This window comes from Eurypyga helias, unplaced genomic scaffold, assembly GCF_000690775.1.
Source record: "Eurypyga helias isolate BGI_N326 unplaced genomic scaffold, ASM69077v1 scaffold6912, whole genome shotgun sequence".
Classification (NCBI taxonomy): domain Eukaryota; kingdom Metazoa; phylum Chordata; class Aves; order Eurypygiformes; family Eurypygidae; genus Eurypyga; species Eurypyga helias.
In genome coordinates, this window is record NW_010236505.1 from 1 (window position 1) to 71,027 (window position 71,027).

The 71,027-nt window shown below is 43.7% G+C and overlaps 3 protein-coding genes across 3 annotated transcripts in view; 1 reads left to right on the forward strand and 2 right to left on the reverse strand.

Annotated features, from left to right (window-relative positions):
* Positions 1 to 6,622: 6,622 nt before the first annotated feature.
* On the reverse strand, positions 6,623 to 14,064 carry LOC104506223 (high affinity choline transporter 1-like). The gene is made up of 8 exons (XM_010147106.1): positions 13,887 to 14,064; positions 12,754 to 12,867; positions 11,010 to 11,165; positions 10,373 to 10,521; positions 9,717 to 9,860; positions 8,609 to 8,762; positions 7,542 to 7,759; positions 6,623 to 7,132 (listed from the first exon to the last, which is right to left on the reverse strand). Exons 1-8 carry the CDS (start codon positions 14,062 to 14,064, stop codon positions 6,623 to 6,625), a joined length of 1,623 nt encoding a protein of 540 aa, XP_010145408.1.
* Positions 14,065 to 21,421: 7,357 nt separating this feature from the next.
* LOC104506221 (transmembrane 4 L6 family member 1-like) lies at positions 21,422 to 32,174 on the reverse strand. Its single transcript, XM_010147103.1, has 5 exons — positions 31,995 to 32,174; positions 28,487 to 28,552; positions 22,889 to 23,034; positions 21,952 to 22,138; positions 21,422 to 21,442 (listed from the first exon to the last, which is right to left on the reverse strand). The coding sequence occupies exons 1-5, from the start codon at positions 32,163 to 32,165 to the stop codon at positions 21,422 to 21,424; spliced, it is 591 nt and encodes a 196-aa protein (XP_010145405.1). The 5' UTR covers positions 32,166 to 32,174.
* Positions 32,175 to 51,449: 19,275 nt separating this feature from the next.
* Positions 51,450 to 71,027, forward strand: part of LOC104506222 (hephaestin-like protein 1) — a 36,231-nt gene continuing 16,653 nt past the window's right edge. Inside the window, exons 1-9 of the mRNA XM_010147105.1 lie at positions 51,450 to 51,589; positions 61,313 to 61,557; positions 62,349 to 62,561; positions 64,339 to 64,518; positions 65,527 to 65,781; positions 66,840 to 67,008; positions 67,857 to 67,996; positions 68,168 to 68,299; positions 71,002 to 71,027. The exon at positions 71,002 to 71,027 is cut by the window's right edge and continues 186 nt beyond it. Coding sequence (XP_010145407.1) covers positions 64,395 to 64,518; positions 65,527 to 65,781; positions 66,840 to 67,008; positions 67,857 to 67,996; positions 68,168 to 68,299; positions 71,002 to 71,027 — 846 coding nt within the window. The 5' untranslated portion in view covers positions 51,450 to 51,589; positions 61,313 to 61,557; positions 62,349 to 62,561; positions 64,339 to 64,394. The remainder of the gene's footprint in view (positions 51,590 to 61,312; positions 61,558 to 62,348; positions 62,562 to 64,338; positions 64,519 to 65,526; positions 65,782 to 66,839; positions 67,009 to 67,856; positions 67,997 to 68,167; positions 68,300 to 71,001) is intronic.

Here is a 71,027-nt window from a genome sequence, read left to right on the forward strand (position 1 = left end):
ACTCTCCACCCAGCCTGTATTTGCAATCAGTCTACTGCAAATATTTTATCCTCTCAGTTCAGTCACAGGTCCCGGGCCACTGACCATCAACTTCGCGTGATAGTTAGTGCATTTCCTGGATCTTTTTTGGACTGAACCAAGTGGTTTCTTCAAAACCAAAACTCAGGTGCTATCCTGGAGACACTTCACTACAGATCACTCCAGAGGACTGAGATTGGACTAGATTTGGCTCCTTCAGTTTCTGCAGTCTTCCCCTTCTATTCCAGCAGCCTTTGCACCCACGTAATCTGCTTGCATTCACTCTACAAGTTGGCCTAGGGACCAAGTACTGCTCCATCACGCAGAAGCATTTAGCTGTGTAGACATAACCTTTGAGTCCACCAGGTTCTCTCCCTGTCCAGTGGTGTGACCCAGTACAAGTGGTGTCTAAGGGGCTTTTCACCTCCTTTGAGTCAGCTGGCCAAAATCCTGTCCAGACACTCTTTTAGCCCAGAAGCCTTTTTTCCATTTTTAGAATCTTTCTGCTCATTGTTGTGCATAAACCAAAATGTCACCAGGAGCCTTGAAGAGTTCTTATCACACCCATATTCACATAAATGATCCTTTCTGGCCTTTTTGTCACAGATTTTGTTAGTTGTTGTAAAAAATTTCATGCAGCCAGCTAAGCTGGATTTTTGTTATCATGGACAATCTTGGGTCCAGACCATTGTACGGCAATAAAAAGGGCATAGTTTTATGATAACTTTAAAATAAAAACTTTCTAGGATTCAACTGCTTGCTATTGCCAATGACTAAGGCAGGAACATACCTGAAAGCAGCCCCAGTCCAGCCCACCAAAGGGATGCTGCTGTTGAAGGCGTTTAGCCTCTAGATAGTGCCACGAGACTGTCACTGCATTCTTCCAGGGTCACAAAATCACACAAAGGCTGAGGTGGGAAGGGACCCTTGGAAAGTGTCTAGTCCAGCCTCCTGCTCAGAGCAGGGTCAGTGAAAGTAGGTTGCTCAGACCTGTGTCCAATGGGTTTGAATATCTCCAAAGATGGAGACTGCACAGCCTCTGTAGGTGACCTGTTCCAGTGCCTGAACACACAGTGAAAAAGTTTCTTATGGTTTATCCTGTGTTTCAGTTTGTGCCCATTGCCTCTTGTCCTCTGTCTTCACACACAGACATGCCTCACCACCCCCCACCCCTTCAGGTATTTATATGCATTGATAAGATCCGCCTAAGCCTTCGTTTCTCCAGGCTGAACTGTCCCAGCTCTCTCAGCCTCTCCTTGTATGACAGATGCTCCAAACCCTTATCATCTTCGTAGCCCTTCACTGGACTCTCTCCCCAGGGCTGAGCAGAGGGGAAGGGTCACCGCCCCTGACCTGCTGGCAGTGCTCTGCCTGATGCAGTCCAGGAGGCTGTTGGTGTTTTTCTCACCAGGAGATATTGCTGGCTCAGCCCCCAGCCTGTCCTGGTGCCTGGCGTTGTTCCTCCCCAGGTGCAGGACTTTTTGCACTTCACTTTGCTGAAACTCGTGAGGTTCCTGTCAGCCCATTTCTCCAGCCTCTCCAGGCTCATGTGGATGGCAGCACACACATCAGCTGTATCAGCCACCCCGAGTTTTGCACTGTCTGCACACTCACAGAGTGTGCACTCAGCCCCAGCACTGAGCCCCTTAATGAAGATGCTAAAGTAGCAGCCCCAGCATCAAACCCTGGGGTACACCACCAGTGATCAGCCTCCAGCTGGACCTTGTGCTGTGGATCACAGCCCTCTGAGCCTGGCACTTCAGCCACCTTTCAGTCATCTCACTGCCCACTTATCTAACCTGCACTTCACCAGTTTGCCCATGAGGATTTTGTTGGAGGCAGTGTCAAAAGCCTTGCTAAAGTAAAGATAAATAACCTCCCCTGGACCACTGTTGTGAATTAACTAAACTGACCAGGAAAACTGCCCTCCAGCTATGAACAGAAGTTCTCATGGTGTTGTGAATTAATTAAACTGACCAGGACCTCCAGCTATGAACAGAAGTTCTCAACTCGTTGCAAAATGAGCATTCACCATATATAACAGGACATTCTTCCAAAGACCTCAAAATCCTTCTTGGAGTCAGTTAAAATGTTGTCCCTCTTCAAAGGAGTGGGAAAGTAAAGCACGGGTGGGTCAAGTGAGTTGCCTGAGGTAGATTTGCAAAGTCTGACTTGTGCAGCAATACCTCCAGGGTCAGATAAGATAGTTGGTGGAGGGAAACTGAGGAAGGGAGGAGGAAGATGGACACCTCTGCCAAGGCAGATCCAGTATTACTTCAAGACACCTGCCAAAATATTAAAAAAAACCCCAAACCAACAACAAACAAACACAAAACAACCATTTGGCATTTGGCCAAAGAACTGGAACAAAATACTGTCTGTCCTTGAGGTTGCTTAATGTTGAAGAAAGACCTTTCCCAGCAGAGTTAAGGAAAACTTTAGCTATACATCATTTGGGACGTTCATGCTTTTGTGCCTGATAATGGAAACCTTATTCCAGTTCACACTACTCTCCTTTTGACTGTTCCAGACAGCCCAAATTCCATTCACAGAGATGATCCTGGCTACTACCTGGGGTGCAGAAAGCCATGTTTTGCTGCAGCAACATTCCTATCTTTGTGGATGATGGATTACCTCAAAGTTTTAAGGAGCAGCAAAGCAAGTTGGCTTTTTTTCTGGATTTACAGTATCCTACGGTGGAGGATTGATGCCTCTCAATTCTTCCCTTGTTATAGGAGCACAAAGTCAGTGGTGGTCTAGAGCAGGAAAAGTTAGAGCTCTGCTAGCTGATGTGATGTATTCTCCAGCTGAGGTTGTAGTAAAGTGCTTTTTTTTTTTCTGGTTTTACAGCATCCTGCAGTGGGGGATTAACGCCTCGCAATTCTTCCCTTGTTAGAGGAGCACAAAAGTTAGTGGTGGTCTAGGGCAGGAAAAGTTAGAGCTCTGCTAGCTGATGTGATGTATTCTCCAGCTGAGGTTGTAGTAAAGTCCGAGAACTGCAAGGGAAGATTGGTGTGTGGCATGTGGGATAAAGCTACAGAGCACGGCATTTGTGTGGGGACAACGAGAGGATCATCCTGGCCCCACGCAGCTCATAGCTCACGTGGAAGTGTCTCCCAGACAGCGCTAGAAATGTCTGGCAAACCTGCAAGTCTTTCTTTGCCTTCTTGCTGGATGCCTGCTGTTATTCCAGTGAGGACACATTTAGGAAATCCTAAAAGTGAGCATAAGTGAAAAGGAGAAGAGATGCAGATTTCCCTTGAGAAGTGTTAAGTTCCTATTTTTTCATCTACATAAAGCAGATATCCAAAGATGCCTGGTGAGGGTCTGATGAGATGGTGAGAACTTGCTGCAAACCAAATGCTTCCTAAGTTTTGTTTTGTTTTGTTTTGTTTTTTGTGGGGTTTTTTTTGAGAGTGTTTTTTAATGAAACATGACAGATAGGATATTATTATCCTCAAAAATTCCAGACACATGTAGGAGCTGCCTAAGTTGAGTAAAGTTAATGAAAACTGGACCTGTACAGTCATTGGCATGGACACATCTAAGGGGCAAAGGAGGTAAATCCACAAGTGGGGAAGTAAACTGTGGTCCTCCAGTGCCCGAGCAAACGTTGTATAAAGAGGGGACAAGGAAAAGAAAAAAATACTGAACTGGAGGCAGTAAGCTGTGAGAACTATGATTTCATGGAAGCTGGGTCATTATCCCCTGTGCTGGCAACACCTCAAGGACTTTGGGTGTGCTGGACTGGAACAACTAGGCATTTTGTCATTAAATACAGGCTAGAATTGCTTTTATATTTACTTTACTTGCAGCTAATTGCTTTCAAAACTTTTTCTGACCTTGATGAATGTTTTCTTTTTAAGCTTGCTGGGGTATGTTCTGAGGAGGGAGTCATATAAGTATGGAAAATGGTAAACATTCAGGGGAGTTACAGTAATTGTGTCTTTGCCATTTTCATCTCTCTGTGTGAAGCAGAGCGTGAGTTGTACAGAATTCAGAGAAGCTTTGTAAGAGCAAAGTGTCTGCTGAGTATGCCAAATACCCCTTACAGTGCTGAGACTTTCTTATTTGAAGTTGCTGGGAGTTTTCTGTGGTGGCACTGGGTGGTGACATGAGGGTGGTGGTGACGCTCGTCAGCAAGGTCCTACCCCAGAGTGCTGTCCTTTGACGCTGTCTGGGGAAGCTGTGGATCTACTGCCCACCAGGCTAAGAGTGTGAGCACGGAAAGGTTTCAGTGTCAAACTTTGGGGCCCCTCAGGGCAACAGAAGAAGTTGGGCACAACAGTGTAGAGAAAAAGTATCTCCAGATGTAGTCATGTTCCTTTCTGAGCTGCTGAGTGGGATGGTCCGTGAGCGGAAGGCTGACCTTGACATGAGGACATCGGAGTTTCACTCTCATGTGGACCATGCAGCAGGTCTGTGACCTTGTGTCAGCTTTGGTCTGCTCCACGCAGAGGGTCGTACAGGTCCTCAAACTATGTCGTCCCTAAAACTTTCAGGGGAGTGTGCGTGAAGCAGCATACAACAACTGTGACTTAACAAGAGCCTAGTTCTTTTGACACTACAGTAATGATAGCTTTGGTGTCTCCCTTAGGTAAGCACGACCTCACATGCTCCCGCTCAAATCACTGGGTTGTGAAAGACACCAGTGGGTTACTGCCTAGGGCCATAGTTAATGGTAATGCTTTTACGTTTCAAAACAGGGTTTTTTTTTCCCTTTTCTAGACACACGTTATAATTAGTATTTCATCACAGCCTCTAGAGATACATCAGAGAATTTCTGGTCTTGGTTTAACAAAACGTATCAACAGGACTACTGTGCATGGGACGTTGAGTGTGCCCAGGTGTTTACTAACACTAGGGCAAAGCATAAAGTTGTGTGGTATTTTTCTGATGAGGAGCAGAATCTCCACCTTGCTGAGAATGGGTATTTTAAAGGATGATCCCCATGGGGAGCAGGGTCATCCAAGCCATATCTAGAACTTAGGGCTGCCAGTCCTCCTCCCGAGCCACTGCGCTTGCCTTGGCCTAGTTCAGAGTGAGACGTGGCTCCTCACTGAGCTTGCTGCAGCCATGCACGGTGCTATCAGCAGAGTTTCTCACCTTGTGCATGTACAGCGGGGTGTTCAGCACGTGCTGGAACCAAATCAGCAAACAGCGTATTGTTTTCACCCTTGGCAGCTCAGATGGCTGCCAGGGTATTGTGGATGTGTCAGTAAATATCTTCCCTCCAATAGTGCCAGGTGTTTCCACGCACAGCAGCTCCCACAACCACTTTGTGAAGGTTCTGCAGCGAGGGGCTGCCCAGCGCATGGTTCCTGCCAGCTGTTGTGGGTGGATTGAGACTGAGCCATGTCGAGCCACTGCACAGCTGCCAAGGGAAGTACACAATGACAGCTATCCGTGAGCCATCACCACAGGATCCTTCTGAGTCTTTATTTCAGCTCCCATCTTAATGACCCATCCCACAGTGGGATGGTCTGGGTCCATCAGACTTCAGGCTAGGGTCCAAACCCGTTAGTTGGCTGGGTTGCCTTTCTTCTGATCCATTGAGAATTTATGCAAACAGGGCATCAGAGGCTTTTTAGTACAGGCCTGGTGGCTTGAATCTGTTGGGATCTTGCCCCCAGGATTTCGTGTCCCTGCAGGCAGGTTCAGGATCAGTTTCCAGCACTTTTCTGTCATCACAGTTCTCTGAGTTCTCACACACCAGTTTGTGTACGTGGCCCCACACCAGGCCACCACTGTGCTTGGGTAACCCACCAGTGATTTAACCAGGTGTTTTCAAGAAGACTCATTCGAGAGTCTGGCACTTCCATTCTTCCAGCTGGTCGAGTTTTTGCAAATAGTGGCTATGTAAAACTTTCTTATCCAGTAATTAAGGGCTGTTGCTTTATCTTGATCATCTGCTTCTGCCCTACCTGGTCATATGAGAGGGGATGTCCTCTCCCCAGCCATGTGGCAGCAGACTGGCTGTGTGGCCTGAGACCATAGCTGGGGAGAGGCATACGCAAAAGGTTTTGCAGTATCAAGGAAAGCTTTGTAAAGCAGTCAAAGAATGGTGCAGAACTGATGTTACTGCTGGATTGCTGTGGTGGCTGCACTGTGCTCAGTAATCTGTGTTTTTATAGGTTTGATGCGCTCCCCAGGGATGATTATGCTAAAACTCTAGCTGTTGTAATGTGAACAGGTTTGCTCACGTTTTTTTAAAATCAAGAATGCCAAGTCTAATAAACATTAATTTGTCTCCTTTGTGGTGAAAAAGGTATGTGACTTGAGAATGCCAGAAATGTTGGAGTGTGATTTGAAGCCTTGCTTTCAGGTGGGGTACCGGGGGCACCCTGAAGCAAACAATGCTGGGGCCTCAGGTGCCCCATGGTTGCCACCACAAGATTGTGCTCCATCACCACATACCTTTAATCACTACAGACTTTGAGCTCACACATTCTCTGTGGATGAACAGAGTCTTTATTACTCTGCAAGGACTTTAAATAATTCATTGCTGGAGAAAGCAAAGGGAAGAGCGATGCTGTTTGTGCCATACTCTAATTGCTAAATGCACCGTGACCTTTCAAGCGAGGTTCCATGTTCAATCACAGTTCTATTCTAGTACAACCGTTGGCAAACCCATCTGTTCCTCCATCTGCTGCAGGGGGATGAGGGTGCTGGTTCCCCCTGTGGTATTAAAAACATCCCACTGTCGGGGAAGGAGGTTTCTCTGAAACAAAACCACAGCCAGGTACGAAACAGCAATGATGGTCCCCAAGGTGAGAAGCATGGTGAATGTTTTAAAGGGGAAGACCTGACTGTAGGTCCCGTTCACCAGGGCGCAGGGTGAGTAGCAGATGACAGGGGGGATGCTCAGGGCAGGCTCCCCCCCCAGCAGCCTCAGGAGGAGCCCAACCAAGAAGCCTGCAGCTGAGCCGTAGGTGTTGGTGCTGGGAATGAAGAGGGCACAGCAGAGCTGGGGGAAGAGCAGAGCATACACCAGCTCCCCGCTGACGAACCAGAGGTCATAGACAGAGCGGGAGTAAAAAGCCAGAGCGGCAGCCCCAGCCCCAAACACCACCATGGAGGTCCTCATGGCCCATAAAACTTCCATCTCTGTAGCCTGTAAAACAGATTGCACCATTACAGACACAGTCTTTACTGGTGGGGTGACCAGCGCTGCCCTGGGCTGGTTCTCACCAAGCCCTCGCTGCTTCCAGGCAGTGCTTGCCACCAGCAGCCACCTCAGGCATGCATTCCTGGAGATGGAGCTTCTCTCTCTAATATTTAGGATTTTATGATATTTCCATTAATATCCTAGCCCGAATTGTACACCAGTTATTTTATAAAGAGCAAGGCTCTCCAGTGTGGGTATTTGTATCCCTACCAAGGATATGAACACCCCCGACCTATGTTTGAAGCTCTGGCTCCAGAGCTCTGCAGAACAGACACCTCTGGGCTACATTTGGAGCGATCTTGAAAGAAAAGCATCTTTCCTGAAACTGAAATGGCTGAACGCTGTAAACAAGTACCTTTTTCCTCAGGATTTTCCTGTAAATATTGTGAGCAAACATGGAGCCTGCAGAGAGAAGAGCTGAATCTGCAGAAGACATTGCGGCAGCAGCGATGGCTCCCAAACCAGCAATGGAGATGTATGCTGGGCAGAGATAGTGTAAAACGAGTGGCAGTATCATCGCCGATTCCCCTCTCTCGAGTGGACTTGGAAGACCATAGCTTGTCTGGTTCCAGTCTTTAAAACAGAACAAGGAAAAGTCACAATGAATCCTTTACTGACATTTCTGCAGTTTTTGAAACTGCCTTTCCACAGGCACCGGTCACGGCAGGGCTAAGGACTGAGAGCCACTCAGTGGTTTAGGACTTGGATTAATTTTTTGGATTCTCTGGTGATCTCTTTTGGCTACCCTTAGCATGCTGCAGCTCTCACTAAATCAAAGATTTTCCTTTTCCCCAGTAGCTGTACTTTGCGTGTTTCCAATTAAAGGTCAGCCTTCTAGACCCTGCTCGTGATGAGAGGGAGTTTTGCTCTGATGCCCCTCGTGACAGGAGAATTAATGAGTTCAACCGATTTCTTTAACTGTTCCGTGGTCTGGCTGCTCTTTAACCCTCGCTCACAGCCAACACAGGATGGGTGTCTGAGTGGGGTGGCTGAGTTTACAGGACTGAACTTCTTGATTCCTTCAAGGAGGTTTTCTTCAGAACCTTATTAACAATCTGTAGTAATGTTGCTGAGTTTTACATGCAGAAGACATTAACAGAAGCAAGCATAGGATTTCTTGGAAAATAGGATTTTACAGGGTCTGCCTTCATCTTTCCTACACACAAGGTCCATGAAAAGCCATTTCATTGTAATGAAATAACTTTAAACAGGTCTTGGAACTGTATAAGTGCCTCTAGGTAGTTGTGCACTGAACCTCAGAGCTCTCCACATTTCTGGTACAGACCACCTAGCTTGATGTGTACCAGACCAAATTACCACACAGGCCTAGGTAATTTGAAGTCTAAAGCAGGACTACTTTGGATCCCATTTTAATTACCTTTGGCACAAACATGTTCATTATTCAGAGGCAAACAGCTTTACCTGTTGATGCTGCAACTGCACCAATGAGCACAGAGGGGATGGCCATTGAAAAACACCCCAGTCCAGAGAGGTAGGAGATGAGCCTTGCCTGTTCTGGTGAGGCAGCAGAGAGTACTCTTTGGAAGTAGGTTTGCCATGGGATGCTCCCAAGCACCTGAAACATTCAGATGTTACCAGTGGTACCCACCAGGCTGCTGTAAGGCATCATCAGTCCATTCAGGTGGATGATAATCTCTGCAGTTACAAAATTCTCATTTCAAGTGCATAAACATTGGCCAGCTTTAACTATTGAGGATGATATTTCTGAGAGTTGAGGGTGTCCTTTTCCATTGTTTTCATTGTGATGGAAGTGATATTTTGATCAAAAACAGGTTAATGGTTTGGCAGACTCTTTTGCATAGTGAAACAGACACAGAGGAAGGAAAAGAGAAATTTTTCAGGAATGTAACTTTTGTAAAGAATCTACCCAAATTTAGCTAAACTATAATCTAAAATTAAAAATAAAATCACCATTTTCACTTTCTTAGTGACAAATTCCATCAGATAAAATCTGAAGATTCTGTCCTCACCAAACAAGCTCAAGCTTTTGTGTGTCCATATTACCAGTCTAGCAAGAGCACAGCAACCTTGTGTAGTCTTGGTAGCTCAAGAGTTGAGTTGTGCTGTGGAGCCAATGGCTCCATGCTTGCTTATGACCTGCAGTCATGAAATTTAATTTTTTTTTTCAAGTATAGGGAATTTTACATAGTTATGTTAAAAGCACACTGTTTAGGCTTCAAGACCAACCTCTCAAAAGGTAGGAAATGCCTCATTTAGGTGCCAAGAGTAGAGCTAGTTGCATGGATGGTCTTATGCAAGAGATACATTCCTTCAAGTGGGTAAAGGCTGGAGTGTCCCTACTGCTTCTTTTCTTCCCATGGCTGAGCCCTGGATCTCCCCAACCCCTTCAATGTGCTTTTGAGTGACTGAGAGAAGGTTTTACACATCATCCTGACCCTAACAACTTTGCAACATAAGGCTCCTTACTGGAAGAACCCACAAGTTTTCCAGACACAAAGTCCCTGCACAATCCCTTCGCCCAACCACCTGTACAAGAAACGTTCCATACCAGGTAGAGGAAGTCATCCAGCCACCTTCCAAGATTCTGTTTTTCTATTTTCCCAATCCAAGGGTCTTGGTAAGATTGATGAGTTGCAGTGTAATAAATACTTTCCGTGGCAGAGTTCACCAGGGCAAAGGGGATACAGACCCACTAGGATAGAAACAGAAATAGTTAACAATTTTGGCAGGGTCCAATTCTTGGAGAATCTAATCTATTCAGATTTTGAAATTAAGGTAGATGTAAAACATAAAGTTATATAAAATTAACCCCAGACTAAGAGTGTTCTTCCCATTCCTTACTCTTACTCTATGTGTTTCTGGTTCATGGTATCATCAAGAACATGAGTCTGCAATTCAGGTCAATTGGTGCCTTAAGAGTAGGTGGATCTCTCTCTCCTTTCCAGCCAAGATTGTTCTGGACAGGTTCTGCAGACCTCACCTATGATCAGCTACATTCACCCAGCAAGGCCAATAGCTTGTGTGAGCACTGCCTGAAATGCATGACAGTAAGGCATTTTGGGAGACCTTTTCTCCTGAAGAGGAACTGTAGCACAAGGGGCAGTATTGGTGGAGTTAGTTTTGGCCTGAGACATACTGAAAAGAAGAGCAGGATTTTTTTCCCTTGGTTAGGAAACAGGTAATGAAGAAATGCACAGGACTTGCCAGGCTGAGGGTAATGAAAACCAGCTGGATGACATCTGTGTATACAACGGAGTAGAGACCTCCCAGTAGAGTGTAGAGTATGACAGTGCATGCTGAGACAATGATAGCCAAAGAGCCTCCGATGTCCAAGATGACCCTCATTGTTGCTCCTGCGGACAAGGACAGCAGTCAAGTATTTTAAGACAGATTTCATACATGCAGAATGCATAATAAATGATATGTTATTCCCTTGGTGCCAGCACACTACACTGCATGAGAAGCACACCGTCTACAGAGAGTTGGCAGAGTGGACCCAGGAGAAGCCAAGTTCCCTTTCTGCTCCAGCTGCTGCCTGGCTGCATGGCCTTTGCCAAAACACTTTGCCTTTCTACATCTGCTCTCCCACAGGCAAGAGGAAGGTACTAACTCATATTTCCAGATCTATCTTTTACAATATCATGAATATACGCTATTGTCATTTGTTTTAAACCTAAAAACATATTTTCCAGAAATGAGAAATGTTTGTCTTCCTCTCACAATAAGAGACACGAAGCACAACTTTCCACAGCTTAGCCCGCACAATTCCCAAATGTGTATTATACTCTGATAGTTGTGCCGCATGACCTTTAACAAATATAACAGCAAAGTAAATATTTACCCAGGGATGCCAGGATAGCTGCAAACCAGAACACCTCTCCTAGTAGTGGTGGAATGAAGAGTAAGCTTCCCATCACGTTCCCATAAGTTTCTTGAAGTGGATCCATCACTGTCACATAATTCTTGGATCTCATTGGATTTACAAAGAAGAAACCACCTGTCAGAAGTGATGACATTTTGGTAGAATTTTGCATGCATTGTATTCCAGGAAAAAAAATGTAAGAATATTATGGTATTTGGGTATAAGACCTGTATAGTGAGTGTGGAATTCATACATAATTAGTCCAAGAAAATGAGCAGCTAACTAGACCCTGGGGCCTCAATTCACTTGCCTAAATGTAGGGTTTCATCCAATTGAGAGGTCCAAGGTTATAAAGGATATCTGCTTACCGCTGACAGATATGACCTTCCACTTTTGGCAGGTAGAGATCTTTCTGGAGTGCCTACTAGAGGCCCCGTAGGACCCCCTAGGACATCCCAAATGCCACAAGATAATCTGTGTAACAGGAACTTAGTCCAAAAGACACTCACATATAGTCTCCTCTCCATCACCTACCATCCTGAGACAAGCTTTTCTGAAATGCTTTCTGTGGAAAATGGCAGTAGACAGATTGAGGCATTAAAGACTCGTATTTGGCTAAAGGGGAGACAACCTTTTATCCTTGACCATATGAGGCAACATGTTCATGTATGTTCCTTTTCTGCTTACATTTTCATTTTGATGGCTTCATTGTCTCTTCCCAGAACTATATTGTTTTAATCTGTGCATTGAGCTGAGTCCCACCTGCCTTCATCTAAATATTAGACTTCAGACATACAGCTGCCTCATTAAAACCAAAGAATACATATTGTGCCTAACCCTGAAGCCAACAGGACTGCTTGTCTGGGCACCACTGACCTAAGTAAAGATTGCAGGATCAGACCTGCACTCCTCAATTTCATTACTAAGAATTACTCACTTAAGAAATGCTAGCAATATATTTCCAAGCCTGATTCATATTCACGTCAGTTGGACTCTTTTCTCTGACTTGAGAATAAAGGTTATGATTCTTTTAGAAATTCTTGTGCAAGGTCTGCACGGGTCTTGCTTTAATCATCCTGTGTCCCTAGAGAGTTATAGTACAATTCAGTGTGGACTGGAAGAAACTTTGGTCTTGGCAAGACAGCTGAACCTCAGTGTGAGTTCAACAATTCTTGGAGTTAGAAATGGTAATTTAGCTATAGGACACTGCAAACTTAGATTAGTTTCAGCAAAATAGTGACTAGCTGTAAAGTGGGATAAGCTGGATGCAATACAAATTCATCCTGAGGTGAGATGATTCAGAAGAGGGCATTTTAGTGGAAAACTCAAGATAGTATTGTTTCATTATACAGAAATTTCAAAGAAAACTTAAAAATAATACTAATAATCTCAATAGTCTGTGACACTTTGATAAAAAAACAATGTGACCATGATAAAAAAATCAATATGCACCTAGTGACATGCTTCTAAAGTTCTCAGGTAGGTTTTTTGTCCTATAAATTGCTCCAAGCAGGCAAAACTCTACACTTGCTCCAAGCTACCCAATTTCTTATGTTTCAGTTTAGAGGATACCATTATAAATGCTTATTTTCAGATTTATAGGGTACTGAAGAAACAGAATTACCTTTAAAATGTACTCTATACTGTGTTACACATCTTAATAGACTAATTTTTTTTTTTTTTTTTTAGAGCTTGTATGTCCTGATTATGTGAATTATTTTACCTATGACCAGGGACAAGGCAAATCCCACAGGTGCCTGGACCCACAATAGTCCTTTTGAAGGCAGGTAGACAATTTCAGCTGTGCCATTGATATATGCTCCTCCAACCCAGGTGGCTGTAAACATAGAATATGGAAAGGTAAGGCTCATGATATATATTCTCAACTAGGCTTATAGAACACTCAGAGAGTTTGTAAACTTTTTTCTCATAAAAATATTCAATCATACATCTATTTCCTTTACAAAGTTTTCTCCCATAGTGAGATGTGCTGCTGAGTACTAATGACAGTATTAGACTCTCACCCTAAATAATTCCCCAGGTTTAAGAATGAATATCTATGTGTGCATGGAAAAACTCAATGTATAAACATTTAGATGGAATTTGAATATACTAATTTTTAATTTGATTTTTCTCAGTGGAAGACTTTTGCTAGAGCAAACAGAATTGCCATTGTTATTCTTCCATGACTGATAAACCATCCTTCATGAGCATCATTTACACAGTCCAAGAAAATAGATGTTAGGAAAAAAATGGAAGCAAACATAGCAGTCAGAATGCAAACCTACAACAGAGACTTAAGTGTCTTAGCCAGGCACATACCACTTGGGGAAGCCTTCACAAAAAATGGGGCAGGGAAGCAAATTTCAGATGATGCCAGGCAGCAAGGAGAGAAAAGGGAAGCAGATGGCAGCAGTCAGTGGGGAAACATTTTCTCTTTAAGAGAGTGCCCAGTGAGTAGCAATTTATTCCACACAGGACTGGATTGTTCCAGGAGTAAAATTCTGCGGTTATGCTGGATAACAGAAACTGGTTCAAGATTAAGACCACAGCCCTCCTTAATGAAAAGTGTCGCATTCTTCAGTCACCCAAATTAAACTCTTTAACTCTTAACTAAACTCTTAAATTAATCTCTTTAATTTAAAAGAATCTACATAAACATTAGGTTCTACTCAGAGTGAAGAGGTTTGGAAGAATCCATCCCAAAATGATTCATGAAACCATACTCCTTTAAAGCCGCACTTAGGTAAAATCTGCCCTGACATTAAAGGAGTTCACCTGCTTTGAAAGAAACGTTCCCCACATCTGTGTAAGGTATGGTTTAAGATTTTTAACAAGTCCTTTAAGAACACTTACCTGTTGCAGTAAACAAGCCAATGAAAACATTTATATTCCTGCCTCCAACCATGGCCATTTCAGTTGGGTTTCTGTTCTGCTGGTCCTTTTTGCTCTTCCAAGAAGCCCAAAGTCCAGTAGCTAAAGTTAACATAAAAAACACACTCAAAGACACTAAGCCTGGCATATTTAGAGACATTTTGTTGCTTAACTGAGGTCACAGAGAGGAATAATGGCTTGATGACAATATCTTTGATTGAGTCCACAATCAGAAAAAAATCAGAAAAAACTAGTGCTGCCTTGTAAAGACACTGCTAAGTATTAGCTTGCTGAACTTGCAGAGAAAGATGCAGCAAACCCCAAAGAGCCACAAACCCCAAAGTATTGAGAACTGGATGCAGAGTCCTCTCTGTCTGTGAAGGACTCCTGGCAATTTTTCCGTCTTCCCGCTTCTTCAGAAGATATTCAATCTTATTTTTCTGTGGAGCAGAGATTAATAGGGTAGGAATTAGTTTTGATAAGAGCAGTGCAGCACTGATGTGAGCGCTGATACCAAATACCAAGCTAGCTTAGCTTAAAGGAGGGGAAATGTTATATTTTGTCTGATATGCAATGGTATGAAAATAATCTGTATTTCTCTAGGTTCTAGGCACAAGGCTAACACAGCAGATAGGGCTAAGAATTTGTCTGTTTAAAGATGACTGAACTAAACCCACAATAATCATGAAAATAAACCTAGGAAAGAGTAAAAGAAGATTCATCACTAATCAGCCGAAGGAGTTGCATGCTGATATTCAAAGCAAGCACATTATCAATTCACTGCTGGAAAGAGGCAGGAGAGCAAGGTGGTGGTAGACTCTGTAATAAAACTACAGGAATGACACAGACTTTTTAAAACTACTTTGTAAAGTTCCCTTTAAACAGATGTAATTCTGAGAGAAACTTGTATATGTGTTAAGGACGTCAGTTACATCTGTTATAGAGTTGGCATACCAGTATCTTTTTAGTTGCCCTGCGAATCTTTTTACTCTGTTCAGCTGTGATTCTTCATAACCAATTCTATGTAAAAACTGCCCTATTTTGAGCACCTGTTTGGGTTTCCCAGCTATTTGCATTACTTGTGGAGGAGGTAGCTCCTTTCCATGTGGAAATCACATATTTCTTCTTCACAGATGCACACTGAGCGGGAGTTTGAAATCTTTGGGAAGGTTTTCTGCAGTGTGCCATGTCCTGCAGACAGCCAGGAGTAGCTGTGCATGGAAAAAACTGGCACAGGTTGAGCATGTCCCATGGGCAGGGCATGGTAGGAATACACGGGTGTATAGGCAATGGCTTTGGGAAGACAAAGGGGGGAGTGCAGGAACCCCTTGTTTTCTATGACATCTCTCTGAACAAGGGAAAATAAGGGGGTTTGGTAAGTTATGCAGTGATCTGGTGGGAAGACATATAAGAAGTGTTTTTAAGAAAGTCAAAACTGCAAAGATCAAAAAGCCTGACAGCCAGATGATGATTTATCCAGTCTTAGGAGAAATATTAATTTATATACAAGGGCCTGTAGTGACAGGACAAGGGGGAACGGGGTTAAATTGAAAGCGGGCAGGTTTAGATTAGATATCAGAAAGAAATTCTTCATGGAGAGGGGGGTGAGGCACTGGAGCAGGTTGCCCAGAGAAGCTGTGGATGCCCCATCCCTGGAAGTGTTCAAGGCCAGGCTGGATGAGGCTTTGAGCAACCTGGTCTAGTGGAAGGTGTCCCTGCCCATGGCAGGGGGGTTGGAACTAGATGGTCTTTAAGGTCCCTTCCAACCCAAACCATTCTGTGATTCTCTGATTCTACGATATTTATGGTCAAACGACTGAGTAAGGGGTTTTATCTTTGACACAACTATATATGTACAAAAAGGGACACTAGGCATTTTAAAAACACACTTTCTGGGTGGTAATTAGAAACACTCCCTTTCACCGTAATGGTATCTGCTACACAGTCGTAGAAACGGCAGCTGTTGGTGACAGTGGAGCCATTGGTTTCCCTGGGTTGCTCAAAACGGGATGTTTCAAAATCTTTGGACACACTGCTTACACACAGACACACACTAAGCTTATTTCAATGAACAAATGTTTTGCAGCATATTTCCTAGACAGGAACAGAACAGGGTTGAAGATGTATGTGGCGGAAGGTGTATGCAGCCAGGTCTCAGCCCGCTCTGTAGCCAGGCACTCCTGGGAGGAAATACCTGGCATTACATCCTTCATGTGGGGGGCAACTAAATTCAGCATGTCCAGAGCAAGAGTTGAGTTTGTTCTTTGACATCTGCAGAGAACATGTGGACCGACCCTGCTTTTTATTGTCTCATGAAAATAAACAGTAAAAAGTAGCAGGCATAAAAATCCGCAGGGAAACTTCATTTAAGGACCCAGAGGGATGGAGGGCAGATATGATAGGACAAAAAGGTAGTTGAAAACGTTACATGATGGGATGAAGGAGTCAAAATATGTGTAAGGTTGTTCTTCTGAAGCTGGAGTGTTTTTGATGATATACAGTGCATGGGAAAAGGGTTGTAAAAGCATGAGGTTGTATCAAGAAGACCAATTCCTCACTGAATCTGTTGTGCTCTTTTGCCACTAGATGACTCTCAGCTAATGCATCTATTCCAGTGGGTGGGGAAAAAAAAAAAAAAGAAGGAAATCTCACTAATGGAGAGATATTTACCTCCCTACTCATGATGGAGGGCTGCACATTCAGGTCCCAGCTGCTGTGACGCTCACTTCAAGCTCCCTGCGTCACCCATGGGGAGAAATACACGTTTTTAGGAGGTGATTCACTGACATATTTTAGATCCTGTGAGGCAGGACAGGATGAGGGCAGATCTCAGTCTGCTGGACTCAGGGCTGCTTTTAAGAATGGCGTCACTGTACTCAGTAGATGTTCAGGGCTTGATTCGGATGCTCACATAGAGATGGCTGGTGCCACCTGAGATGCTCAAGCCCCTGCGATGTCCACATGGGAAGCAGACGTTACAGAGCCCCTGTGGGAGACACACACCTTTCTGGAGCAGTGGCCAGGGTATTCTGGTTTATCGCCAATGGTTCTGAGCATCTACTTGGAGGATACTCAGCTGAGCTTTTACTCTCTCCTTATCACTTGACCTTGATGGAACAACCTCTGACATGGGTAGTTAATAAAAACAGAAGAGAAGTGCAGCGTACCAGGGAAGTTTCCTATCTGTGGTGGGAATGATCTGCACCGTAGTGAGCACTTAGAGCTACTCAGCTTTGAAGCTAACAGACAGGAGGAAATAAAGATGGACAAAACAGCAGCCTCTGTGCCTAAGATAAAGCTCTTGCCCTGACTTTCTGGGTTTAATGTGCTACATTATTGATGCTGAGCTTTAGACCAGTGGCCCGTGGATTCAGGAGGAAAGGGGGGTGAGAGAGGTCCATCAGGGAAGGGCATTGTGGAAGACTGGCTGTCCCCTGTTACTCCTTGGGGTGCTCTGTAGGAAATGAAATAAAGTACTCTGAGAATCTGGAAAGGTGTTTTTTGTTGGGTTTTTTTTTTGTTTGTTTTTTTGTGGTTTTTTTTTTGTTTGTTTGTTTTTTGTTTTTTTTTAGGTGGGGTTCTTTGGAAGTTTCTTTGCAGAAAAGTGGTTGCTGGTGAGGAGCTCCCTGGGAGGAGCAGTAGAGCAGAGGCTGTGGAACAGGGAGGTCTGTGAGGACCAACTCTCTGGTTTTCTTTGCTCTGCTCGCCAAGAAAAACACAGCACTGGGGCCTGAGGTGTGTGAGCTATTTGCATCAAAATGATCTGACAGTTCCTCTTGAAATGAGTTGGTATGAACTAGTCTGTGGTTTTCAACCCAGGTATTTGAATCATGTTCTTAATCCTGGCAGTTAAAACATTGGGCCATTTGTCTCCAAACGTTTACAGTTTTTCGCATGGTGGCTTGGTCTAAAGTTTTATTCCTATCCCAAGCCAATCTCAGGAATACTTTTCCCTCACATGTTAGGAGTAGTGTCTCTTCCAACCAACACAGATTTGCAAGTGGCTGATCTGCATGAATTTCAGATGCAGAAGAGAGGAGGATTATTTGATTAGAAAGTAACACATTTTTACTCCTTGTATGAGAGCCTGTGTGGTGAGACTGCACAATGAGTAATAAAAATTAAACAAATATTTTGTCATTATTCCTGTGTGAGTTTTTGACCATTAATTATTTAAGATTGATAGATATAAAGAAGACAGATTGATAGGTAAGTAGGTAGGTAGGTAGATAGATAAATATGAGATGAATAGAGTTAAAAAAATAGATATAAAAGAATATTATTAGTTTCTTAGTTTTACTAAATTCTTCATGGGTACAATACATAAAACATTTCAGAGTCAAAATGCCTCTTTTCCTTTGTTAGGAAATTTCACTGAAAAAATTCTTCCTATTTTGAAAAAAAAACCAACTCCAAATTAATATCTGTAGTAATACCAATTCTGAAACATGATAATTTGTCTTTAGTCAAGCCAACTCTGTCTAAACCAAAATTATTGTTATTAGTATTGTGTAGCCATTTTCTTGCAGGTCTCTGCAGTGCTCAGTGCTTGGAGCCTCCCTCGTCCTGATGTGCCGAATGGCTCCTGGAGAAGGCTCTGGTGACAATTCTGAGAGCTCAGGCTTTGACACACATGTGAAAGGCAATTTGAGGGATCCAAAAAGCCATGGGCTGAAATTATTTTACTTTATTTTAGACATCTTTACGTACCTTAGCTAAGTGCATTTTTAGCATCATTGTGTTTGCAAGAGTCAAGCATTTGCCTTGGTTACCCACACTTCTGTGTTGCTGGCTCCAGCTGCTTTGCTGCTCTTCACATGGCATCAGATGCTCCTGTCTAGGGTGGACAACTGAATCTTGCCTGGAGAGGCAATTCCTCCTGCCTGCTTTAGACATCTCTTTCAGCATGGGCTGCACGAAGGTTGTCGCTCTTCATGGACTGTGTGGCTTGATGCCTATCCTAGAAAAGACTCCTTTTCAGTGGTTCAAGGAAGACAAGGTGAATTTCATAGAATCATAGAATCTTAGAATGATTGGGGTTGGAAGGGACCTTAAAGACCATCTAGTTCCAACCCCCCTGCCATGGGCAGGGACACCTTCCACTAGACCAGGTTGCTCAAAGCCTCATCCAGCCTGGCCTTGGACACTTCCAGGGATGGGGCATCCACAGCTTCTCTGGGCAACCTGCTCCAGTGCCTCACCAACCTCTCTGGGAAAGAATTTCTTCCTGATATCTAATCTAAACCTCCCTGCTTTCAATTTAAACCCATTACCCCTTGTTGTGTCACTACAGGCCCTTGAAAAAAGTCCCCTCCCAGCTTCCTTGTAGCCCCTTCAGGTACTGGAAGGTGCTATAAGGTCTCCCCAGAGCCTTCTCTTCTCCAGGCTGAACAAGCCCAACTCTCTCAGCCTTAATTTTACGCTACTTTAAATTTAACTCTACTTATTCCACATATTTTCCTACCAAAGCTAATTTGAAGTCACAAGTCCTTTAGGTCACACAAATCAAGCCAGAAAATAACTTCAGAATAACAATATTTAATATTTACATATATCAGTGAAGCCAGTGATTGCACAGCTGACAAGACAGAGGGTCACAGACATGACACTGAACATCCCCAGGGCAGGACAGCTTGGAATAAGCAAATGACAGCAGTACAGTAGATTTACTTTCCCGTGCTGGAGGTGCTGTGTGCCAGTGGGTACCTCTTCCTCTCCCGGTGCTGGTGCAGCCCAAATTGTCTTTATCATAGAGAGGAGGGCCAGGGAGGCAATACTAAAGGATGAGGGCAGGGCTGATACTTTGGGGCTGTGAAGAGCTCATAGAGCCCCTCTGCTGATGAAGAAGTCCCTCTTGGTCTGGCTGCATGCTGAATATCCTTACTTCCATCTGCCTCCTGAACTCTTTTCCTGGTTGAATCAGTGGGCTTTATTTTGATGTCCACTTTATATGGTAGCATGTCCTGGCTTCACTGCTGACAATGAGCATGAGCTTTCTAAGCCATCTGGCAGGTTTGGATGCACTTAGTCATGATTGCAAACTTCAACAAGTTTTATTCCTTTTTTACAGTTTTTATGGTCAAATTTCCTGCTTCTAGGGGTGAAGCTATGCTCCAAGGAAATGCACACGTGCTCCTCATCTTAGCACAACTGGCATTTTCTTCCCCATTTTCTATAAGGAGGTTTGTGTGCTGCCTTAGAGGACAGCACAACCAACCATATATGTCTGCAATAACTGTTCAAATAACTTGCTCCTACGAGACAATGCAGAAATATGAACAAATTTTGGCTGAGAAAAAAAAAAAATTAATTTTTCTCTTTGAAAAATAGATTCCAAATGCTTTAAATATATTCATCTTTCCATAACTGCATACTTGCCTTCAGGATGGAGAAAGATTATCTTACAGTCTGGCTGACTCAAGAGAACTCAGTGGCATGTCCAGGAATTAGCCTCTGAGGAAGTCACTGAAATGATGGGATTTCTGAAATTTGCCAGTCATGGGCTTTAACATCAAGGGTTTGATCTTGAGTGATAATGAGGAATTACGCAGTTCCTGGTTGGGATTACTGTTGCTGTCATAGTAAGACTTATGCAATTTGTTGCCTTTCAGATTATATCTCTTATTTATTACTAAGCTGCATGTAGTAATTTTATCTTTACCAGTTAATTGCTTGTCTATGTGATCTATTCTAGAACAGCTCTACAGACCTGCGTAGAAATTAGTGAGATTCTTGTCTCAATGCAGTCTTGTGAGGGCAAATTTGGTGCTGAGGTTCTCCTCCTTTCAGTTAAACCAGGCATTATTAAACTCTTGCTCCAAACCCTACTGCCTATTTTGACCCAAATGCCATTCCAGGACTACCACATCTCTCAGATGCTCCTGAAGAACTGATGTAGAAGTGCTCTGGACTTTGTCAAATATGGTAGCAAGCTACCAAATGAGCACAACGGGATTCAGCTCCAGGGAGGCTGACACTTGTCTCTGCAGTGTTGCAAATGCTGCTCAATACACTCTCTGCACATCCTGATTTAAATCTGGGAGTGCCTGGGCAGAACGTTAATAGGAACAGACAGGTGAGCTGAAGGTGGGATTTGGAGGGAACAGGAGGTTATTTACATCCAGGCAGAGTGCCTGCTTCGTGCAGCTCATAAATGCAGACATTAACAACGGTTCATTTTCCCATATACACAAGAGGGCAAGTGGTGAGCTTTGATCTGGGGATCTTTGTGTTTTATGCACAAGTACAGCAGTCAGGACCAGACAGATTAGTGTTTTTTCCCAATACCTGGGATTTAGCAGGAATATTCAGAGAGATGAAAATTTGGAGCCTCCGATCTAAATGATCTAGTCTTTTTCCACCCTGATTTCTTTATAAAAAGATTAATTTTGCCCCCTGCAAATCCTGAACATTTCGGGCTTTCTTTGTCATCCCCCCCTAAATACAGCACAGTGCATTATCCTTATTGTATGTGAAGCGGCAGCTCGAGGCTTCTCCTGGCATTCCCTGTAGGTCACTCACATTCCAGAAATATTTGTCTGAAAGGTAATGAACAAAAGATGATTAGTTAATGTTCCAGAGGGATATCAGCCTTACTGCAAGCATCTTGTACAATGAAAATATACAGTGAAAAGGAAGTAGTGGTGATAAATTAAACTTGGAAGAGGTTTTCTTCCATTTTGTAAGATGTCATTTTTACTACTGTTAACCAACTAAAAACACCTCTACTTCTCATCTCACTCACTCACAGACACTGGAGGTTCATTACACTTTAACAAAAAGGCTTCTTGAATAGGAACACAACCATGCAACTGAGTATGTTGCATTAACATCACACTGTTCAGCTGTTTTGAAATATCTGAGGAGTGAGTTATCACTGACTACAATGTGAGGGAGAGGGAGAGAGTGTACATATGCATCTGTACCACCTCAGCTCCCCAGAGGAGCTCATTCAGGGGCTCTGCAGATCTTTCTGAGCATGTATGATTTGCAGATCCTGAAAAATAAAAGAGTGTAAAACACTCTGGTACCTTTTACTCATACCAACCTTTCTTTTCCTCATATATGTGCCACATATGAAGCCAGTGAGTCCACTGATGACTTGAATAAAACAAAGAATAGCTTCGATCACACCAACGGCCAGAAGAATAGAGAAAAGGACGGTATTCCAAAGGATAATGTTTTCTGGTTCTTTGCAAATGCTCCATGCTGTCTGGTTGAACAAGTAATTGTCTCTGTAATAGAGAAAAATAATTTGCAATGTATTAGAAAATAAAAATTTGATAATGCTTTCTGTGTTTTCTGGCACTGCATTTTCTGAACTTGATTTCACTAAGTCAGTCTCAAATTCTATTATAATTGATAAAAGCTGGTTATTCTCTTCAGAATTGTCTTTGCAGAGGTGCAATTGACAACTACGCAAGAGATCCATATCTCTGCTCTGTTGCATGCACCGGAATCTCTCTTTTGTTTTATGACAGTGCTAATAATTCAAGGGAAATTTTAAAATGCGTCTCCATATTCTCCATTCATCCAGTCCATCCATCATCTCTAGCTCAGGCTTGAAGAGCACAGTTGCCAAGGTTAATTTTAAAGAGTTGGAAAAGATTTTTGCTTTGCTTTTCAGAAGTAGGTAGAGTAGACTCAATTCATGATGATGTAACAGATTAATGTGGAATACTTAAGAACATTTCCACTTGGCTGCAGTGGGAGTCACAGCTCAGCAGCCTTTTGAAAGTGTGGTGCAACATGCACAAGAGGCTGCTAATGAAGCACCACAGAAGAAACTCAGGTAGCTTGCTGAAGGATGATCCTTGGTCAAAGAGATGACCAGCTGAAACATGCTGGCTCAGAGAAATGTGAATTTATTTGTAGACTGGGTGGACCATCAGTTGAATTTGGAAAAAATCAAATTTGCTATAAAAAGATGTGTATGGGAAGGACTGGGGAAAGCAAAGTTGGAGGAGCCTGTAAGTCATACTCACTCCAGAGTGTCGTTCCTGAAAGGGTAGAGGTATTCTCCGTCACCCGTGTCACACAGAGGGCCCCCAATCAGACCCAGCGAGGATATCACTGCACAATATGCTCCTCCTGCGAATCCCAGCACAGCCAAGATCACTGACAGCAACATCTGAAAGGGAAAAGACCTTCTGTATCACATGTACAGTGGCATTGAGTCGCATGGAAATCTTGCACTGAATGGGAAAGAAGACATCTTTATCTGTTTCTTACTATATGCTGAAACTTATAATAGTTTTTGTGGGCATAAAAAACAGTCAACTTTTTCTGACTAGTGCAGCTATCCTAGATGTGAAAGGATTTCAGTCTGTATTTGTTTTGCTTTTAAAAGTGGGTAAGTCCAGAGGTTTAATTATTCAGAGTTTTGCATTTGTCCAATCAATTATGAAAAATCTGGTCATCTTCTTTCAAAAAGCCAATATGAAGCCAGTACTGGCTTGATGTGGTCCACGTCAAGTGTCTTGGCATTTCCACCTCTTCACCAAGAGCACCTTTCTCAGCCCTTGTGCCAACAGGAACTAGCAAGCAACTACTGAACCAGGTATGAAAGCAACAGAAGATGCATTAGTTGGTTTTGCTAATTGATGGGGAAAGCAAAAGAGCCCTTTTTATTCCTGCTTTCCTTCATTTTGCAAGAGCATGACATGTGGTTACCACTGCTCATGTTGAGAAATCTAATTGTGCTGCGTGTGGCAACGAACCAGCAATGACTTCGAATTATATGTAACTCACCCATATGTTTTACATTGGCCACTCCCACAAAAATGTTACCTTTGCTGTTTTGGGGTAGTTTTCTGTTAAAGGATGGAGTGTATCTGGATGCTGTTTGTATAGAAACAAGAATCTCAGGCGGGTGCTACTGGTGGTGTACCTGGGACAGGCTTCCCACTGATTTTATTAAGAATCCCTGCCTGTGGTTGTTCATAACTCTGCCAAGAAGAAGAGAAAAAGGAACTCTGGAGCAGACTAACAGGGCCAGGGGAAAACCCAGACTAGGGGTAAGGCAGCAAGTCTGCCTCAGAGTCAGGGCAGAGGCTCAGCTGAGGAAGTACACGGGAAACTCTCCTGTCCATGACTTGGGTTTGAAGCCAAATACCTCTGGCAACATTTCCCTGTTGCCAGCAAATACCAGTGAAATCTAATAGCCCAAAAGGAAGGTAGAAACCTTCTACTAATGCCAGCTCCTCCACAGAGCACTGCATTACATAGTCAAAGGGAAATATCCACCATACACGTTGCAGGTTTGTGACACAGTCTCGAAAACTATCCACTATCCAAGTGTGTTCAAGCTGGTGACTGCAGTTTCCAACTTGCTAGCCAATGACGTTACTGCTTTCTGTACAACCCTGCATGCTGCCAGTGTGTGGATTGACTCATTCAGTGTGTCCTTTTGCCTCTAAAGCAATCCTTGAGTTAGAAGTTGCTGGGATTTCTCATGAGTTTTATTTCATCATAACTGATTAATAACTTTTTTTTTTTTTGCAAGACTGGACACTGTTTTGACTTTACCTGCATGCTGGCTGAGTTGTTTCTTAGCGGAGATACACTGTCAGCAAAAAGCAGGTAACTCAGTGTGTTGTTGCAGACCAAAGCAGTGCTGGGTTGTAGCTGATGCACTATCTCTCATAATAAGATCACCAGCCGTACCTTGCGGTGAGGTGCGTGACTGGTGCTCTGGTCTGAAACTCCTGCCTGTGCTGAACCACTTCTCCCCACCTGTTTTCTCATTTACTTAAACTGTGCTTTCTGCATCTTGGTTGGTGGATCTTAATTATGCTAATGTTTAGTTTTAGCACAGCATAGTAGTATGGGCATCCCAAAGATAATTATGATAGAAAAAGTCAAACGGTCTTTTGCTACTACTATGTTTTATGGTAGTGGTTAGTACCAGTAGTACTAATTAGTACTATCTGTGATGACTATTCTTTGACATAGGGATTTTCTCGTTTGAAGTCTGTTGGCTCTATGGTTAGCTCCATCTCATCTGTTTCCTTTATTGTACATATGCTTATATAGACTGCTTGTTACTAAAAGGGAAGTAAAGTTGCTGCAGCTCTTAAGTTGGCTGTTCTGGGAATTTTCCAGACACACAGTGGCATTTTCTCATGACATCTACTCTTATGGAGTCTTTTCTGGAGGTTTGTCCCATATTCTCTGGAAATACAGCAATTCTATTACCTATCACATCATCTCAGCCTTTCAGCATTTTCCTGAGCTGTACCATCTTCATTTATCACTTTATTTTAAAATAATTTATTTCCTCTTTTGTGTCTTCAGTTGCAACATGAGGTCTAAGCTGCAATGCTTGAGTTTGTTGAAATGAGTTTCCCATAGTGTTGGCCTGTTTTTTACTTCTTACAAAAGTTTAGCTGATCATTTTTGCTGATTTTCTTTTAATGTTTTCCATGCTTTATCCTTCACGCAATTGATTCTCTCTGATGTGCTGATGAGGACCTTTAGCATTCATTCTTTGAGCATTTGCATCAGCTGCTTTGGTGAAGTTACAAAGTTCCTCCTGTCTCCGCTTGTGCAGCTCTTTATTGCCTTGGTTCTTGTTTCATGCAAGAAATTATTTATTTTTTCTCTTCCTCTGGAGGTGTGTTTTTGTGGAATTACTATCCTGTCTGGTTATCCAGATATCTTTGCTTATCTAGATTTGTTTTTCTGGAAAGCTGCTATGGCAATTCTTGTTCTACTCATAACTCTTAAAGAAGGTTTAGAGAGAAGTGCTACAGTATGTTTGCTGATGCAGTGACAAAGGCTGTATTTTGAGGGGGCCTTTTTTCCTCATTGTGCCAGTGCAGTGGATGCTTTCAGATGTGCACATGCCAAGATGCAAGACACGGAAGCTTTCTAAATCTGTTACTTTACAAAATCATTACTCCATAACGCAAGGACAAGAAGCCATCAGGTATGTTTGCAGGCAACAATTTAAAATGGATTAATGAAACAACTTACTCAATGCAGCACGTAATCACTGTGGACTGGAGAATTCAATAAGATGAATAAAAGAATGAGAAATTTAGTAATTATTATTACTGTTGTTGATACTTCAGCAGCATGTAAAGGCTGTAATGAAGTCTGAAACTATTAAACCAAGGATTGCACAAAATATACTAGGATAGAGTTCTTAACATTGTGAAAATGGTTATGTTCTGATTGAATAATAATTTGGATCAGTATTAGTTCATTAACTTCTTTTTTTTCTCTATGAAAAACAATGCTGAGTATTCAGTGTAAATTATAATTTTATACCTAAGGCTCCCAAAGCAGAAGGGTGGCCCAACTAACCTTTGATTACAGAGGCTCCTGAGTAGCTCCAATGATGCGGGCTACTTCTCTGCCAGTAGGTAGAAGTTAGTGGAAAAGCCACCAAGACCTGGGGACCCTGTATCAGGTCCCCCTAGACTCACTTCACAAGGAGCTCTAGCACCTTGGGAAGCCGCTACCATCGTGCATGTTTGAACCAGTCCCAGAGTTCCTCTGCTCTCCATTACCTGGTGATCCTCATCATACCCTGCCTTGGGTATGCAGTCCATATGGTCAGGACATCTGAGCAACCCTGCTGTGGTGTCAGTGCATTTACTCCTGCTGTCTCCAAAGTAAAGTTTCCCTGAGGTTTCCTCTCCTGGAGAAGCACATCATTGGCCTTCAGATCTCCCTGCAGTACTCACCTCTTTTTGTGTGCTTTGAAATCACTCGTCTTCAGGAGCTGTTCTGGGAGAAATGCTTGGTTTTAATGCCATTCATAGCCACTTGCTCTGCTCGTGTCCCAGTCCCATCTCTACATTAAAGGTATATTCCCTTTAAAACACAGGGTGACTTGCAGAGCTACACTCCCTTCCAACTAAATGAAGCAGGCAATTCCCACAGTCCAAGAAGACAAGGTTTTCGAAGATACACTGTCCTCACCAAGCCTCTTCTCTAGTTTGGTTTGAGTAGTTTTATCACCTGGTCATCAGCTCATAATCAAACAGCACATGATCAAACTACTTTCTCACTGATACCTATTACAACAAATAAGGAAGAGAGGAACAATTTGTAGGTAACCAGTCACTGCTGGGAAGGTGCAGACAGGATACCTGGCACTCCTGTACTGCTGCCAGGAATGGTTCAGACAGTGAAGGGGTGGTGGAGGGGAGCAGAGGAGCATGGGGGTGGGGTGTCTGTGGATGTGGGCTACTGGATGGCACTGTGCTACTACCTGCATCTGTGGGCTGAGGGAGTGAACGCAGTCTGGGGATGTTTGACTCTTGGCTCCATAATAATTAGTGCTGGGATGAAGGATGGAGAAGGGAAACCTGAGATGCTGTGTGAACTGAGCTCAGTTCAGCTGGATTTCCCCTGGTGACAACATGTTCAACTGAGTGTGGAAACACCCACATTACAGCTGTTTTTCGCCTCTGCTTTCTACATCACTCAAAACCAGGAGAAGCAACCGGCTCAGTTGCTGGGTTCAGAGTGCCTAGGCTCACATCCCAGCTCTGCAACTGGCTTGGCCATCATTAGCAAACCCTCCTTGCTATGCATGTGACATTTGGTAAAATCAATGTTATAACATGTCCCTTGGGATGTATTTGCTGACATCCTAATGAAGAATGTATTTTGGTATTATGCATAATGAATTAAGTAAAACATCTTGAAGAGGTAAAGGTCTTCCCATGGATCAAAATAAAAATTAATTGAAGAGTGCAAGACACATGCTTTATTGTATGGAATCTCTCATTCCAGGCTGCTTCTAAGAAGTCTTCTAAGACGACTAAAAAACCATCTCTAAGTCAGTTTATTCTTGTTAATAATGATATTCACATGCAAGTTTTTACCCAGGGCTTGAGGTTTAATGGAGATGCCTGTATAACATGTTGCTTTATAATATTCTTAATTATCAAGGGAAAGAAGTATTTTTGGTCTTTCTGGATGACACAGCCAAAATTACATTTGTACTTTTCATGTGCATATGGTTGGGCAAATGCGTGTTGCGGGTCAAAGCTTTTCATGGGGACCAGCCTCCAGGAAGCAGCACTGTCTCCTTTGTTCCAGCAGCTGCAGCTCAGGCTTTTAGCATGGGCCTGCAAAGATGGGGACCGATCTGTCCCTACAGAGGTAAGCAGGGATGAACTTGTGGCAAAGCAAATTGCCTTGGAAGGGCATGAAGGAAACAGGAGCAGGTGAAAGCAGAAGGAACAGGCAGCCACCTCAAACTTTAGGATTGCCTTTAGCAGGAGGAAGCTGGAGCTATGCCTTACTTTATGTGGGTGGAAGTAAAGTAGCTTTGTCACCCTTTGCTGTCAGTGATGTGGCTAAATGCTCCAGCACCTGCCCTGGCTGAGTGTGATTTCCCTCATATCAGTGGCTGCGATACCATAACATTCTTGTTGGCTAACTGAGCTCTCAGCCCCAGCCCAGGGACGCTGTAGATCAAGCTCCTCTTCTTCATTTCCCTGACATGGCTGTTGGTGGTGGTGTGATGGTTTGTCATTGTACATTTCTGCCTGCTGAGCAGCCATTTAAGAGCTATTGTGCAAACCCTATAGTGCCATTTCAACACATAAATATCGACTTACCCCACATCTGTTAGCGCAACATCCTGCTCCGCCTGCTCCCAACATCATGAATGCTGGCAAAATAACCTGTGAGAAAGACACAAACTGAATCGGTGTGCAGCACTTCTGCTGGGATGGTTTTTAAAGTCATGGGGCCAGGTCATCATGTTCCTCAAATACAAACCACCTTCTGCCTCTTCTCTGCGAGTTCCACCTGCTTAGATGTTGCTGCTTGCTGAAGAGTAGCTCAGGAAGAAGCGTGGGAGTACAGCGAGAGCTGGCTGGCAAGTTTCCAGTACCGTAATTCTGATTGCTGAAGCTATAGTGCTTCTTTTCAGCAGGGTTCCATTTGGGTTTTTTTTCAGGAACAAATGAGTCAGTTTTGAGAAAATGGAATTTCTGCTCAGAAAATGTACATCACTGGAGTAAGAATTATGTCAGTTTAAATCTTCTGAGCATCCCGCTCTGGATTATAATTGGGAAACCAGTCTTAAGCTTCCTGAAACACGAGACATGTTCTTTCTGCTAAGCTTCTAGAAAACCTACAAAAGAGACTTCACTCAACAGGAATCTCTGAGTTCACATCAGCTTTCTCCATGGTAATTACCAGGAAGACCTGGACTGATACAATGAAGTCAGGAACCATCTGTGTCTCAGGATATAATGCCACCTTACAGAGGCACTCAGGAGATAGGAAAAGCTGCATTTAGTTTGTTAGCTAGAGGTCAGGAAACACTCCTGCTGCCTTGCCTCCACCCACCAATCTCTCGCTTGGGTAGGCGTCTCAAAGAGCAACAGATGAAAATGGGTATTTGAGAAAGTAGGAAAAGGTTCCTGTAAAGTTAGGGAGGAAAAGGAGAAACCCCCAAACAAACAAAAAATGTAAAAGCTGTAATAACAGCCTGACTAGATGATGGAGAGGAATTGTTGTATGGCCGGGAGAGCACCATGTCCATGGCAAATGAAGCCCATGGAATTTACATGTGTAGTGTGAGTATATGACTGTGTATGACAGTGTTATGAAACCTGCTGAGATTTGTATGTCCCTAAATATTTTTCATAGGATTTGCTCTCCGTTGTCTTTTATGCACACCTCTGAGGCAGCCTCCAGCGCCTGCAGTGGTCGCTGGACCACAGCTGGGGACCTGCAGACATAGAACATTGAGGTTGCAAAGATGTTCCTCTTCCTGAAAAGAAGTCAGCTCTTAAATAGTCACAGGTGGTCCCCAAGGCAGCCTTGGTCCCGGCGTTCCACTGTCTGGCACTCTGAAGGAGAGCTAACACCTCTGCCCATCAAACCAACACTCCTTTCCCGCAGGGCTGGCTCTCTTCTTGGGATGTTTCCCATCTAAGCTGCGAACACCTTTGTGCCGTTTCTTAGCCTGGTTTGGGATGAAGGGTTTGCTTGGCAGCTTTCTGGTTTCACAGTGCCTGATTATAACCACCTGCCTTTTGACGTGGGAGCAAGAATTTGCTAGATTTGGCTGTTGCCACTAAAATGAGAGCTGTGTGTGAGTCAGGCATTTCCCAGTGTTGCACACAGGCTTTCCATCAGGAAAGGTGTCCCTATGACACATGGAGCCAGTGTTCCTCTTTTTTCACCCTAAAATTTTGACATAAGGAAATGGAGAGGTGTTCACATCATACAAATTTCCATTAGAGAGGCAGCAGATGAGGAGGATGGGTGGGGTTGGTTGCTCAGCTGGAGTGTGCTGATAATCTAGGTATCAGCCCACAAATGAAGTTGTCAGGTGGAGGCAGGTCTTCTGGCTCACTGAGCCAGTCCAGGCTGTTATGAAGTTCTCCCCACAGTCCTGGCTCTGGAGGATGTGTCCAGGGATGTGTCCAGGAGGATGTGTCCAGGGAGATTCTCCAAGATCGAACAACCTGTTGACATGACTTCCCTGAGTTTCCTTCGGGGAGAAGCTGGGTACATGGGGGAATGCGTTGCAGCTGGGTCTGTCCTCACTGTGGAGCCAGGATAGGGACCAGGCTCCAGTCATGGGACATTCTGCCCCTTGCATAGCTCCTTAGGGAGCCCAGAACTCAGTCTTCATTTTTCCATGCTTCCAGAACCTGGAAAATGGAACTGATGCTAATTCTTTCTTTTCCCTTCTCTTCATCTGTAGGCATTTGCCATGCTGTTTTCTGGAAAACATGTACACTCACAAGCCTTGTGTGTGGATCAATAATTACTCCTAATGCTGTGTTTAGAAGGTCAATGCAAATTTTTCCTCCTCTCTCACTTGTTCTCATTTTTGATGTATGTGGTTCTGGCCACAGGCAAGTCTGTGTGGAAGCCTTAAAAGAAGGCACGTTTTCAATGAACCTGTGACACTCTCATGCCTAACATCTGCCTTTCCTTTCATTGAACGCCAATGACTCCTGGGCTTGCAGTGATACGAATTTTCCACAGGTCTCTCATGTCGTTCCACTTCTTCCTTCAGGCCTCCTTCCACAAAGTCATGCTTACGTTCAAGCGCAGCGTGACTAATAGGCCCAAGTGGTAGCTGGAAGAAGACGCAGGCAAGCTGCTGGTGAAGAAAAGTTTATTGAATGATCTTATACCATGCTTCTGCTTTGGGAAGTATGAGTCTGAATCACATCCTTGTAGCTTTTCCATAGACTTAAGTGGTAGCTGCATCATAGCCTGACTATGAATGAGATTTGCTTTTTTCTAGGATAATTATTCTTAAACACTCATGGGTTTGATGTGCAGGCAGTCAGCTCTGTGCCAGTTCACCATCTGCTTAGGCTGCATAACAGCCAGTACTTGCCCTATACGTGTTACTTGCTTGGCTTTTTATCGTCACTTGAGTGGGTAACTAAGAGCATAAAGAAAGCAGGCTTTCTAATGAACTGGAACGGTCAGTGTTCTCAAACAGGTTCCCTTCTAGTTATGGATATTCACATAAAAGTGATCTTTCCTGAGTGGTGGAATGGAGATCCCATACAAATGAGATCAAACCCAGAAGGAGGTAGGTGAGGGTGTGGGAAGACAGGGGCATTTGGGATTTAAGCCATTTGCAGCTCCACTTCTGCTGTTACCTGGGTCCCTAATAGACACCTACTGAAACATGTTTCAGTTTTGTCCTGTTTTTTTGTGGATTATGTAAGCATAAAATCAATTAGAGGAGTAATGAGGGGGTGCAGACAATAGTGGAAACTCACCACCTCCAGCTGAGCTTAGAACCTCAGGTTTGCTTTAAGTCATGGAGGTTGAACACCCATGTCAATCTTCTCCACAGTGAGAATTCAGTCCTACTGCTTCCTCTTGACTTGGAGTCCTGATATTTATTTTGGGAATACCTTGTATTCCTGTGATTAGGAGCTTTTTCAGTCTTGAATGCACTTTCTCAGTCCCATATCCAACTTCCCATTTAAGCTGCTCACATGTTTATGGAAAACACAGTTTTATGGCTTTTTTTTTTTTTTTTTGGTAACAGGTTACAAAAGGTTTTCTTAGCCCTGAATTTAAAACAAAACAAAGAAAAACCCACAAGAAACAATACCACCACATCTCTCTTACCAGGATTCCAGCTCCCAGAATGCCATGGAAAAACCAGACCAAATCAGTTATCTCACTGGGCTGCAGAACTTGTCCGTTAGGGAAGTACAGGAGGATGTTGGAGACTATGGCACATGCTGCCAGTGGGAACAGGGTGATCCCAATGCACTTCGAACACTTCCCCGTGCACATGGTAGCTCTGTGCTGAGGAAAGACGCAGGGAGGTTTGGGTTACTGCAGCGTAGGGAGCATGGGGTTTCAGCATTTTTCTTCTTTAATGAATAACTTTTGAAACAAGAAATGTTCCAGTTAAGACTTATACAGATAATCCTGTTCTGCAGAGCTTGTTCCCTTCAAAGATTTTATTTAAAATGGAATTATTAAAAACTGGAATGTTTAATTGAATTTTATTTAAAATTGCCAGGACTAAACATGTGTTGGTATGACATGAACGGAGAGTTTTTATTGTAGTTGTTAAAGGACGATTGTCTGTCCTTTGGGAACATCAGTGACGAAACCATGTCTGCACAAACTGATACCCTGGGTGGCAGAGTTCACGGTGGGGCTAAGGCCTGGGGTGGAAGGGAAGGTTTTCTGGGACCACTGTCTTGGGAAGCTGATTTGAAATATCCTTCACTGGATGTCTAGAAGAGCAGGAAATTGCTGCCAGGCATGCCATAGAAATGTTCGACCCTGCCTTGGCACTGTGGCAGACAGGAGAGCAACACCAAGGCCCCTACCAGCTGCATTTTCTCTATTTTAGTCAAAAACACACTGTCAGCAAGAATTGGAGAAACTTTCATTACTGTTTCCTGTGACATGCTTATTCTGCAGATAAGGGTAGATGAGACTGTGGGTTACATGGCTGCTTGGCACCCATCCTAAAATATCTGAAAAACTAGAAGCATGCCTAATCCTGTGGCTATTTGCTAAGGGCAGGCCACAAAGCCATCCCACCTCTTTTTCAGAAATCTGCCGTAATGTGTAAAACATCAGCATAATATTTCACAGTGGTCAAGTTCTTCTTTTAAAATCAAAAATCCACATAAAAGAAACACTGGTTGAAAGGGATCTCTGCAGATCTCCGGTCCAGGCCTCCCGCCAACACTAGGTTTCTGTGTCAGCCATGGCTTTGTGTAGCTGAGCTTTAAAAACCCCTGAAGATGGTGCTACCCACCTCTCTGGGTGACCCCTTGCAGGCCTGGCCCAACTTCTTGGTGAAAATAACTTTCAAGCTGTAAACATGGCTGTTGCTCCTCATTATAATGATCCTGTCCCACCACTCCATCACCTCTGTTACTCCTTTCTAAGTTCATTGTAGGCTGCCACTAAATCCCTCTTGACCAAAGTGAATAACCCCAGCTCACATTGCACCCACACTGTGATCTATAGCCAAAGAGAAGAGGCTAGCTGGTACGAAAGTGGATTCACAGATATTTCTCTTTGTCAGGTCAGAAACTTCAGACTACTGGGTCACTGATTATTGAAGTCTCACACTGTCATTAACTTTATGGCAGAAACTGATCACAACTTCTTCATGATGTTTTATGACAGCTTCACTCCAGCTCAAGGCTTTCAAATGCATAAAAATACAAAATATCAATCTGTGGGTTTCCGTCCTCAAAGAAAACTGAGAGTTTATAACAAAGATGGCTTTGTTCTCCCATGGGCAAGTTATAAAATATAAGAGAAGGAAGATGGTGTGGACATGCACCATTTCAGTACACACACCTGTGTTACACATGCACACGTGCAGCCATGCACGCACACATGCCTAAACTTACTATGTGCAAATAGTCGTTTTTGTAATAACCAAAGCAGTAAACAGTGAAATGACCCTCAGTTTAGTCATGGGCATTGGCTAATCCTGAAGGTTTTGTGACAGAAGTTGGTGCTGGGAACGTATTAAGTAGGCTAAGAGTACAGAAATCAAGGAAGGTTGGGTTCCCAAGCAAAAAAGCCCAGGTGAAAGACAGCATGAGGATATTTGGGAAATCCAGAGACAGGCTGAAACTGGCTTCACTGACAGAACGAAGACAGTGAAGAGGTGAGGTAAGGCATAAAGGCAGACCAATGTCCTCAGACCTCTGTGACTGAGAGGGAAAACAGAAAGACTTTATGGGATACCGAATATTGCTGTGAGGTAGCTGAGACTGCCAGAGACTTCTTCTAAGTTTGCATTTCTGTAGCAAAAAATTTGCATTGTTCTCTGCTGTTACAAGTTTAATAGGGGCACTGTGCTTATATGCCTTTTCTTCTGAACAATTTACAATTACCTCATGCTTTTTAATCCAGCTTTAGAACACATTAACTGGCATTAAATTATTCTAGAAGGGAATAGTTTTAGCAGAGATGCTTCTTGGTTTATGGTCATTACCTATTGTTTATATAGTGCTGGAAATTGGACAGGGCATTTTGCAAACCTCTGGAAAAAAGCCCCAGCTCAAAGAGATCAAAACCCAAGCAGACTGACAATATACAAATGAAAGATGAAGCATGGAGGAAGAGGAGGGAAATGGAAAGAATATTGGATATTTCACCCAACTTTCTCTCAAATACCCAATGCATCTGCTATTTTTTTTACAGACTTTCACCTGTCTGCTTTCCCATCTCATTCCAGCTTTTGCTTTTCCATGTGTTTGGCCAACCTCACCCACTTCCCCTCCCCAGAGAGAAGCAAACAAGCACAGGCACAGCCTTGCCTCCTTCTGTAAAAGCTAATTCTTGTAGGTGAGTTATAAATTCTCTTCTGCATCTTTCGTACATAGCCAGAGGGCTCAATTCTCACCCAGTGCGAAGCAACACAACGCTGCTTTGGCTGGAAGAACAGGGGTTTACAGCCCATTGTCTCTGACCTATCTCAATACCACTTCAAACTGCGAGGAGAGCTTACCTAAACATCAATCACCGGACCTAGTGAGAGCCTCTACCACCAAAATCAATGCCGCTTTGCTACCTGTGCACATCAGAGGATCTGACCATGTTATTACAGCTTAGAAAAACACTCTGGATTGCCAGAAGCACTCAAAACACTTTACTAATTTAGCAAACAAAAGCACTTTCTACAGCTTCGTTAAGCAAGGTGGCTAGAGCAAGCTTCTAATTTTTAACTAGAGTTTTAGAAAGTTTCGCTTTTTAATGCTGAGGGAAGCATGTAAGTGCCATTGCTTACCTTCTACACAGGGCTAGGATGGCCTCCAGGCTCCAGACCCCGCAGCCAGCTTCAGGCTTTCCAGCCTCTCTCTCCTGGAGCGCGGCGGTCTGAGGGAGGCACAGTGATGTTTTCGGGCAACAGCCTCTATTAAACAAATAGCTAGTTCTCTCCACAGAATGAGGAAATACCCCAAGTTATCCCTGGTTGGCCAGCACAAGTTGGCATGTCACCCAGTGTTATTGATTATTTTACGGCAGTGTTCCAGTGGTCAATGCCTTGACCCCTCGGGACACACAGATTGGACCAGCAGAGACCTTTTTACTGCTGCAACCATTTCAGCGGCATCCAGTTTGGCAGAAGAGGAAAGGCAGGAAGTGGCAGGGGTGCAAGAGCACAGAGAGGGACAATGGGTGTGTGGCAGAACATGTGGTTGAAGCATGAGGTGGTGGCCCAGCAAAGTCTGGCCGCTGGCCTGGGGTTGTCTTCTGCACAAGAGGTTGCAGCTGTTAAAACTTGGCACCGACTGCTCCGAAGCATGCTGTGGGGAGAGCTGGGTGAGGAGAGTGGGGATGGGAAGGGAAGGAAAGAAGATTCTCAATAAGCCAGGGGAAAAAGGAGGAAGAAGGGCAGAAATGCTGGAGAAAATGGAGAAGTGTGATCAAGGAAGGAAGCAAGGGAGGAAAAATACAATTCCAAGGAGGAGAGAGTGGGACTATGGAAAGGAAACAAGATTCCCTTTGGCAGAGGAAAAGAAAAAGGTAGAAGACACACTGGGGATGGGCCAAGAATTGAAAAACACAATGAAGAGTATGAAGAAACATGAAAATTAAACTGGGAGAAGACGCATACTAAGGAAAAATGGAATGTCTTTTGTAGAAAATATAATAGTAATAACCATTGAAATATGTTCAAACACTAAAACATAAAAAAATATGTTACTTGACAGGTCAGATTTGACACCAATCATGCTGGGAACATGCCCAGATCCCTCTCTCTGACTAAAAACATACCCCCTCTGGCAGGCACCTACTGTTGCCTTGTTCTCAGCATCCAGATGGAAGGATGACTTGATCACATAACATTAATGAAAGGGGCACGTGAGTGAAAACAAAGATGCAAAATATTCCACTCTCCACCCTGCCATCTCTCATCTTCATTCTCTAATATCACTACGAAAGATTGGCTGTATAGGGTGGAATTCATCTGACATGACTTTGGATGTCCATGTAGTAGATGTCACCCCGGACTGCATTTATTCCTAGTGAGGGAAACAGATATTTTGAAGGCAAAAAACCAACAAGGTCTATTTTAGGAGTTACTGTAGGGTTACAATAAATCTTTAATGGTGAAAGAATCTCAGCTCTTTTTCAGGTCTAGGTGTTGGCATCTGTGGTCAGAAGAATAGCATCCAGAAGGACCACCAGAGTGGCAGGGTGGCTGTAAAAGCACAGGGGCAAAGCCTGGGACTTCAGTCCCCAGGTTGCATATTTAATACCACCAGCATCAGAGGATGCAGGGAAGGATAGCCAGTGAAAATCTTGAAAAAACCCATGGAGTGATCTCAGACAAAGAACCTTCATTACAATACAGATGTCAAAAAGAAGGGAAACCGAACTTCATGCCCCAAAATTCAACTGACGTCTGTGGCAACAGTATTTCACCATGTTTTTTTGCAGTGGTGCTTCAATCCCAAGGAAAAAGAACAGAAAATCTCAGGCAATCTTCACACAGGGCAAAGGCACAAGACTAATGACATTTAAAGCATTTAAAGAATTAGATTTAGAACAACTTGAAGACCATCAGCAATTTGCACTGACAACAGGGACACCCTCGGGGGGACCTTCCAGTTTATGTAGTGAGTTTAGGAGGAAATAAGGAAACTTTATAATGACACTTAAGATGAACCCTCCCCCTAAACCTTATGTCCTGGTTGTTGGAATTTTTACAAAGTCTTACTCTACAGTATCTCTAAGGTGTCACCTTTCCCATCCTCACATACCTAACAAACACCTTAATTTGGGCTCACCATCCTTGATTGTGATTCTGCTTTTTTCTCTGGTTTTGCTCAGCTCATAGCCCTCCAGGGTGATGTGTAGGCTCACGTCTGTAGTTTCTCATCTGTACTGTGTCCCCAGCATTATACGCTCTTTTACTGACCTTTTTAACTTCCTTTTCTTCACCTTCCAAGGGCCTATCCTGTAGGCCTACAGCACTTCATCTATTACTTATCACTTAGTGTCTAGACTTGATACCTAGACTTGCTTGTGTCTCTTAATTTCAAATACCTCTCAGCGCATTTCTCCACTGAATGCTTAATAGTTTTTCAAGCAAGTGCACCATGAGCAGAACTGATATTGTATTAGTTTTATGCTTTTCCATTTACCTACAGCAGATGTCTTTTGTTCTACCACATAGATTTTAAATTGTTTGGAACAAGTCCAGTGTTTTCATCTGTGTTTGTACAACACTTTTGGCTCAAGGGTTTAATCAAAGACTAACACTTCTAGCCATTACAGAAAAATAAAAACACTGGTAAGCTATATTAGACACAATTATCTTACCTTTTCAAGAGTATCTTTAGATTTTCTCATTACTGAGTAGGATCTGCATGCAGTCTTTGGTGAGACCTGAACTTAATACTGCTCATTGTGAGGTACAGAAGTAACACCAGAAAGAAGAGCACAGTAACAGTCTGTACTGACACCAGACAGCCTGACTCCTACCTGTTTTTCAGAAGTGAGAGTCTAATCTTAAATAAATGAAAACAAGCTCTAAAACACTTAAAAAACCTGAGTTTTGTCTGTGAAGTGTTTAGTGCCTGAGCGTATACAATTGTGCACATCTATTTTTCACCCTGCAGTATTGACTTTGAAGGCAATGAAAGCATTTTGTGTTCCACTGATCAATGCCTCCTGATTATATTGACTCACTGTGCATCAGCTATGGTCCTCCTTTTATTTCTATCCTTTAGCCATAAACTCTTTATTAATTTTCCAGTTACATGTAGTAGCACGGGTACTGAGAGAGGAAATTTAAATATGCGAAAAATCCTGTTCATCGTGCCAGAAATGAAAACAATTCTAGCCTTACAATTTCCCTGGGTCGTTCAACGCGTGAGTCACAAAGTGAAGAATTACAGCCCTGTGCAGGATTTTGAAGGGCATATCTGACTGCCCACTTACTCTATTAATAGATTTAGCCCATTTGGAGCACAGCTGTAGCGCACTAACAAGAAAATGCCCTTTTTGCTGCTGATACCCTGTGTAAAAAGGACCCAGGCAGCTCTGCTCTCACTTATTCTAGTACAAATCTTAAGTGGTTCCTCTAAAGTCAAAGCTTTATTCTGGGTACACAGTAGTACTCCATTCAATTTCATTTATTCCACTTTGGCACAAATTCTCTCTTGCTGCTGTTTCCTGTGACACTAGGTTGTTATGTTTTCTTCGACTGAGGGAAAGTGAGGTTGGTTTTTCCAAAGAAGAATCAGGAAGCAAACTGCTGTTAAGAAGCTTTTTTTCTGAGATGAGATGGCTCTGAGAAGGTTCATGACTTGAGCATTACAAGTAACTTGCCCTGGAGCCCCAGCTGGCTCTCCTTGCTCTTGCAGCAGGTACCCAGGTTATCCTGTATCCAGGAGCACACGGATGCCCTGTTAAGGTAGAATCAGCAAGGTGGAAATGGTAGTACCAGCGTAATTCAGGTTTTCCTTTATCCAGAAGGATAAAGGATCCCAGACCTACATAAGCCCAGCTAAGAAAGAGCTGATCGCAAGACAGGAGCACCAAGCAAGAGGGACAGCCCACTGCCAAAATGCTCAAGTCTTGAATCAGATCAGGGGTAGCCACAACAAATAACATTGAATAATTGGGTGGTGCAGGTTACAGTGCTGATGTTAAAAATACATATGAGTGTGAAGAGGTGGAATGGAAGTTGTTACTACTGGCCCTTGCAAAATGTCCCCTCCCAGCTTCCTTGTAGCCCCTTCAGGTACTGGAAGGCTGCAATAAGGTCTCCCCGGAGCCTTCTCTTCTCCAGGCTGAACAAGCCCAACTCTCTCAGCCTGTCCCCATAGCAGAGGTGCTCCAGCCCTCTGAGCATCTTCATGGCCTCCTCTGGACTTGCCTTGGCCTGGATGTACACTTCGCAGGCACAACAACTTAAATATCATATGCATGGATCTTCTCTTCTATTTTACCTATTTTTTTCTGATATTTTTTCCTTCTTCCTTTTCCCTTGTACCTCTTTTATATGCACAACTCACTCTCCTACATACTTAGGTCCTTTCTCCTCCCTGAAATGACATCCAGAGTCTTTGCTGAGCGATTTTCCCCCTTTGATGATGGTACACACATCATTGACTAGTCACTAGCAGTCATTAGTGCCACCAGAAAGAGACAGTCCTCTAGGAGTAAACCCTGTGGTTATCAGTGACTCTGTGAGCCCGGGGCACCCCAGGTTTGCACAGCCATTGCTCTGCAGAAGTACCTTCTGGGATGAGGGGGAATGGTGCCAAAACAACACCCAGCAAGCTCTGTCCATCCTGCAAAGTGTTACCCACTGCTTGCTTGTGTGTGTGCATGTTCATCTCATTTATCGCAAAGCTCATTTTATTTAATTACATGAATGTTTTGTCCAGGGACAGCGCTGTGCCAACCCCACTGTTTTCTAAAATGGCAATGGACCATGACCTGTGGCCAAGGGTTGTTTGTGCTCCTAACACAGAACAACACTGTCACTATCCAATATTAAAATAATTAGAGGTTTGTCCTTTCATTTTGCTGGTTTCATGCAACACTTCTTTCTGGTTTTGGTTGAAGGGCATTTCTCATCCCTGTGTTTTGTCACTGGGGTTTGTCCAAGTATGTGCTCAGGGTGCAGGTGAATTAGTACCTAAAAGCAGTACCCACTGGAACATGCCCCTGTTTACCTGACCAAACAGAAGAAATGCTGCTTCTTTTGGAGATCCTTCTCCTCCCTTCCTAACTTGCCCTGAACTGCCCTGTCTCCCGCAAGAAGCCTTTGGTAGTGAAGAGTAAATATTGGAAATATAATGAAGAAATGTGGGTTTTGTTAAAAAATGCTCACTGCATTTTTTTTTTGAGCTTTTTGACATTGCCAGAAGTGAAGGTTTCTGCAGTCCAGGGTGGTGTTTCTGGTCAGACTGAAAGACCCGTGGCTTGGATGGGTAACCCGTAAGTGACTAAAAACTCCCATGGGAGGCTGAGGTACCTCAAGAAGCAACTCAGACCAGAATGAAAACAGAGCGCAACAGTCAAGTTGTTAGGAGTGATCATTAAGTGTTTTGTTATTCCAAGGGGAACAGTCCTGTCATTAACAATCCTCATCTGGTTTTGTGCCCCCCCCAAAAAAAAAAAAGAAAATCAATAGTAGTTGCACTGGTGTAGCTGTAATGTTTCAAACATGTACATGGAGCCAGGTTTGTAGCCAGGATTACTGCTGGCTAGTAAAAGTACTTATTACTTACTTTTCCTTTATCAGAGAAAATCGTATATGTAGAAAAGTTAGATAAGCCTTTGGAAATACAGCTGGTCTTCAAATCCTGAGGTCTGTCTGCTTCTTCCAGCTGCTGCTGGCTGGTTGAAGAAAGGATAATCCATTTTCTTGCTGATCCTGATGTTAGTTTGGGTCCACCATGGGACAGAATAGTATTTTAGATCTCCACATATCTTATGTATCAGAAGGGCCCAAAGGAATTCGGGCAATATTTCCCAAAGCGGGAAGTTCCTTAGCTCATTTTTTAGCACTGCCTGGGTTTCTGAAAGTGATTCTCTGCTTGCACAAACAACTTCAGCACAAAATTTCCCCAGAAATGAAGCTATCTCCATCTTCAAACTGTTTATACTTTTCTGCCCCTACATCAACTGGAAGGCAGTTTCAAGGCTTTTTTGGGTGGGAGGGCATGTTGAGGAAGGTGGACTAAAGGTATTTCTCTTTGTTGTCTAAAATAAGGTACCAAAAGGAGACATAATTAAAGGTCCTTTCTGAAAATGTGTGACTTGTCTGTCTCTGCTTACCCACATACCTCTCCATCCTTGGAGATATATTGTCTCCATCCTTGGACATATTCAAAACCCACTGGGGCATGGTGCTGGGCATCCCTGTCCCCCCAGCTTTCTTGTTGGCTGCTTCAGGTACCGGAAGGGGCTATAAGGTCTCCCCGGAGCCTTCTCTTCTCCAGGCTGAACAAGCCCAACTCTCTCAGCTTGTCTCCATAGCAGAGGTGCTTCAGCCCTCTGAGCATCTTTGGGAAGGACTGTGATGTATCAGGGAGGGATAGCAGCACAGTGCTGGCGTGGCCTGGGGGCAGGTGCACTGCCCTTTGTCATGTTGGCAGCAGTGGCACCATACTGCCATGGGATTTGTTCCCTGGTCCCTGGAGCAGAGCTGCTGGAGTCTACAGCTCCTCCACAGCTGACATGAAGAAGACATCAAAAATCTGGACTTAAAAAGATGAACACACTGTCCAGCATATGCTGCTGTCATTCCTCGGTGGAGTAATCAATTTTTTATATAAGGGTGTGGGCCTAAATTGAGCTAAGAGCAGGACGTGCATTAACTCTGCGATGATGACAGGTCTCCAGAGGCCGCGGAGAAAGAAAAGAACCTGCGGAAACGTTAAGAGGGAAGATGCTAGGTGGAGACAGGATCATAAAAGAGCTGGGTGAGAGATGAACCCACACAAGTTAAATAAAAACCTGGAGGGCCTCCTCCAGTAGGCACTCTCACCCTGTGCAACACAGGGATTTTGTGACGGTGGCACCAGGAGGCGATGACACATGACGTCTGTGGCCATTAGAGGGAACTTGGTGAGAGCCCAAGGTTGAAATGCAGACCTGGAAAGCTGAAGCAGTGCATGGACAACAGTTGATTCAGCTTTTTAAACCTATGTTCAATATCCTGATGATGCTTATGGTATGGTTGTTATGAGATAAGGATGCACTTCCCTATGACCTGCCAGAAGCACTGCTGCCTTTTCCTCCCAAAACTGCATTTGGAAAGGGGCTGAGATTACGTTAAGAGTAGTTTAATAGTTTTATATCAGCTTGCATCAGGCATCCTCATCCCATCATAAACCCACCAGAAAATGCAGCTGATATTGTCCCAAGCCTGTACTCTATCTAATATTAACTGAACTGGATGCTTTTACTTGGGAAAAAGCAAACAAGAAAACCATATGAATTTATACACCAGTCAGAGGAAGGCTCAGCAGTTGCTGGATTCACCCAGGACATTGCAGATTCCACTACAACCTTCCACAGATGGGCTGAAACTGTCTCTGAATGAGGTGAGGGATGAAGATACCCAACTGCTGGGCTAGCCTTGTACTCCCTGGCCCAGGACCTGCCTCCACGACCCTTCATGCTCTGAAGGAAAGGTGGGATGGCTCAGATTGTCGTGTCTCACCCCAGAGCATCCCAGTCCCGCTACATCGCTCGCCTTGGGCATGCTTCCCAAACCCTCCCCTGAGCCAGCACCAGCCCATTTGCAGCTGCATGTGAGAGGTTTCAGCACCTGGCTGGAAGCCACTTGGTTCTTTGACTCCTCTATTCTTCTGCCTGTCTAGTCAGGCATGAGATAAAGGAACAAATTACTGCGGAGCATCTCATCACTGCATGTAAACTCCTCTGTGGTGTGCACCCAGCCCCTGGCACCCTGGGGAGAATGAAAAGTAATTGTGAGAGACTCATCAGTCTCCTGGGAGGGAAGAGGGATGAGCTGCCACCAAGCCCAAGCTCACCTCCTTCCTGCTGCTGATTGACAGCAACTTGTTACTGCCAAGAATTTGGCTTACATATCCAAATACCTCAAGTTTTTCTTTGAGATTTATGACTTTCTTTTAATGAGTGAAATATTTTCAGTCCTTGTGGCTGCAGAGGAAGACTTCAAAGCTTGATCTACTAAAAAATCAGAGACCAAATAAGGAGAATTCGGATTTACTATATTTTATAAAAAAACTTTTTCTTTTTTGAGAGCCTGACTTGTGATTTATAAAAAACCCAGAACAGGGGTAATGTGTTTCTTGGCTAACAGGGCAGTTCTAAAAGGCAGCTGTTGCAAAAACAAACAAAAAAAAACCCCAACCTTGTGTGCGGTAAGTGACTACATTCATTCCTTTTCTCTGGGTTTGTACTCCGTTCCTCACTCTTTGTCTGGTTTATCTGACTGGTAAGATTAGGAGCACTGCAGGGCAGGGAGGGTCCCTGTCTGTGTATTTGCACTGTGTCTTGCCTCTTGTAAGGAAGCGAGTAATCATCGCCCTTGCTGCTTTCATGTCTACTTGCACAATAGAAATAATTAATAGTAATAGCAATGCTTTGCCTATCTGCGGCTCCTTTCATCTGAAGACCTTAAAGTGCTTGACAAGCATTAACTAAATTAGCTTCAAAATACCTGGGGAGGGAGTCAGATATAATGATCCCCACTTTGCAGATGAGCACACATGAGGAGAAGTGAAGGCTAACTGAGTGCTTACAGTTAGTCAGCTGAAACCATGTTTCCTCCATGCAGGGAGGTTGCTCCCTGTCTCAGAGGCTCAGGCTGTTTTCTCAGGTGCCCAGAGGTGGGTTCTGATGTCCACTTTTTACTTCCAAAACATACAGATTGTGGACCTGTGTTATCTGCCCCAAGTCCTGCAGGAGCTGAGAGGAGGCATTGCAGACACTGTGATTTTCCCATTTGAACTACCAACCTGGCCTGGGAAAGGAGGAAGCTCTGGTTACACCATGTTGGCATTGCTGGGAGCAGGTAAAGCCAGGGTGGCACTCTCAGTTATTCCTGGTGTCAGAAATGTGAGTGGGCTCAGTGCAGAAACACTGCAGCTTGGACCCAGGGGTGGTGCAGCCACATTTGCATCATGATGCCTCTCACTTCATAACGCTTTCAGAGGAGGATCTGCATCTGAGTTGGAAAATTTGTTCAGTCTTGGATGTATGGTACAGTCTTAGCAGGCCGCATCCCTGCCACCGTGTTCACAAAGCCTACTTGCAAAGAAAGAAGCCTCAAATCCTGACCCAATTCCAGGGTCTTAGTCCACAGTCGTCTTCTTTCCTGCATGTCTGGCCTAAACCAAGAGTGCTCTGCACCCCCCAGGATTGTACCCAGCAGAGGAAAGGATAGACTGGACAAGAGCTCAGCAGAGGAGAGAAGAAATCCTCAGTAGGGACTGTATAAGATTCAGTACTAACTCGGAATGATTGAAGAAAGGCAAATGATGTTTTGGAATGCCACAGCAAGCTCTTAAACGTAATAATTGGGTTGGTGGAAGGGGGAGAGGTTTGTTGGTTTTTTTTTCCATAGACAGTGGACTTTCTAATTCTGTAGAAAATATTTTTCTTTTTAATACCAGACCTGAAAGGTTTCCACTCCAGGAATTGCACTCTGGCTGTAACAAAGGCTTCTTCAAATAGGAAGCAACCGAGTCACTGAAAAGCGACAGGGCTGGTCTTTATTGCAAAGCTTCACAGACACAGATGAAAGGCACTAAAAGTGTTGGCAGCCAACTGCAGATCCTATAAATTGCATTGTTTCACTATGGGCAGCCATCCAGGCCTCCACAAGGTCATGACATTTTTCCCATTTGCTCCTTTTCAGACAGAGAAACCGGACAGAAGAAGTTGTCTGCACAGCAGGGAACTTCTATTACCTCCTCCACCACACACAACACCATGTCATTTAAGCAGACCCCTTGCAAGATGTCACAAGCCTGCTGGGAATCGGAAGGTTTGTAACACTCTTTGGGATGGCTTGCCTGGCAGAGTTGAGTTTGCAACAATTGGGAAGCTACTTTGTGCAGATGCAATCACATCACTTCTTCTTTCCCCACAATGCTTGATACCTTCCTGTCTGCTACCTGCTTTAAATAGTCCTGGATAATTTTAAAGGTTTGTTGCCACAACTCCCCTATTTGCCCATAGAGAAAATGGGACAATGATGTCATAGCAGGAGAACAAAAGTTCCACATTTCCTCTGGAGTAAGTAAGTAGGTCAGTGATGTGAGATGCCATGATGCCCACGGGGCAGCTGGAGGAAGCTGGGCAGGCAGCAGGGCTGCTCAGGGGGGAGCTGAGCTGGACCTTGGCACTGGCATTCTGGCAAGCAGGCAGCAGAGGTCGGTAGGAAAGGGTTTTGCCACGCAACCAGGTCACAGCATGACTCCTACAAAGAGCGAAAGTCCAACAACACCCTGGTGTCCATCACCCTCATGGTTAGACGGAAGGTGTTGGCGCAGGAGGGCCGGCCCTTGCTTCCAGAGCTGGACAGGGAGCCAGGAAATCAGGCTGCCTTCCTGCGCAAGCACCTGGAAGTTACCTAGCCTTCCCCTTTCCTCATTTGTATAACACTGTTAAGAAACACGCTCTGCCCCACAGTGATGATGTAAAGTTAAGCTCTTTCAAGTTTGCTAGGTACTACAATGGCCAACACCATAGAAACCCATAAATAATGCCCCTTGAAGTTCTGTCGAGGTATCTGCACTGTTAAAACATGGCTAATATTACATGAGTTACCACATGCAAGAAGCTTCTCTTAATTAGGATCAAAACTTTTTTCTAGCTTTGCTTTAATAGCTTTTGAGGCTGAACACATTTCACTCTCCTAGCCTATTTGGCAATTTATTATAATCTCTTCAAACCTGCAGTTCTTTTCAACACAATGTTAAATGTCTTCCTTCTCATTATCGCATCCCTTTGCAATCTTACAATTTAAGTGTCTTTTTTTCCCAATGTATAATTATCTTCTCTAAGTCTAAATTCAGCTACAGTATTGCCCTTTGCCGTTGGTGTGGCAGATATACGATTTGGCTGAAACCCATGATGGAAAAGACAGGATCTATGGGTTGCTTTTGATATAACAGGAGCCCTCTTTTCTATTTCACACCTTGGCTCAAGATTTGTCCACAGCTTGTAAAGTACCAAAGTAGCTGTTCTGCAAGGAGAGCATCTGCATAGAGATGTACAGAGAAGATTATTCTGCCCTAATGATCTCCAGACAACCGCTGTGGTAAATGTCCAATTGTGACCCTGAGCTGGGTGCATGGACTGATCCCAAATGGCTGGAGGGCAGTGCTGGGGAACCGTGCAGGCTCTGATGTGGGAATCTGGAAGGCTGGGTTCAGTGTCTGTCCTGCCACACAGACTTCTCTGCAGATGTGAGTCAGGTTCACACTGGTTCACCTGTAATATGGGCTACAGCTGCCCTTCTAACATCCTCACTGACTGCAGAACCTTGTTATTCTTGGAGTTTCAGCAGTGTTTTTGTCTTTCTGACTCCAACAGTTTCAGTGCTCAGACTTGGAGTACTCCTATATTTATGGAGAATATATGCCAAGTAAGCCTTTCTCACCAAAATCCAATCCAGAACTGCAAATAGAAGTGCTGGATGCCTTAGAGAGCAAGTGATTTTTGAGATTTCCAACCTACCAATGTGAACTCAAAAGATTCAGGTAATTCAGATACACCTTGTGTAACTATCTAAGACTAAACCACGAGGTTTACCTTCTGCTCACTACTGCTTCAACTCAGAAAATGATTAGTAAGTTCAATAGAAATTATTTTTCATAGTTTGCACTATGAGGTTTTTTGTATTAAATCTATATTCATGGCTGGAGAGTGTGGGAAATTGGAGGAAGGGGAAGGATGGCTTGATTAAAAGGGCGGTGTGGAACTTGGGGGGGTGTAAATCAGTTCCTAGCTTTACCACAGGCACTCTTTGTCACGCTGGGATGGTCACTACAGGCTCAGCTCGAGGTTTGATAGTAATACCAGCTGACAGTCTTATGCTGGAAACAGGTGGACTAATTCCCCAACCTGGATTGCAATGCAGACGCAAACCAGGATAGCAGAGGGACTGGGACTGCTATCAAGAAGAAGTAGTGAGAACAGGGTAGTTAGTCTGCTTGAACATCAGCTTGTCATCTGCTTAGTGGAGAATGTAAGCTTGGTTTCAGCAGTAGGCAGTCTGAATGAAGTGTTCATCTCATGGAATCACAGAACTGTAGGGGTTGGAAGGGACCTTTAGACACCATCTAGTCCAACCCCCTGCAAAAGCAGGTTCACCTAGAGCAGGTTGGACAGGAATGCATCCAGGAGAGTTTTGAGTATCTCCAGAGAAGGAGACTCCACAACCTCTCTGGGCAGCCTGTTCCAGTACTCTGGCACCCTCAGAATGAAGAAGTTTTTCCTTATGTTGAGGCAGAATTTCCTGCATTCCAGTTTGTGCCTGTTGCCCCTTGTCTTGTTGCTGGGCACCACTGAAAAGAGTCTGGCCCCATCCTGTTGGCACACGCCCTTCAGATATTTATAAGCATTGATGTGATCCCCTCTCAGTCTTCTCCTGCTAAACAGACCTAGCTGTCTCAGCCTTTCCTCATAAGAGAGATGCTCCATTCCCTTCATCATCTTCATAGCCTTCCCTGGACTCTCTCCAGTAGTTCCCTGTCTTTCTTGAACTGGGAACCCAGAACTGGACACAGTACTCCAGATGCAGCCTCACTAGGGCAGAGTAGAGGGGGAGGATAACCTGCCTTGACCTGCTGGCCGTGCTCTTTTTAATGCCCTCCAGGATACCATTGGCCTTGGCCACAGGGCACATGGCTGGCTTACGGTCAACTTTCAATCTCTGAACAATCTCTGAACTCACATTGCTTCATTTGAAGGAACTGAGGTATAGTCAATGCAGAAGATCAGCACCTCTAACATCCCTTTTCATTGACCTTATGGCCACCGTCAGGTTAACAGGTATTTTAGTTAATTCTAACTAGAATCAACTAACATTAGTTGGCTCAAATCTGGGCTTTAGTGATTAACTTAAGCTAATTATTGCAATCATTTCTGATGTACTTAAAAAGAAAGTACCGTTGGTGGTGTTTCAGGGCTCATTCACAAACTGGTACTCAAGATGTTTGCCCTTCAGACCTATGAACACTGCTTCTCATTACAAAACTTCGAAACCCAGCCGTGCACTAATTTTAGCTTTCAGAGGGACAGAAAATCTCAAAGGAACCAGTATCCAACCTTTTTACGGAAAGGATCTTGAACAAAGTGACAATTCTAATCCCATTACCTCACTGCCAGAGGGGAGCTTCCCAGAAATTTTCCTGATGCAAAGGCAAAACAGCTGCTCTTTCATCTTTTTCTGAGTCATGCCCACAGCACCTCTCTGGAACGTAAATGTGCCTGAGTTTAATGATGTGACAAGGTAATTAGTGTTAATATGTGGATGCAAAGGGTATACAAGTTGCCAGATCTAGTAAATGCTGAAGCCAAGCTAAGGCGTTTACCAGACTTACAACACATTGCTGATACAGGGTGCTAATGTCCACACATTATTCCTGTTACACAAATAATTTTGACAGTAATAGATAAAGAAATTACCTTCGTATTTGAATTTCGAGTAGTTATTCTAGCAAGAAAGCAACCAGGACCCAATCCTGGGCACATGAGAAGCAATAATAAAATGAGGACATAGCACTATTATTATTTAAATGACTAGTGCAGTCAGGTGCCAGCTCAGAATTAAACACTCCCCCTTCCTATTCCCCATTAGCTCGGTGCACTACATATATATAGAGACTTATGTTAAACGTATAACAGAATTTTTTAGTTACAAAAAAACGAACAGGCAGAAGGTCATAGCAAAAATGTCTGCATGAAATTGGCCCCGTACCTGGTCCTTAAATATATCTAATGCCACTCAAATGGCTGATTTTAGTAATTGAGCACCACACAATCTCAAAGCGCATGTTACCTTCTAAATAAGCATATTTCCTAACCACAGTGGGAATCTGCTACCCTGTTGAAAGACCACCTTGGCCTTTTCACAGCTTCACAGCCCACTAACCAGCCTGTCAGTCCCACCGCAGCTTCGTGTTTGATAGCTGTGCTACTGGCTGGCCTGGCCTGCAGTCATTGTCTTTTCTTTTGATTTCTAATTATGCCTTTTAGAATCACAATACGATGAGTTGGCATCATTTGTGTGACTGAGTGACACAACAAAGCAGTGGCAGAGGAAGATCATTTTTAACTAATGGCATTTTGGAAGAGACGACACAGATTGACGTGAGATGCCAAGAGGTTGCACAGCCAGTTGAAGAGATGAGCAAGGTCTTCAAGGTTATGAGGAAGCCTGTGGATGCCATTTCTGAGGCTCAGATCAGGATCTCTGTGCAACACCTATATTGTCCTATCACTTCTCCTTGGTCATCAATCAACTGACTTAAGATAACGAGCATCAGCATGTACCAGAGAGCAGCTTACAGCTGAGGAACTCTCACTTTTACAGCTATGTTAAGCAAACCATTTACAATTGTCTGACTGTAGTTACCCATATATACTGAGCTTTCAGTCCTTGTAGCTAAAGAGATGCAAAGCATAGCCTAAAAAACCCAAAAGCTTCTTTAGAAAGATACTCCATGAGTCTGTGTGCCTTGTCTCTTAATTTAGATGAGACCTACCATGGTCCAGGTGGCTGGAGGCAGAGATGCTGTGAACCTCACCAGCTTTTTGAATTCTCTGTGTGACTTCAGAGCCACCCACACACCAGTGATGGTGAGAGTTGTTCAGCACAGGTCATCGTATGTGTAGCTGTTGCTGTCATATGCCAGAGGGTGAACCTCATGCAACTGCCACATAAAAACATTCACAACACTGAGCTAAGTTTTGACCGAAGAAGTTGAACCTGTGGCTATCAAATTCATTTGAGAAGACTTTTACACCCCTAGCCATGAGGAAGTAATAGCTTCAATGGGAAGAGTTCAGATGATTCTGGACCTGAAAGGGGAATTTCATAACTGTTAAACCTGGCAATGACTCTCAAGTGTATTTCTGCATTCCAAAACTGCGACTTTTTAATGTCTTTAGTTGGTTAAAAATGAGTAAGAGAGCAGCATGATTTTGCAAAGTGTCTTGCTACATAGGTGATTTTTGGGAGGTATTACCTAAGTGGTTTAGAATATTCTATAGATTCATACTGGTATATGTTCACACTCAGCTTTGCCAAAGGGGTAATAGAGATGTTCTCTTAGAGGAGGTTAGGCTACAAAGGAAGGGACTTATTTTCTAGACAACTACATGAGCATATTAATTACCAAGTTTAATAAAAGGGTGATTTCTGTGTGCCTCAATTCTTAGGTGTACAAATGGAAAGACTTTAAAAAGGCTTTAATTTCATAGAATGGTTTAGGTTGGAAGGGACCTTAAAGATCATCTAGTTCCAACCCCCTGCCATGGGCAGGGACCCCTTCCACTAGACCAGGTTGCTCAAAGCCACATCCAGCCTGGCCTTGAACACTTCCAGGGATGGGGCATCCACAGCTTCTCTGGGCAACCTGTTCCAGTGCCTCACCACCCCCTCGAAGGCTTTAATTTCATAGAATGATTTAGGTTGGAAGGGACCTTAAAGATCATCTAGTTCCAACCCCCTGCCATGGGCAGGGACCCCTTCCACTAGACCAGGTTGCTCAAAGCCACATCCAGCCTGGCCTTGAACACTTCCAGGGATGGGGCATCCACAGCTTCTCTGGGCAACCTGTTCCAGTGCCTCACCACCCCCTCCGTGAAGAATTTCTTCCTGATATCTGATCTAAACCTCCCCACTTTCAATTTAAAGCCATTAATTCATTTCCAGAATTGTTTGTGAAAAGGGGTTTCATTTTGGGCACTCTAAAATTGAATATGTTTAGAGCACTTGCCATCTTAATAAATGGGTCAGAAAATGCTACAAACTGGAGAACTACTGACAAATTCTTTCTCTCTCACTAATAATCCTGCATTAGAAACTGATGTCACGTCACAGAAAAAAAACCAATGAAGGCGGCAAGATGGAAGCTTTAGAAATCTCAGTCATGATAAAGAAGATAAAATAAAAATTTTAAAAAATGGCTTTGACAGGGATGGCAAAAAGAGAGAGAGAAAAAAAAAAAAAAACCCCACCACCCTGCCCCAATATACCATACTACCTAGTCTGGAAAAAGAAGAACAAAAAGCAGCCAAACTCCTCAGAAACACCAACTGGCTTTAGCCTGGACAGGTTAGTGAGCAATTAATGCATTCACCAAAGGATTGGCAAAGGTCCTGCCATGGCAGCAACCTCCTCCCTAGCCCTGCTCTGCATAGCCGGGCTCTCTACCTATCCCAGTCCTACCTGCTGAAAAGGAGGAGCTTTGCTCTGGCCATTCCTTATTTATAACTTGTCGAGAGCTGGGAGGGAGGGGTGAGCCCTCTGTGGTGCATCCTGCTGCTGCCTGCCCGCTGCCAGCCTCGCAATCACAGCTACAAATGCCTCCCGCGCAGCGCCGCGGCTGCCTTCGAGCTCTTGGCTTCCTCTGGCTGTTTGCAGTAGTGGAAACAAAGACCAGAACCTATTACCTCGGGATTGTGGAAGAATACTGGGACTATGCACCATCTGGGAAAAATCTGATCACGGGACAAAACCTCTTGGAGGACAAGTAAGTCACTGGGGCTCCTGTAAATTGGAGATGTATCGACAGCTCCAAAGAAAATTGAATAACATAGTTAATGTTGCTGTAAATGTTGCTGTAAATGTGTTAAAAAAGCCTTTTCCTTGTGTTTCTTCTTCTGATGTTGGCATAGGCAGGATTTCAGCTTCAAGGCAAGAGCTGGCATTGGTTGGCTTCCATCGTGGTTCATTAAGCAAGGTGATAGTGTTTGTTTGAAGGTGATGTTAAGGAAAGGATATTTGTCCAAGAGGTACCAGGTAGTGCATTCAAAATCCCTTCCGTGTGTTTCATGGAGATGCAGGTATTTCTGGGACTTGCTGTCCAAAGGCACATTGCAACTTGGCCATAATCAAGCACAGCTCTTTGCAATAAGACACAGAAGTCAGTTAAACACTGGCAAAAGCTTGTGAGTTTGCTCCTTGTGAGACAGTAAGAGTTGGGGTCTTGGTATGACATTGTGAAATTCAGATGTGTATAGTATTTACAAATGTGATACGAGTAGATGGTGCTATCCCTGCAATGTATGCGACTGTGGAGACCTGCATTTAGGAAATCTATCTAGATAGGTGTTTAAACACACAGCAGTGAACGGTCACAGTGAATGGTCACACTGAAGTCCCAGAGATCACCTGTGCTGAAACTGGAGTGTAGACTGTGATGAATTGTGTCTTGGCCAAAGGGAAATGGGAGTCTGTTCTCATGCCCCCACTGCTGGGGTTGGCTGCTGGACGTTGGATGGGGATGGCACAGAGCCTTGGTACCTCTACAGCATGGGCTTCAAACACATGCAGGAATATTTTTAAGACTTCATTTATATCTTTGATCCTTGAGAGAGAGTTTGGGGGTCCTTCCCCCAGAGTCCAACCTCTGGGTTGTGAGTGAGGAGGTCCGGTGACTGTACCAGGTCTGGAGGCAGACTGGGAGCTCAATGTTGAGTCCCAGGAATTAGAAATGGAAAAGTCCTTTCTGACTTTTCAGGAAATCCCAGTCAATTCTAGATTTTTCTCTAGTGTTTGGTAATTTTGGAGTCACTGTCAGTTGGATTTCATAAATGAAATTATTTTACCACAAGAAGAAGGCAAGGAAGAGGTTTTTTTTCAACACAAACTTATGCTTATGCTCTTAACAACTGGAGATAGCATCCAAGTCAATAGGTGTTACTTTTACAAGTAGAATTCAGGGTAATAGTTTGTTCCCAGCCCATAGAAACAGGCTTTGTTGGAAAGGTTATACTTCAGCTGTGTTAAACACTTAAATTTCTCACTTCCCTATTCCTTATTCCTTTTAGCAGAGCATAACTTCCTCCACTCCCTGAACTAGAAGACCTTTTGCTAAAAATAGTTCAGCTTTAAGTGAAGGACAGCTACCTGTAAATCCACCCCAGCACCATGGAAAGACTCGGAATCTGTTCTGTAAATTGTACTTCTAAGGCTGTCTGCACTTTGTGTTCCCTGAACATCAACTGACACATTTACTTTAAAGTCTGTGACATAAATGTGATGCCTTTTACATGGCACTACAGGGAGGGATGGTAGCTTATGTCTTCAGTCATTGCTGTAATGCAATAATTGCAGAATGTTAATTCCAAAGGGTTTACCCACAAAGGATTTTAAGGTAGACTAGGTATTCGAAGCTGTGGAGCTGTTTGTGATGAACTCCCTACTTACAGAACAATTAAGTGCTTCTTGTAACTAGTTCACTCCATTTCCAAACTGTATTGAGTTAAGGAAGTGCTATGATCTGGAATTATAGCGTGTCTGCCTAGGCATGCAGACTAAATAGTGAACCAGTAATAGCTATTCTGGCTCTTTAGCTCTTTAGGATAACCTCTAATGTAAATTTAAAGCAGTATCCTAATGGGTTACTTTTCAGCTAATTGATTGGTTTCTATGGATAATATAAAACAAGTAGTTTCATAACCAAATTTTAAGGATCAGTTCCTAGGTAGGGACAGCTGTGTTCTGCAAGCAGCAACGCTTGGGCTCACTGAGCCTAGCACTTCTCACCTCGTGATGCATCCATACAGCACTCCTCTGATGGGGCACTATCCCAGTTTTATTGAGGGAAGCGAAGATAAAGAGGTTGCAGACAAACTGATTATCTTTAAAAAGAGGGGATGCACACGCATAAAGGAATGCTCTCTTTGATTCCAGATAGCCCACAGAGATATCATCAAACCCACTTATTCTTCACTACTCAATAAAAAATGCTGAATTAGCAAGTGTGTAATGGAAAGTGTTACGTTACCTGGATCAGATAGTGAGATTCAAGAGATGGTTTTCAATGTTGCTGTGCCAAAGTCAGTGACACCTTCATGAGCCTTTAGTTTTTAGCAGTAAAGAGGAGAAAGGAGACTTCAGTACCTGAGACATGGGGCTGGAAATCAGGTGAGCTGGTTCTGGCACCAGGCATGGCTACGCTGCTCCGTGCCCGCTGTGCTGGTGCTGAGTGGGCTGCCTCTCAAGCCAGGAGCCATAGAGCTGCATCAGCACCTCACTGGGTGTGAGCTGAAAAGGCTGCCTCTCGTCAGAGCTGATTAACCCAAAGGCAGCCCTGTGTTAACATCACTGTTCTGCTTAGATGCTAATTTCTATTATGCTTTGTATCTCTGCAGCATTCAAGGGCCAGCCTGCTGCTTGCACAGAACAAGTATCTTGCTGTGCATCAGTGCTTCTTATGTGAAGAGGGTAATGAGGCTGTTCACCTCTGCCATTTGTCTGGTCTACTTGAAGCCTCAAGCTGTTCCACTAATTCTCATAATTTGGAGTGTTATGAATGAGGCCAAGATATTTGACCCTTGGTTCTTTCTTTGAATATTAAGATGATGTTTTCTGAAGCACACAGGTGGTTGGAAATCGCAGAGAGATCCAAATTATGGCCACTGAGTATGGATGAGCCGGGTAGGTGTTCAGCATCCCCTCGCACCTGACATAACTGGTGAAGGAGTTGACATCATTAAACCATGTGTCGTGGTTTAGCCCCAGCTGGAAACTAAGACCCGTGCAGCAGCTTGCTTGCCTTTCCCCCCACCCAAGTGGGATGGAGGAGAGAATTGGAAAAAAACCACTCATGGGTTGACATAAAAACAGTTTAATAGGAGAGCAAAGGTTGAGGAAATAATAGTAATAATAAAGTTACTGATAAAGGAATATACAAAAACAAGTGATGCACAACACAATTGCTCAGCACCTGGTGACTGATAGCTGGTAACTGAACAGCAATCTCCCCCCTTAGCTTCTATACTGAATATGATTTCTTATGGCATGAAATATCCCTTTGGTCAGTTTGGGTAGAGAAGAAGCTGGGAGAACAGGCACAGTATGAGAAACTCAAACTGTCCTTGATTTAATATAAACATTACCTGGCAACAACTAAAACAGATGTGTTGGCAACCTTCTTTTCAGTACAAACCCAAAACATAGCACCATACTAGCTACTATGAAGAAAATTACCTCTATACCAGCCAAAACCAGTACACCATGCTGTACTGGACACACAGGGGACAAGGTGCTGTCCGTGCTGCTGAACGTGCTGCAGATCCCAGTGAGATTTTGTGGGTTATGGCATGAATGTCGCTGCAGGAAGGGAGTGAGTGCAGACATTGCCTTCTCCCTTTAATGGACACATCGGTGACGACCTTTCAGAAGAAAAATATATCTAGGTGTTGTGGCTTGACATACATCAGCCTTTCCCTCCCTACTGTGGCTCAGCCCTCAGGATTAGGGTTTGATTGATAATCCCTTTGAATTAATTTGGTGCTAGTTTATATGATGAACACTTAAATCTTGTTCTGCTGGTGGTAGATGTTATTAAATTTTGCCTTATGTAACAGCTCATCCCTTCTCTTTAGGCCACCAATCCTACATTTATCTGGGCCGAGTCTTGCACCCACCAACACTAACGGGTGTTTTTTGTTACCACTGCATCAAACACAGTTTGTGCAATTTGCCTATGAGGGGATCCCACCCAGATAAATGACAGTGAAACTGTCGTCACAGGTGCTAAACTAATGGCTGAGTCATTGTGCGGCCAAATGACCCAATTGCATCAGCAAAGATGATCCTTGTGGGAAGGGTCAATATCAAAGGGCATTCAAGGTGAAATCCTGGTGTTAATGAAGCCTGAGAGGGGTTTTGTTAGTGGCGTCAGTGGAAGCAGGAGTTTATCCTAGGAGAGAAACCATCATAGCCACACTTCAGAAATTTGTACAAGATTTTACGGGTTTGATTGACCTCTTCAGCTTCCTGTGTGGGTCAAAAAAAGGCCGAAAACATCCTCTGAGGACATTTTGTGTCTCTCTGAGGACACACAACTTACCTTGTCGTTTGATGCTGTGTGGTCAGAGCACTATATACAAACGAGAGCTGGCACTGCTGGTTCCCCTCCACTGGCCATGCCTCTAGCAGCACAGACATTGCATTGGCCTTAGCACAGGACTCATGGCTTGCCAGAGGTTTACCCTCAACAGGTTACATGACCCAGGGGTATCCTGGAGCCATGGACACTGTCCTGGCTTACTCCAGCCACAGGAAAAATGGGGAACTCGGAGGAAAAAACCTGCTATAAACCCATACAGACAAGGCAGAGAATAGGAATGATTTCCCCATCAACAGATTATAGGCAGCAAGCCCATATAGACAGTTGTTCAAATGGTTGTCAGTGTAAAATCTATGGGATTTTAGTGGAACAATAGTAATAAATGAAAGTGTGCATTTACCTACGCTTGCACCCAGGAGCGTACAGTGGCTGTTGGTCATGTTAACCACAGGATAAAATCTGTCACTCCACATGTGGTAGGTGTTCAAAGTTGTGATTATTTCAGTGGTGATTACAGCAGCAAACAAACTCATCAGCTTCAAAACTGTATCAGTGAGGGGTATGGCTCCTGCGGAGCTGTTCGGCCATGCACAGCATGTAGTGCTCTCTCTGTTTCTTACTGCACACTGTAACAGAGTACTCATGTAAGCATCTCTTGAAAAACCTAACCACTCTTATGTTGTAGCTCTCTTTCTTAAGATTAAAGGTAACATAAATGTGATAAAAATCTTGGCAAAATACTAGAAATTACACTTAACTTACGGTCCTACCCTGAGATGGCAGATCATCTGCATGCCCAGTCTTGAATTGCAGCAGAAGCTACCTGACACTAGTTTTTCTCTTATTTGGAAGAGTCGTAGTGCTCATCATCTCAGGGGGTGGATGACTGTAATTATGTGAATACTAATTTTAAGGAATTAAGAGTTCATTCCCTATTAATAGCTCCCTGTCCCACTCACATGCATTACCAACTTTTCTTGGAGCTTAAGAACTGTTAGTTGTCAACTGGCAAAATGAAATCAGGCACAGAAGTAAGGGGATGATTTGCGTTGTTTTCTTAGTCTGAACAAGACTTTCATGCACTGAATCACAAGCCTGGTTACCTCTATATGTAACCTCAAGACTGGCGTGACTGGAGGAGAAGAAGGAAGGACTTAGTGCGGCTGAAGAATTTCCAAGTCAGTTTAGGAATCTGGCCTGGTTACAGCTCCAGAGGATGGAGGGTTTGACAAGAGGTGGGACAGGCTGATTGGCACATGAAGTGCAGGATTACATCTGAGTTGGGAGATAGTTGAGATTTAGAAGAGCAGCTCTTACATCTGCACAAGACCGGAAGGATGGATGAGTTTGAGGCAAGGATATCATAAAGCCACCAGGAGGGTGAAGTGCTTTGGAGTGAGCAGGGGAGCATGAAGGAACAGGGAGAAGGTTTGGCTTTTTGTGACAAGACAGGAATGAGAGATAGGAGATATTTTGGCAGTGGGTGCCCAGTAAAGTAGGTACATTGTGACCACCGGAAAAAAGAGGCAAAGGCAGATGCAGAGAATTGGTGTTTAACCATTACAGCATCTGGAGAAGCCACTGCTGCAATAACATACTGGTAAGTCAGCAAGTGGGAGAGAATGAAACAGAAGATCAGATGGGGATATTTAAATGGGGATATTTAACTCCGTGACTGAAATTGTGAAGTGTTTCCCAAGGAAGCAGGTGTCATCAAAAGAAGCAGGGAATAGTGTTTAAGAACTGTTGTCAAAGATGGGAGATGAAAAGTCAGCAAGATGCTTTCCTGAAGCCCAGAAAATCTCCAAGGGACTCTGCAGATGGGTGGTAAGGAGCTGCAGGGGGACATGCACTGGTACAAATGGCACTGGCAGGACAGAATTCATGGAGCACTGAGAAGAAGCTCTCACTGAAAGAAATAAGAGGTATGTGGGAAACCTCTGTGCCCCACAGATGAAGCAGCAGGGACTGTGGCACTGAGCCTGTGCCAGCTCCCTCTGACACATTCACTGGCTGCACAGTGGCACTGGGTAGAGGAAGCAGGCCCACAGTGTGGCCACATGCCCATGATCCAGGCATCTGGGAGTGCAGAGGGACACTCACACCCATGCATCCATTTTGTGAGCTTCCTATGGCTGCTACCATTAGCTCCAGCGTGCGCAGTCTTTCTGCAAAGGGCTTTCAGCACTGTCATGTGCAGCACAGTGACATTTGTAAAGAGGCACAGAGCTACTAGCTACTTGCAAGGCTGAGCTGGGCACCCAAAAGTCCTCCTGGATAAAATCATAGAATCATAGAATGGAGAAGCCTGGACATGTACAGTAGGATTCACAACACCCAATTCACTCTGTTCTCTGCTGTTGAGGGCAACCTACAGGAGGTGCTGAACATACATGTCTCTGTACAGGTAGAAGAACTGGGGCTCTAACCCTCCGAGGAAGGAGGAGGAGTAAGTCTGAAACATGCACTCCAAGAAACTCCTAAACATGAGGGCATTTTGGGTAGGAAACTTTTCTGCCCTTTGGAGAGTATGGGTCTGGAAGAAAAAGAAGCTATGAAAGAGCCTGTGTCTGCAACACAACAGCAATGGCATCAGTGACATGCAGGAATTTTGTCTCCCAGAGTTGATTGGTTCTTTTCTTTTGGACAAGGATTAAAAAAAAAAAACCAAAACACCACATAATTAACCAGAGCCAAGAGGCCAGGTTGCTCCTTTCACGCTGTGAGCCCTTTCTGGCACCATGACTCTTGCATTGCTCGACAGCCTGCGTGGAAGAGCATCACCCACATTGTGAGTGGCTGCAGTTGGTACCCATTGCACTGACAGTGGGCTCTGCAGCACTGAACGGGTGGAAGATTTGAACAGGCCTCCTTTCAGAAAGCTGGCACTAAAAAGACTTTTTTCTCCTGACTCCTGTATGGCTTGAAGTAGGACACAAGCACAGATCTAGCCAACAGAGATGCTACAGCACAGCTCTAGGCACTCAGGAAATCTCTGGTGCCTAAACCTAAGGGTTTTCTCAGTGTCATTTCTTGAATCTCAATCCCCAACAGGATTTTGGGAGCCCTAATCTGCACATTTAAAGAAGTTAGGCTCACATCAAGCATTTCACGAAGCCTGGTCAAGAAGTGCATTTTTCTGGGGTACAGTTCTCCTTCTGCAGGAGAGATAGTGTATCCCAAGAGTTTGTAGTTATGGAAAAATGTACGATGTTGTCTGGCCAGAAAGCCAAGGGCATAAAGGCACTGTCAACAGGAGGGAAGCATGGTGCCACTGCAGCACCTCATTTTAAATATTTGATGGCTCATGAAAATGGAAAAAAAACTGCTGAAAAAATCTCCTGAAAATAAGTACATTCTTAAAAAAAAACTATTTAATTTTTTCTAGAGAAAATTTCTTACAAACCATCTTAAAAATCAATTTATAATTCGCATTAGGCCATAGCCACATGAATTCATTGCCATGAGGTAAGGAAGCATGTGCATCAACACTGCACTACTACTGACATCACCTACTACTCTGTGGTAAAGGCTCTTGTAGCAGCTCTTCCCGCAGGCAGAGGAAGGTATCTTCTTCTCGGTGAGCGTGGCGTGACTTGCCAGGTCTTGCTGTGCACATACAGACTGTTACAGCAGACCTGCCTATTCACTGGAAAACCAGACTTCTTGGCAGCTTGTTCCTTACCCACGCTTTTGGGGTGTATTTTCCTGACATATGTTATTCAGTGAAGAAGCAGAATGAGAAGCTTCAGTGCCTTCCTCTCCATCACAGCCAACTGTTTCTGCCACCTCAGTATCACTGTCAACATTTTAATTTGTGCCAAAATGGCTTTTGGTTTGTTATAAAGCACATTTTTCAACTGAAAACATGTTAATTTTGGAAGCTTTTGTGTCCAGATCACTTCAGGGATCTGGTTTAGACAGTGACTGCAGAGGTGTAATGACCACAGATATGGAACATTGTGAGTTATGGTGTCAGGCAGAGATGGCTTGAAAAGGGGGAGTAGTGGATCTTATGGTGAAGAAACAGAAAATCACACTTTTAAACTCATGTGACATCCAACACTTGGGTTGTTGGCACTGCACTTAAACAAGAGGGGTTCAAGCAAGTGAACTGGCCAGCCACAAAACCACTATAAATATGAAATTTGTGTATTTCTGCCAGTGATAGCTGAGACAAATTTAGGTCAGCTTTTTTATGAGTTTGTTAGAAAGTATGGAAGTTCAAACAATCTTCAGAGGATGCTAAAACTCATAGAACAGTCAACTATGATGAAATCGGTCATGCAGTCCATGGCTTGTTGTATACCCAAGGGGTTCATTTGTACCCTCTTTGTGTGGGATATTTAAGGGTGCGGCTTGTTGTATACCCAAGGGGCTCTTTGTGTGGGATATTTAAGGGTGAAGAATGTGTATCATACTTGTCAGCTGTAACCTGGAGAGAAGTAAAAAAAGATTTTATATCATAACAGATGGGATGAACATGGGTTGCCAGTACAATGTTATAGTTAAGAGGCCAAAATTAATTCCCAGCTGTGTGAGAAATATTGACTGCGAGCACCTTTGGCTTTAGCTGGAATATTACTTGCCTATTGTGTTCAGACTTCAAAAGAGATAGAGAAATATTGGAAGGCCTTGAGAAAAGAGCTTCAGGAAATATTTGTGGCATAAAGAATGTTGGTGTACTTGGTTTGTCCCGAAGAAGGGTAGGAGGCAATTTAGTCAATTAATTAAAACTTATGCAAGTGCCTGCATAGAAAAGAAGCTCTTGATGGTATGTGGCTTCTTTGATCTGAGAGAGGGCTTGATGGGAACCGGTGGTTAGAGTGTGGAGCTAGGTGATACTAGACTACAAATGCAATTCAGGATTTGAAGGGGAAGGTATTTAATAGCTATAATATGTCAACCGCTGAACATATAGTGGGTTCTCCATTACATGACATTGCTATAAACATAGACTCTGGAATGTAGAAATTACGCATTTCATGCAAAGAATATTTCATGCTACTCTTCTGGAGTGTCATACTAGCTGATTAGAATCGCTCTTACTAACTTTTGAGAAAACTTAACTTGGTTTTCATTTCCTTCTGAACAGTCATGTTTTCAGATGTGAGGCGTCAAACCTTTAAAAGAGGGAGAAGCTGCTAAAGCTGTACAGAAGGTCCTGAGTGGATAGTGCTCAAGTTCAGACTCACAGTAACTGTGCTAAAGACCAGACCTGCAAATAGGGTGGCTGTTACTGTACAGAAAGGGGCTTGGACCCTGCTAGTGCTGTCCAGGTTTACCCCTCAGCTGTTTTTCCACCACCTATGTGAACTGCAAGCATCCAGGTATTGGATCAATGCTTAAAGAAGTTTTTTTTGTCTCTAAATTACTTTCTCTTCCCAACATTAGGTTTGCAAGTGTGTATGCGACAAGAGGAGCCAACCGGATAGGACGTGTGTACAAAAAGGCTATTTTTAGGCAATTCACAGATGACACTTACTCCCAGGAGATTCCCAAAGCGGCCTGGCTGGGATTCCTTGGGCCAGTTCTGAAGGCAGAAGAAGAGGATGTCTTTATTGTCCATCTAAAAAACTTTGGTTCCCGTCCATACTCTGTGCATCCGCATGGGGTGTTCTATGACAAGGCCTCTGAAGGTAAAAGATGGTTTGCCCTCACTCTTTTCTCTTTTCCTCTCCTTTTCCCCTGGAGTGGCTAATATAATGGCTAAAAGTTTGTCCAAGTATTTATTGTTCTGGCCATTGACATCAGAGGACTTTAGATCACCCTCTCATAAACTCATCAGTAATTGCAGCTGATGACTAAAAACATGAACAGCCTCGTCTCTTAAAACTTTTTACCACAAACCTTTGACGTCTGGGATAAATCCAGTACTGAAACAGGTTAGGTGGGTCTTTTTTCCTGAATTATTTTCCTGGATAATAAGTCACCGAAGCATCTTCCCTCCTTCCTTCTACTACTAACCTGTTTGAATGGATGGAGATTTTGTAAGTAAGTGTTCTCCTCTCTATAGGGCTAAACACGTCTGATTTAATTTTCAGAAACCCAAACCCATGCATGCATATTTTGGTTAGAGGACTGTATGGATCTGTCTACATTCATTACTCTCATCAGTTTTCTGTGAGAAGATACACGTTAACTGACAAAATGTGTAGTTGACTGATAAAAGAGCCAAGTAAAACTTAGAGATTGTTAACGCATTTTTACAGTTTTGTCTACTGATACATAATTGGTTTTAACTCTCAACATTTTCTTGGTGGTTTTACTAGAACTTCTGATATTTTTTCACAATTTCTCAGTAAGTCTGTGTTTGTGAGTGCTATATTATTTTATAAATATGTGATAAAATAGAAAAAATGACACATTAATTTAAGGAAAACTGTTAAGGAAGGGCTAACTGCTTCCTTTTTTCCTTTTAATGTATTAGGAGCACTTTACCCTGATGGAACTGGCGGCAAAAGCAAAGAGGATGACTTTGTTGTTCCCGGTGGAAATTACACATACACATGGCCAGTAAGGAAAGATTATTCCCCAACTTTGGCAGACTCAAACTGCTTGACTTGGATTTACCATTCTCACATTGACACACCAAGAGATATTGCATCGGGTTTAATTGGGCCACTGCTGGTTTGTAAAAAAGGTACTGAGCTAGAAACACTGATAAAGCAAGCCCCTCTGCCAAGCTTGGCATCTTAACAGTCATTTTTGCTTACAGGTATAAACATGATGGTCTAGAGTCTATCCCTACATAGCCCATAAAAAGGGGCAAGGAATAGCTGGGCCATTCCAGGAGCATCCCAGGGTAGGTATTGTAGCTCTGGGACAACCCCCTTCCTGCTCCCCTTTGGCTTCACTAGAGATTTGCCTCGGCTGGTGGAGGGACTGCAGCATGCTCTGTGCCCAGCCAGTCGTGGCCGAGACCAAAAATCAGTGTTCCCAAACTGGGACCATTTCAGGACAAGCAAAGGACTCATTGCCCAGGAAATGAAATTAGGACTGGGCGGGTGACTTCAGCATTGACATTTGCATACTTGAAACCCTAATGTTCTTCATAATTTTTTCTCCATATGGATTACATATTTATTTTTGCTTACAAGTTATATATCAAAACCATATGGGGATGTGTGCTGAACAGCTGAGGTGACAGCCTGTCCTGCGTAGTACGTTAAGCCTGCTAATTTTGTGCTGGAGCTCTCAGGGACCATGTACCAGCCCTCTCCCCTCTGTCAGCAGAGCCGTCATCCCTATCCCCCGGGGACATGTGAAACAGTCACCTCTTCCCAGTACCTCCCACAGTACAAAATCAGCTCTGATTTTATATATGCAATATCTAAGTGAAGTAGGTTTTATATATGAAGAAGAGAAAGACTTCAACATGGAAAGGACAGGCCTGATCTCCATCTTAACTCGCACAATTAAAATATCTCAGACATTTTTTCTCCTGGGGAGCCTTTGAAATCTGCACAGCTGTCTGAATGTGGGAAACTCAGCCAATAGCTATGGCTTAATGCATGAAGCTAGGAAATAGCCCGTTCAAAACAATCCTAGCCTGAAAGGCTGGGTTGTCTGCATGTTTGGTCTCGAACTCATCGAGCCCTCTGTCCAGCAGTGGTGGGTGGCTCCTCACAGGACTGACAGCAAGGCTCTGGGCTCCCTTCCTATAGGGGAAGCAAAAGTTGTCATGGGCTCAGAAGTAGACGGGATGATTAGATGAAGTCGAAACCTGCCAACAGCTAATAACAGACTACCCAGTATCACCTCTCCTATAGTCTCAGGTTGTTACCAAAAAGGTCACTCAGGTAATGGTACTGAACTTAGCCTGAATAGATCCTGCCTTCAGCCTTTTTCAATTTAAGTATCTGGTCCTAGATAACTGTCAAAGCTTTCATGTTAGTACATGGAGGGAGAGCTACATTTACATGGCCATTCTGAGCGTTTGGGTCACAAATTGCTTCAATGCAACAGAAATGCAGGCTACCCCTTGCCTCTTCTTAATTCCTGGTCCAAAAAAATATCACTGGTTTCCAGCTGGATCAGGTCCCTGACCTGTCTCACTGTATAGGCACACAGATACTCATACTGACTGAAGAGCAGGATTGGGTGCAGTGGGCCAAAGATGGGGAAAATGGAACCACAGATGTTGGCAGCTACTTGTGCTTAGGTCAAACCAAAGAGATCCTGAAATATCAGCTTGACTTAGGCGAGCTGAACTGCCTTCTGGAGGCACTCATCTGCCCAAAGGCTGTTAGAGGGGGGTCAAGATGTCTTAGAAGAGCAAAATGAGACGAGATTCATCCTGCCCTATAGATCCTGTGCAGAGCACTGTATTTCCTCCAGTGCTCCAAAGTTATTGTCACTTTTAAATTCAATCCCATCCAAGGCTTTTTTTATCACTTTGCTTTTCGTTTGCAATTTAGGAACTGCAGATGAGACTTCCATAGAAGGGACTGGTGCTGCTAACGCTTTTGCCCTGATGTTTAGCATTGTAGATGAAAACTTCAGCTGGTATCTCGATGAGAATATAAACACCTTCTGCTTAGAACCAGCTACAGTTGACAAAGAGGATGAACGTTTCCGGACCAGTAACCGAATGCATGGTGAGCATGACTCTTGAGCTCTCAGGTGCTCTACAGCAGTGACCAGGCTCTTTTCATTTCAGTAGGGCTTTCTCACCCTTGTGATGTCTCTCCTTTCTCTGTGGCAGCATGAAATGGGTCAATGTGGAAGTAATGTGTGGATAAAAAGCCTCTCCCTGAGTACAGCACAACACACCAGTTTGCAGAAAGGGGATTTGGCTTTCATAGCCAGCTTCACCACTTGTTTAGCATTTTATCTTTGGCAACAGATTTAAGCCATTTGGTCGCTATTTGACCAGCTGTGAAAAGAGAAAAGGGCTCTGCAGAGCACTTTGAAACACGTGTATTGGAAGAGTTCAGCATTTCTCCAAGGGCCTTGTGGGTGGTGGACTGGCTGGTGCAACCACTCCTGCCCTCTGGAGATCCATTGGCCAATAGTACTTTGTGCCATTTGGAAAGCTGGCCTAAGAAGTTAAATCCAGATATTTCTCTGTATTTTGATTTTCAATGGAGACTAGGAGCTAAAATATTTTGCAAAATACAAGCCTCATTCTCCTAGTGTCCTGACACATTGTCAGGTGTGGCAAATGAGGAAGAAAGAGCTGACTAAACTGATTTGACTGATATAATAATTTTCAAGTCCAAATTGCTTAAGCTTGGCATAAAATGGTATATTTATGACTCAGAATAAGAGGAAACAAATTTCAGACATGCTAAATAGCTGCAGAACAAGTTAATTTCATTATCAAGCCCTTTTGGTGATGACTTGAACATTGTAAGATCTTGATATCACCGAGGAAGTTTTCCACAGACCTAACCAGAGGATTTGGGTCATTTGATCATCCAGAGCTGTAAGCCAGGTGTTCAAAAATGTTTTTCTTCATCAAGGAACCTGTGAGGGTCTTATTCAGTGTAGACATCCAGACAGTTTCTTTTCTGGGCCAGGAAAGGATCATCCTTAGAAATGGGGTCAGAGACATTTAGCACTTCTCTTTCACCTCTCACAAAGTCTCATACTTTTGTTTTTAGCTATTAATGGTTACATTTATGGCAATCTCCCCGGCTTGGAGATGTGTGCTGACACTTCTATGTCCTGGCATTTGTTTGGCATGGGAAGCGAGATAGATATCCACGCCGCCTATTTCTACGGCCACACATTCACTAACAGAGACCAGAGGGCAGATGTCATCGGTCTGTTCCCAGCAACGTTCATCACAGCGGAGATGACCCCCGACAGCCCTGGGAGGTGGCTGATAACATGCCAAGTTAATGAGCACTTACGAGGTATGATGCTATAGATCTCCCTGACCCTCCATTCCAGTTCCAGCCTCCATTTTGCTTGGAAAAGAAAACTGAGAGACGTTTCCAGGGGAACCATGATTTGACACTTACTTTTTTTTTTTTTTTGGCCTAACTGAATACTTTTGAACTATTTCACCAGATAAATATCATGAATATGTGTTTAGTCATCAGTAAAAATTATACATGTTGGGCAAAACCTTCAGCTAGTATGAATGACTCAGCTATGTAGTTCATATGAGGAAGGCTTGCTGGACCCAGCGCTGACACCACACTTCCTCTGTAAACCAGACATTTTGATGAGCAATGAGAGGAGCCTTCATCATCACTTTTTGTTGTAGATAAGTACTTACGCATAAGGAAGTATCGTGCCAGCTGAACACCTCACAGGTTTTTCCTTCACAGAAATCAAGACGAAAATTGGCAGTGTTTTCAGGAACCTTTACATGAAGGAATTTGATGAGGATGTTGTGATACCTGTGTGGTGCAAGAGCCTGAGAGCACATATCATAAAATAGGTCTCATGACAGCAGGCAATGTATAATTAACATAGAAATGGTCATGAGTTGGGAGATTTTTACTTTTTTTACACATTGGTTTCAATGGAATTCGCATTATGCAAAATAGATTTGATTCTGGCATGAAACAAATATCTTCAGTGAGGTAATAACCAGTCTCTGAAACTCAATGAAAGTCAGGGGAAGATGATGACATTTTGCACACTTCAGGAGGCACTCTCACCCCCAAAACCATTATAGCATCCTTACCCAGATTAGGGAACTGAATAAATAAACCTAGAGAAGAGTGTGATTGATATCAGTGCATTTCACCTATGGGATGTACCTCCTTGCAAGAGAAGGGGGCTAATATCTGTCCCTGTGTAGGTGGAGGAAGGCTTCAAAAACAGAAATTTACCCAAATGATCCCAGTCATTTTTTCCAATCCACATAGCTCCTAGAGAGTTCTGAATGTGCATTTGTATCCATGAGATTGCTGACTCCACAGCTGGCCAAGGACTCTCTCCAGACTCTTTCTCCTCCCAGGTGGCATGGAGGCATTGTATGATGTTCAGATCTGCCAGAAAAACTTGTCTCGGCCTTCACCACTCAGTGACAAGAGAATATATTATATCGCTGCTGAAGAAGTGGTCTGGAATTACGGACCTGACGGTTATGATAAATTCACTGGGCAGGGTTTAAATGCCACTGGCAGGTAAGCTTTCTTGTCCTCTCCTGTTGTGCTTTAATTTCAGGAGTCTGGGTGAGACTTCCCCAGTGATTCAGCAGGGCTAGGTCCTGCACTGTTATTAATTCTAATTGAAAGAGGCAGGGAGGAATGGATTTAAACAACGTTGTCAGGAAGTTAGATTTTAACTGCGATGCTTGGAGTTGCCTTCTGGAAGCACTTATCTCCCTCCATTAAGTTCATGGAGAAAGTGAGCCCTGGTGAGGTATGCAAAGTTCAGCAGAGTTAATGACCTTACGTCAAGACTCCTCAGGCAGCTTTCACACCTGCAGTTGGCGTATCTCAGAGTTGCCATAATGGTAAATTTTTTTCCCCCTGTTAACTACTGATGAAAATAAATGGTATTACAGTATCTTCTAAGAAAACTAAGAAGGATTAGCGACACATTGTGCACTGGTAATGGCACAGGTCTTGCGTCTTCAAGGCCAGGCTGGATGTAGCTTTGAGCAACCTGGTCTAGTGGAAGGTGTCCCTGACCACGGCAGGGGGGTTGGAACTAGATGGTCTTTAAGGTCCCTTCCAACCCTAACCATTCTATGATTCTATGATTCTATGAACTTCTCTGGGGTAAGCTGACATAGGTCTTGCCCTAAGTAAATTGGGGTTAAGCACATGGAAGTCTAATGCACAATGAATATTTGTTAACTGTAATTCAGACCAGGTATATCTCCCTTCATCTGCTAGAAAAGGGTATGCAAGCTACTAACTTGGGGGGGTGTAATTTCTCCATTAGCTGGAGTAATAAATTGATCCTAAATTAAGGGTTTTGCCTGAAGCTCCAGTTATTTAACCAGTCCAATTTGTTAATTCCACAGTGAATCTGCAATATATTTCACACAAGGGACTGATAGAATAGGAGGGCAATACTGGAAAGTGCGCTATGTGGAATATACTGACTCGACGTTCAGTAAGAAGAAGATTCAGTCAGAGGGCATGAAACACCTGGGAATACTTGGTACAGTGAATAATTTCCCTTCTTGTCATGACATTGGGTTTGAACACAGATCCACTTGGATCTGGAGGGGAATTCTGTGCACGAAGCTGCCAGTCAGCCCTCCCTTGTTTAGATGGGAATGTTAGAGGGCAGTTCTTCTTCTAACACCTTCCCTCACTCTCTTTTTTTAAGGCCCAGTTATAAAAGCTGAAGTGGGAGATACCGTGCTAGTTACTTTTGCCAACAAAGCCAAAAGGAGCTATAGCATTATGGCCCACGGCGTTAGCTTCAGCAAGATGTCAGAAGGTGCTCCCTACTTAGATGGTAAGTTTTGCCTGTACAGCTGTATTGGTACATCCAGAATATCTGAGCTTAAAGATCTCCTGTTCCTCTGCAGATTTTCCCTTTGTGTGGATGTTAAGGCACAGAAGGGATGATTTGATTCATTTGTAGCTACCCTACGTGTCGCAATGCACAGGACTCCCCAGTCTGCCTCTGTACTGGTTCTTCCCCTTGGGCATGTGCCAGACAAGGCATCTGTAAGTAGCTGAGGTCCATGTTGAGCAAAAGTCACAAGACCAATCCAATTTATATTAGTTCTAATCTACTATCACTCAACTATCCCAGTCAGGGATCTCCTCTGGACATGCTCCAGAAGAACAAAGTTTAGGACCTGGCATGAGGCCACTGCTGAGTATTTGGATACAGCTGTCCACATGGTCTGAGTTGCTTCACTCCTGGTTCTTTAATCCAGGTCAGGCATTGCCCTTGCTTCACTGTCAGGATAGTGAGTGTCAGAGCATCTTTTATCTGATTGACCTGGAATGTGAAGCAGAGAGAATCCTTATTAATCCTGATAAACATGTAAACGTGAAATGGAACATTCACTAAAGGCTTCCTCTCATTTGTGCAAGGGTCTTTATCACCTAAGTTTAACCTTTAAATGCTGAGTGCCATATTTATTTGGTAGGCACCTTTTTCAGTCAGTGACAAGAAATGACCCCTTCAGCAGGTGAGAAGTCCCATTCACCTTGTATATTTTAGAAGGCAGAAGGTCACCCTCTGGAGATACCTTCCTGTCTCCACAGACTACAGAAAGTGGGATAGGAACTGAGCTTTATAGGGCCAAAATAAGGTGAGTTGAATCCCATCCATAGCATTTGCAGAGAGAATATTGTGGCCTCTGAAAAAGTGTTTTGCCACATTTGCAGCACGGAAAAGAAAGGTAGGTTTCTCCTTATCTAAACTGCTTTGTTTCCACTACAACACAACAGAAAGAAACTCATGGGACATAATCCCTCTTTTGAGAAATGTGCTAAGAGAATTAGGTCAACATGTAAAGCTCATTATACAATAAAATCAATACAAAAGGCTTTATTAAATTCTGTTGTCTCTAGTTGCTGACCTTGCAACACAACAGATTTGCCAGCAGGCCCCAGTGCATGACAAAACAAGTGTCTTGAGTTCAGCCTTGAAGTTATCCACACACATCCTGATGCCACCTGGTCAGAGCTAGTTCCATGGTGGAAATGCAGCTTCCCCCTGCTCTCAGTCCTGTCGTGCATTTAATGTTCCCTGATAATAGTGCCCATCAGCATTGCACCCTTTGGTGTGGAGCAAAAGCAAACCAGATCTTACATGTCAGCAGCAGCATGTATGGCTCACCTCTGGGTTTTTGGAGAGGAACCTGACTCCAGATCCGGAAACAATCTTCCTGCCCCTTCTTCTCTCACTGTAACCCTTGTGTCTTGGATTTCCGTCACATCTACCTGCAGGTGTATACTGGCACAGCTGCTATAGGGGCTGTAGGTTTACACTGAAGGTAAATGATTTTTCAAAGGCTGCATATTTTATAAGTGCAGCTTATTCATGTGAGAATACTGTACATAAATGTACCTACAGACATCTACAGATGTCTACAGATACCTTTTTTCAATTGCACTATCAGAAAATACTCTTCCATGTTGCATTTGATAGTTGTCCAGTCTCTTGTCCATTTTTACCTCCAAATCAATATTCTTCTCCTCACTGAGCACTGTTCCAGGATGAATCCAGTAGCATCAAATAATGTTGCAGGAGTATTGCAGTTTGTGGCAAATAGTATGTGTTTAAATGTAACCCTGATATTTTCACTCGGATCTAAGTTTCCAGGAGGATTCCCATGGAGTATTAGAGAGGAGTATTAGATTGGTGCAGTCTGCTGCTGCCAGACACATCTGACTGTGCTGAGAAAATCCAGTCAATGGATGCTTAAGTATTAAACAAAATTTCTGGTTTGATCCTCCTCATAACAAAGACCAAAAGGTTACTTAGCACTTCTCTAAAAAGGGCAGGGATGGCCCTTTTTCCCAACTTTCCTTTCAAGACCCTTTTGTAAATCCTCTCTGAGTGAATGCCAAAACTCTTTTACAGTGGCTAAATTACACCAGTGATGCTACATCCACCCTGTGCACAGCAGCAGACAATGGCCCAAATCCTTTAAAAGTAGCTTCTAAAAACAGTAGCAGCAACCGCCCTCTGGAGACTCTGACGATCCCAAAATCAAAAAGAAACAATTACCAGGATCAGATGTGTTTTGAATTTCTAAACAGCCTCAGCTGCAGCTCTGCTCACTGATGTAATTGCTTTGTTGGCTTAATGAAAAACCAGAGTCTGCGTTCATGCCACAGATAAATCTCACGATGGGGCAGGTAGGTTACAAACATTAGAGGAAGCATTTTAAGCACAAGGATGAGCTCTGCATGTCTTGTCTGACTGAATGCAGATAATCCAGATAGCATCAGAAGGCATCTGGGTGAAGCAGCTAAACTTGTTCTGCAGGGATTGATTGTTTGTCCCCATGGCACAAGACTCCGTTGAGATGTCTCCATGGCATAAGTGTCCAGACTATGGAATGGTGCTCGAGCTGTGGCTGCAAGGGGAAGCTTGTCCACAGAAACCAGCAGCTATGTCTGACTCTCAGCTAACACATTCAGGAAGACAAAACCTTCCCATAACCTTGGTGCTTCCCAATTTTCTCTCTCCAGGCTATCTGAAGCCAGGAGCCCATGTT

Bases quoted from the DNA above. Each gene is read 5' to 3' on its own strand.
- LOC104506223 (XM_010147106.1), bottom strand. From the start codon at position 14,064: ATGTCTCTAAATATGCCAGGCTTAGTGTCTTTGAGTGTGTTTTTTATG. The intron at 11,166-12,753 runs GTAAAATAATTC...CACTTCTGACAG, and splicing joins TGCCTTGTCCCTGGTCATAG to GTGGTTTCTTCTTTGTAAAT. The intron at 7,133-7,541 runs GTACTTGTTTAC...TCTGTTTTACAG, and splicing joins GGAAAATCCTGAGGAAAAAG to GCTACAGAGATGGAAGTTTT.
- LOC104506221 (XM_010147103.1), bottom strand. From the start codon at position 32,165: ATGTGCACGGGGAAGTGTTCGAAGTGCATTGGGATCACCCTGTTCCCA. The intron at 23,035-28,486 runs GTAAGTCGATAT...TTTCCCTTTCAG, and splicing joins GTTGCGCTAACAGATGTGGG to ATGTTGCTGTCAGTGATCTT. The intron at 21,443-21,951 runs GTTGGTATGAGT...ATTACCTTTCAG, and splicing joins CATATATGAGGAAAAGAAAG to ACAAATATTTCTGGAATGTG.